This window comes from Falco rusticolus, chromosome 1, assembly GCF_015220075.1.
Source record: "Falco rusticolus isolate bFalRus1 chromosome 1, bFalRus1.pri, whole genome shotgun sequence".
Lineage (NCBI taxonomy): Eukaryota > Metazoa > Chordata > Aves > Falconiformes > Falconidae > Falco > Falco rusticolus.
This window is the reverse complement of record NC_051187.1, coordinates 117,833,664-117,905,752: the sequence shown is the minus strand read 5'-3', so window position 1 is coordinate 117,905,752 and position 72,089 is coordinate 117,833,664. Positions and strand designations below refer to the sequence as shown.

The following is a 72,089-nucleotide window of genomic DNA, read 5'->3' as shown; positions in this document are numbered from 1 at the left end:
AAGTTTAAGCTGTGGAACTTACGCTTCAAAGCACTCAGGTCAGGGGAAAAAAAAAAAAGCATGCTCAGGTTTAGGGACTGTGCAGTGCAGTGTTTAAATTGCAATTATTTCCAAGTCAAAATCATCTACATCTATTTCAGAAAGAGGGAAAAGCATTTTGATTAGTTGTTTTAACACCAGCTATAATCCTAAGCAGTACCTTTCCTCCGTTCTTCAGAGAAGGCGGCTATTTACAGGATGGCAAGGGATTTTGTTTCTATAATACGTGTTTTCAGTTTGTGTATATTCCTGTGCTGCTTTTTATGCCCATTTGAAATAGTATTAAGTGCTTCAAAAATATTGCATTTATGTACAAAAACAAGCCTTAATGCAAGATAATTTCTCCAAAGAGAATGCTGTAATAGAAGGTCATTCACTTAAAACCAAAAATGGTAAATTGTATATCTGTCTACTCCTTTTTGACGGTGTTAATAATAGAGTATGGATAGACAGAAAGCACATGTACAGTTTAATATACAAAGAAATGTATTTTTTTAATGAAAACTGTTAGTAGCTCCTCATTTCAGGTACATGCACATCCCACTTACTCATCTAAACCTGTAGAGATTATTTTCTAGGATACATTTTAGTCTTTGAAGCGGCTGAATAATTTCCAAAACTGAAGCAACTATTATAGCCTGACTTGCCATGAAGTTTGAAGTTTGCCAGCAAATCAGTTCTACATCTACAGTAACATTGTATAACAGATTATAGAGGGAAGGCTCATTAGATTTTTATCATTTGAAGACCTAATATGGAATCTGTAAGTACCCAGTGGGGAAACAAAAGAAATACAGTAATTAATGTACTATAGTATGCACGTATTGATTTTTACATGGACTGTATTTTAATGGTAATAATGTCTGGCACCAGACTACAAATCAATAGGAGACACTATTGTGCTGTTGGTTTAAAAAAAAAAAATTAAGGAAAACAATCTTTTGTTTAACTGGCACCATCAGTTCCACATCCCGATTTTGCTATCCTAATACTTGCTGTTATTTTCAATAAGATTCTCATTCCAACCTTACTTTGCCAAACACATACTCAGTCTTCATACTAGTTCTGTTCTCCAAAGAAACATACTGTCAAATTTGGGCGGGGGAATAAAAATTAAAGTGCTACCATCAGAGGGAAATGGAACTAAGTCTTCTGCATATGAATATTCTTGAGGATTTGTGTTCACCATCAGAGTTCAAACACCATGATGTTATGCTTTGCCTTCCTTTTCTTTTAGAATTGTTAAGCAAGTTTCAGACCAATATGTGAACAGAGGATGAGTAAGAGACACTGGGCAAGCTCCTGAAAAGCCATTACTGAGGAGTAACGCAGAAGAGGAAGGAGTGAGCATGTCTGTACTCCACCAATATCACTAGAAGAGCGAGCAATACTTTCATTAGACCCAAAAGTGTTTCTTTTTATTATGGTTGGGAAAATTCAGAGTTTCCAACACAGTTGTAATGCAAACCTTACTAATCTTCAAAAAAAATTAATTCTGAAGGCTCAGTATCTTTAACACTTGGAAGGCCCTCGGGCTGAAGGGAACACAGCAGGTAGCGCGAGGGAATTTCTGCCTTCACTAGCTGTTCTGCGGTGACTGTGCAGGTGTAGACCCATACCCTTGCATAAGGGAGTTTCCAATCACCCCACAATATAGGGAGATAAGTTAAAGGCCAACTCCAGAAAAGCTCTACTGGAGTAAGCAGCAGGCAACTGACCCAGGATGGAAGCTGTAGGGGCCAAACCAGGAAGGCCTGTGTGCCCAGACCTGTGCTGTCATTTCATAAGCTTGCTTTCATAGACTTAAAAGAAAAACAACCACCACAGTTTGTATACTGTAACTTCACAGGCCCCATGAAAGCGACAGATGGAGAGAAAACATTACACTAGCAAGATTTGTAAGATATATAGAAATCCAAGGACAACTATGGTACATATGAAGGATTTTTTGCCTTATGCAAGAAATTCTTTTACTAAATACGTCAGGTCAGAACATCCTCCAGAACAGTACAGCCAATATTATGGCATGCTAAAAATTATCCAGGCAGAAAAAAAAAGAATACTCAATTAAGATTCCCATTACTGATAACACAGCCCATTTTAAATAGGGAAGGCCTGGGAAAAAAAAAAAAAAGGAAAATAGACTTAATTTAAGGAAAAAAAAAAAAAGGATCAGTCTAAGCAATCTCTCTTTCTCCCAAGCACCTACAGTTTTTACTTCCAAGGCAATAACAGGCCTGCTTCCACTGCCTTTTCCTATTAGTAGCATACACCCAAGAAAAGCTGGCATGGGTAGCAAAACCCATGGTCATTACCATTTGACTTAGCATGCAGTATGAGGCTGATTGAAGTAATGTATTTTCCCCACTTTTTACACTGTGGTTAGTATTTCAGTACTTTTAGAATAAAGAAGACAAACAGGATTATTATGTATGTTTATAGTATGAGGAAAATAATCTAAAAATTAAATTAGCATAATAAACTTTAAGAGAAAGTACATATGCAACCCCTGTAAAGGTTGCTGCTAATACACAGGAAAAGAGCATTTTTTGTTCTAGAATATCTCTATATTAGCCAGCTGGTTCTCTTACATACCAAAAGATTAGAGTTTAAAGGCTATTAGAGACCTACAGATCCCATTTGTCTCAGCAGGGGTTATAAACACACAGCTGGGGGGACAGAGGGGAGCTCCTGTGATCTTACCTTGCAGTTCTTAAATACATTGCCAATCTGAGAAATATTCAGCCAATATTTCCATAAAGGGTTGGTATTTAACTGTTTTACCATATAACAGACTTGAGACCAGAAAGATGCACTTAAGTTTCTTAAAATCAGGGACCTAATATTAGGAAATACTCCTAATTTGAAATTCTGCTGCAGAGCGAGGATTGAAAGCATTCGACAACTCCCAGCACTTCACACTCTTTCCTGGTTAAAAACAGCAAGTCATCTAGTGCAGCACCATTTGCTTTAAATTAATTGCGTTGTCTTTCCACTGGTAATAAATATATTATCCTAACACCATTTACATAAAAGTCTGGAACCAACACAGCAGCAAGCTCAAACGCAGAACAGCAAATCGTGTTTGAGTGGCCTTTATGCATAATGTTCCCACAGAAACCTACTAACAAATAAAGCTTTTCCAGGACTGTCAGGTTTCACCAACACAAGTTTAGAGAGGCTAAATCAAGATACAGCAGAAAAAGAAGTGGTATGTGGTGGAAAAATAAAACAACACAGCACTCTTCAGAAGACAGGTTAAAGAGAATCCAGCATTACACTTGCTCTGATCTGCTGGGTTTAGTATTCAAGTGGTTGAGACACTGATCATTTACATTTCAAAGAAAAAAAAATTGAAGCTTGCTGATGATCTTCCACAGAGTGTGGGTGAGACTGCCTAATTCTGCATGACCAGTATCCATGGAAGCAGAGGAAGCACGTCCAGAGCTCATCCTTGCCAGCATCGTTGATGCAACTCAGGCCTCATCTCTCTCACCCGAAGCATTCACACTTACCAATATGAAACCCAGCTCAAGCATAGAGGTAAACTGTTTCAAGATGACAAGACTCTTTGTATACCACTTTCAAAGAGTATCACTACATCTAGTGAAAATAACTCTAGGAAACATATAAACAATGCCAGGTTGTTCACCTGCACATGAAGAAGTCATTCAGCTAGCATGCATCTTGACTGATTGCCGCCCCCCCCCCCCCCGCAGGTGGTACTAATACAATGAAACCAACAGACAGATCAACCCTTAGACTGTTGTTTTGAATATATCTACAAGTATATGCATACATGTCAACATACCCCCTAACACTGTGTAGCACTGAATTTCTCAGAGGAAGAGCTGACTGTCTAATGGCACTGTTTCTCCATCTCACACCTGGGGGGGGACACAGAGGGACAGACCGTGCTTAAGAACAGAAAACTTGTCTAATAGGCCCAAGTTGTTGTCTGAAGAAAGAGAAGCAATACATACAAGAACACCATTTGGTTATTCTCTGCTTATTGAGCTTCCAATTGGGATCCAGTTTAGCATACATCTTGGGCGGGGGGGGGGGGGGGGGATGGTGGTGTTGGAATTGCCTTGGTTTAGTTTCCTGGAAGTTTTCTTCCTTCCTCATTGCTTAAAAGCAGATCGTATGAAATTAGGTCTCAAAGGTTTTCTAGGAGAATAAACATGTGAGGTGTTCTTTAGAACCATGGTTGCTTCTGTCAGATAATACACCATCACATCTCTATACGGGGATAAAGGTGGGCACTCGTTTGTTTTCCCTCCTTTTACGCTAAGGGTATCAATTTATAATCCACAATTCTTAGCTGGAAAACTTCTTTTCCTGCTCTCTTAGAAACAATCCATAAATAGATACAAACAGATAAGGAAATAAGAGAACACAACCTTTACTTCCTCCTTGGCAACTTGGTACTTTCAAAAGAAAGTCTTTGAGACTTTTCCTGCCACTGACAGCATAAGACTAGACTTCAGCAACTTCAGAGTCCTATTAAAGTAAATTGGGCACAACAGTTATACCCATTTTCTCCACTGCAATTTTAAGTTCCCTTCCTAAAAAAGAACGCAACTGGAGTGTCTTATCTTCCCCAATTCAAAAAGTCCCTCAAGTCAAAAATAGCCTTATTGAACTCCATATCAACTAGATAGATAAAACAAGAGCATTTAAATATATCCTGCCTCTTTCTCCAACCTCACTGCATCTAAAGAAAAAAAAAACAACTGGTACCTGTCTAAAGGATCATTTGAACATAGCTTTTGGTCATTATAGGTTTATAAAATAAAACAAACATTTTAAAAAGTGAACATCTAAACATTTTGTTTTGATTCTCTGTGGGAGTGACAGAAACAATGTTCATTTCCCCCCCCTTCACATCTCCACTTTCATTTCACAAGAATATCTTATTTAGTTCCACAGTCTGAAAATGACCTTTTATTTCAACAGCTCTGTGGGTTCCACTACTTGCAGAAACAAACATTTTCTTCCTGGCACAATAGCAACTATTTTAATATTCTCTTCAGACTCTCTCTTCATTGCAATCCTAATAAACGCATTCAGGTTTACGATGGAGAGAGATCCTACCCGACAAATGGCAGCAAGGTTACAGGCTCAAGCTAGTGACCTTCTGAAAGCTTGTTTTCCAGAGCTGCCTGATGGGGTGAACATTCCAGTTATGTTATTCATTGAAACAGGAACTCCAAATATTCCCCTTTTCTAAACAATGTCATTTTACCTTGACAACATATCATCACTGGCTTTCTTCCATTCATCTCCTAGGTCAGGAAAGAAAGGTGAACAATTTATCACTCACGAATCCCTGATTTTAATGCAGATATTAACTGAAATTCAATTTCCATTGAATACATATTTTGAATACTATATAAACATACATATGCAGTAGCATTAAAGCACAAAGGCTAAATGTATGTCAGATCTGATCTGCACCGGGATGGAGATACAGCATTTTTCAACTACAGTGCAAACCACTAGTGACTTGTACTTTGCAAATTCCTGATTTTTCTAAAAAGGCTTTAAGCCATTTAACAATTAGAAAGCAAACAGCTTAGCAGGATTTCCAGTTTTACAATTCATTTGACTTCAGCTTGCAAGAGTTAAAAAAGGGTTAGGTCATACAGATTCATTTACTCTGAATACCAAACCTATAACAATTTGTCTGCTTTCCTTTCAGAAGGAGGATTTACAGGTTGGATTATACCCCATGGAGCTATACACAAAGGTGTCCTTCCATCTGCTAATCTCCCCGTTTCGCTCGGATATTTCACCTCTAAAATAATCCCTGCATGACAGAGAGAGACTCAATGTAGTCTTGTCCCACACTGAGAAAGCTGATGCCATCACTTCACATGTATGTGTGTTTCTTATTTGGGTACTATGGCAATCCAAACTTAAAAGCTACCTCATGAAGCTTCAAGGATTCTTTCCTGCCTGAAAAGCAGACAGATTCAGTCCTTACCTTACATCCTACAAGGGCACTTTCAACTGGCCGGGAAAGATTCAGAAATTCAACTTGCTTCAGCACAGAGAATTACAGGGTACAACCCCAAGCAAATTAATAACACACCAAGACTAGGAAAATAAGGTCACAGTGTCTTTGGCATGGTTTTGGATAAGACACTCACAGCTGGTCTGGATTCTTGTGTTAACACTTTCTTTGAAGGCACACTTTTAATTAACTGTGGTAGAAAAAGTGGATACACTAGGTATAGAGAGTAACCTCATGTTCCTCTACCCACTAAGTTAGCGAAGTGAACAGTGTTTGGTTTTATAGTATCCTTTTCATATAGTTCCTTCCAGACCACTGAAGGAAGCTGAACCTGGGATACAGTCAACTGCAAGAGGAGTAATCTCTACGTAGATGTCAGTGGTTTTCTACAGCTATCACCAAGGAACATTGCCAAGCTCATCCTGCAACATAGGGGACTATAAAATAACAGAAGAACAAAGGAACACTTATCTACTTTGTTTTCCTCCAGTTTATCACTGAGATTTTTACAATATCACTTCATGTAGTTTAGGTCTGTATTTGTGTATTTCCTAGCAGGCAGGCATATATTTCCCGTTATGTTCTGGAAAGCAACTACAAGTATTCTAAATGGTGCTCTATGATACCACATAATCATGTTATTACTGTATTTCTCAAAAAAAAGGAGGATTCCCCCCCCCCCCCCGATGTTAAAATAATCTTTTGTTGTCATTTTTTAATGTAACCAGCTGTTTCCTGACAGAATCTACACCTCAGCAGGTACCACTATAAAGTTATTTCTTTAAAACTGTAGTTTTATTATTATTATTTAACTGTAGTTAAATCAGTGCACTCTGTTGACACAATCGTGAAACTACCTTTGTCAGTCTACATAGCCCCTACACACATGTTGCCTTGAACTGATGCAGTGAGGACAATGCAATACCTTTGCTTGCAGTTCTGTTTTGTATGAAGGAGTCTGTAACTGGGAAATGGGAATATATTATATCCAGGACATTCCAACAATGCTGAGAGACTCTACACATCAAAAGGTAATAAGTGTCAGAAAGTTCAGGGTCTCAGAGGGTGAAAAAACGGCAAGTTGGTAAAAAAAAAATATCCTACAAAGTAAGCAACAGGGTGTACGTGCAAGGATGCTCCTTAAATAGACAGGGTTAGGTCAGCTGCCTTAAGGTCTGAGGCCTTCCCATCCAAATACTGTGTTCTGCAAGTCCATCACTTAAAAACAACTGAATTATAAATCCACCGATATTTTGTAAGGTGCTTTCCTTCCTCTATCAAAGAGGAAAGAATTTAGTTGTCCAAAACGACACAGTTTAGAGCTTTATCTGCATATGACAGAAAACAAGCTTCTATAAGACAATCCTTTAACTTTAGTAGGAAACTAGAGGGGTTTAGTATACTTCCAAGCAAGCAACTCTTGCCAAGTGGCTGTCAGATCAGAACGCTGCGCAGTATACTTGACAGAAAAGCTAGTGTAGTAACAGTAAGCCAAGCCGCGCTTCAGTACTGAAACAATTCAAACACCGCCAAAAGAATCACACAGCAAGTGCAGCCTGTAACAGAGCTTTTGGGATTCTTATTCATGCATACCTAGACCCTCACAACTGTGATCAGGCACCCTGTTGTTTCAGGTGCTCCTCAAGTTAAGCTTTAAAGTTATACTTAGGCTACCCTTTTAAAATACATGTTTACATTTTACTTAGAGCAGGGGGGAAAAAAATCCATTACCCCAAAATACTTGGCACAATAGGACTGTAGAAGTATGATAGTTGCACTACACAAGCACTCTAATCGGCAGAATTCAGACTTTGACTTTTTCCTGTTGTTTGTGTTTTGGTTTTTTTTAAAGACCCAGTTAGGGTTTCTTAATAATTTTTAATTTATAATTTTGATAATTCAAGAGCTGTCTACACTTAATGCACTTCCCTTTTCCACTTGGCCCTCTCCCCAAGTTGCAAACTAATATGCAGACGCGCCACAGTGGTGTGAAACCAGGCAAGTTACCAGAATTAGCCATTCTGATGCATATTCTGTTTTGCAGTACAGCTGCATTCGGCAAATGCATTTATATTAATGTAAATGTCTTAGCTGAGACATACTATAAACTGAAAGGAAAATATAAACATTTTGGTGATTAGAACAACAAAACATCTAAAGGTGAGGCATTAGATGGAAGAGGACTGGAGCCAGAAGTCAAGTTACCTTAAGGGCTTAACTACACCCCTGGAACAAAGTGGTATTCGTTGTTGGAAATACAAAGCAGACTCTGACAAGTCTAATTAATGAATAGAATTCTTGTGTCTTTTACAATAGACCTTTAAACCACTCCTACTCAGCGGGCTCGAAATGATTTCGCTGGGGGGTACAGGGGCTATTGAGCTCAAATAGCAGATGTTTTGCTCAGCTCGACTGATACCAGAATCCCAGTGAGTTTTGTACTGCACGCTAGCATCCCCCTCGCCCCTCCCTGCCAAAAGGAAAACTTAATCATAATATCAAAGCGAAAGACCCAGGAAACACTTCATATACCTATCTGCACTGTTTAAGAAACTTTTTAAACCAGGTTGCAGGGTCTACTTTCCCCTCCCTGATCCTGCCCGGGCATGCATCGGTGAAGTAAAACCTTCACATGTTCACAATTCCCATATTCATAACTACCAAAATGGAGGTCTAGAAGGAAGACTCTTTCATGCTTAGGTTTCCATATGCCTATCAACATTTTCTGAACCCTGTAGAAAGTGCTAAACTAAGACAGGTCATCAAAAGTTTATTAAAGCATCTGTGCCTTCCAAGATGGAGCCCACAAATCCTGAATGCAACATTATTCAGCCAATTTAACCAGATTAGCCAGCCTGCTTTTTCCACTTTGTCATTTCTTCTTCCATAACAAGCTAGCTTGTAGCTAAAGGAAGCCAAGCTCTTTTAAAGCCTTCTTCTTTCACAGCTAGTCAAGTACAGCATTTACAATTGGGAGCTATCATGTCAGAAGCACAGGAGTTTCTCACGGGTCATTCAAAGTGTGCTACACAAACCAAAAACATGAAAATAGAAAGGAGACTAATTAACAGTTCTAAATTTTAGTTAAACTCTATTCAACCTTCTGCTTCTCAGATCCAGCTAGACAGCTAATAAGCCTCGTGGAATTCCAGCTCTTAATTAACACACAATTATTTCTCCAGAAGGATTAGAAGTTTCAGCAAATGCTCAAGAAGTCAGTTTCTACAGCTCAAATTAGATCACTGCCTACATTTAGGAGCAAGGGTTACTGGTCCACACTCTACATGTAGCAACTTTTTTTTTTTTAAATGTAATCACATCTTTAAAGGATGCCTGCGTTTCCATTGCACAAAGCTTCCTTTTGTGTGAGCACGTAATGCTTCCAGCCAGTAGTACAGTCACTCGACATGAAAAGATAACAGCCACCAATGTAAGCATCTCGGCCATGTATTAACTGTTCGAAAGCAGAACAATCTGTGAGCAACCACCTTTCTGAAGGCTAATCCAACACTTTATAGGTCAAGGTCTGAGACTCTCTGCACCTCAGCAAGGAACTGATCATCAGAAGCAAAAGGCTAAGCAATGCAAGCCCAGTTACACCAGCAGCTTACACCACTAACTGCCACCAACAGGAACAATGCCCCGTAAACGGGGCCCTTCCCAAAGCAGTCCACTGCCTCCGTTAGCAATTAGTCCTTCCTCAGCTTCTGGTTAAACGCATACAGTCTGTTTTAAAGCGCTGCCTCAGTTTTGTGAGAGCAAAAGGTGTGTATTTTAAATCATAGTGCTGAAGCATTCGTTCTTAATGGGACAGCCCATCTCCAGACTTTTGTCTCCCTTTTCCCCACCTACAGCTGTCTTCAAGCCAAAGCCAACTATCATAGTCTTATGGGCATACAGATTTCTTCCTCAGAGTAGATGAGTGCAACCATCTCCCTCTAAACACACTAGCTTTCTTCTGCTCCTTCTGGCTGCAACTTTTCTTTGACAAGAGAAGCTGCTCTACGCTGTACATTAATTCCCTACACAATATATTGAGATAACATGTATCAGAGTGCACTATGCTGGAAAGGCTTAGGAGACTGACAAATCAGGACAGCTTTAAACTTAAAAAAAAAAAACATACGAAGCTCATTCATTGGCAGCAACATGCAAATGGTTAGCCCTTACACCTTGTTAATCATTGTCACTACATGCAGAACTGTCAGCCTTTCACAACTCCATCCTAAATCAGCTGTGAGTGGCACACAGCATCACAGAGCTGATGGCAGTTCTTCATTGCCAAGATGATCGTGATCAGGCCTGACTGAAAGCTCCCCAGCTAGGAAAGCTGGGGCCAACGGGTTTGTCTTCCCTGCCTTTCTTCCTCCTCGAGGTCTCTGTGCACCTTGTTCTCCCCAACCCCTCCAAGGTGGGGGTTCATCCGCTTCCAGTAACACTTATCTTGGTTTTGCCACTCACCTCTGCGCATTTGGTAGGACACTGCATATTTATCTTGCAGCTTCTTTTTATTTGGGCGTTTCCTATGTTCAAAGTCATTTTTGTCACCTCTTTGGTGAGCGCACTGGTTATATGTGATATCTAGCTATGCCATCAATGCTACAAAACACTCACATACTGGTTTGTTAGCCATCTTGGCATGCTCTTGCTTGGGTCCAAGGCAAACTAACATTAAATACACCCTGATCAGTGCACTTCAAATTTGTAGGTGTCACGAGCCTTTGCTTTACCTGTGCCTTATCTAGGCAACTCCCAGGCTAAACAGGTGCTTTTCTACCTGTAGTAGCAAACAATTTCTTCCTACAACCTTTGCCATACATAGCTTACAGTGGCAGAGAAATTTTAATACAATATAGGTAAAAGTGCTACTAGGACCAGAGTACAAAGGCAGCAAAAAGCAGTATTTATTTTTTCCTGAGAAGAAAGTTCAAAAAAACCCCTGAAGATAACTTTAAAAGCAAAGTGTTATTTCTGATAATGCAATCTAGATAGAAGCAAGGATTGCTACTGTATATACACTATTAATAGTCAAGAGTTCTTCCTGCCCAGCACTGACGCAGTCTGCTATTTTGAAGTGCTACCCCCCTTATTCCACCCACAGATTCATTCTTCAAATCCATGAAATACAGTAGTAATGATTTGTCTAGTATATTTTGTTATGGCTTACCTACTGCGGTACATGACCCCAACACTACAAAAAAAGCATCAAAAAGATTTCTACTGTTTCTACTTCAGCAGCAATTATTTTATTTCTCTCTCATTTCCTACATCCGTAAGTATTTTAAACACACAGCTCCTATTGAATAAAGAGAATGAGTCTTTGGCCCACATTTTGAAGGCTGTTTGTTTATTCCATCACCCACATACACACTAGAGACATGGAATTTAGATAATTTTGGATGTTTTAACTAGAATAAGGAAAGTGTATTCCTTGCAATGAAATCAAACAATATACTCATTATCTGGATTGTATAGAAAGCATGCATTTAATTTAATGCTACATCCATTTTTATTTTCATTATACCAGTTTCACTGCAGCCTGCCAACAAAGTTTTCAAGCATCAGTCCTGAACCTTGTTGAGTTTGTCTGGAAAAAGTCTGATGAAGATACAGAAACAAGACAACAAATTTTGAACAGAGGATCTCTAGCTGGGCTCAGTATTCTAGTTGTTGAGGCTCCAGCAAAAACTCAGCTAAAGAGATAGACAACTAAAACAATTGCTTGGATGTCAGCTTTCAAAATAAGCTGATCTATATACTTAGTAGTGTCCTTGCAAAAGGAGGGCTTCGCTCCAAGCAAAACTCAATACCTGCTCCACTCAAGCCTCTAGACAGAAATAGTCCCCCATGTAATTAAAAAAAAGCCAACACACACAACTAATCAATCATCTAAGTTTGCCATAAGAATGCAGCGTAACTTACATCCCCTAAGCCTGTCTCCAGATCCCTGCTTCACCACTGTCCCTGGCCCTGCCAAGCACCCCGCTAATGCCACCAGAGACTGCTGGCTGTAGACCAGCCAGCGTGGGTATACTTCCACCCAGATAAAGAGTCATGAAATTACTCCAGTCTGGGAGTCCTGAGCACCTGGAGAGGTCACTAAAAAGGTTTTCTGGCTGCTCAGTGCCTGGAGAAGTCCTGTAACAGAGTCCATAGAGGGAAGATCTACCTCCAAATCTGTCAGCCTGGCTCCTAATCCCAAAACTGACCTCTCTAGGCAGCACGCTCACCCTGACGCCCCTGGTCATGGGGCCCTAAGTCCTCATTGCCCACCACAGGCGGCTGTATGCCGGTTCTGCCACAGTTCAGATGCTTGGTCATCTGCCAAAGTCAGGACATACATGGATCAAGCCAAACCATCAACTAGAGGCAATATATAGATCCAGTCACTCATTTCCAAGCTCTCCAAACCCTGTTGAAAACAGGAGCTCCCCGGGCACCGGGGTGGAGGGCCTGCCTTCCTGCACACCGTGGCCTCAGGCTCATGGAGAGCAGGGCCCGTTGCTGTGGCTGTGCACCCACCGAGGTCTTGCCCGTGACCACCAGACCCCTGCAGTGCAGCACCCGGCTAGAGCAGCAGCACAGGGGACCTGCACCAAGGAGGGACATCACCTCATCTCAACCCAGCTTGCATGAGATATTGCCAGGGCAGGGAGAAGGAAACATGTTAGAAGACTCAATGCAACAAAACTCCCTTTTTTTGCACAATAGCTCTGCAGGTTTAGTCAGCATCTGAAGTCAGCCCTGGGGCTTACCTGTGGAAAGGCCCACCTCCTCTTTCTCCCCCCCCTCCACCTTCTGCTCAACTCGCATGGCCAGCGGTAAGGACCATTTTGGGCAAGAGCAAGTAATTTCCAAGAAAGTAACTGGCCTCAGGCTCAAAAAGCCTGTGCATCTAACAGGGGCTGGTAGCCCTCTAACAAGCATAGAGCCTGAGCCACCCATGGGCAGAGTAGGACATTTGCAAGAGCAGCATGGTGAGGACAGGTACTGGTACTACACTGGGTCTCGCTACAGCTCTGTCTGGAGTGCTGTTAGCCCCTGCCTCCCAACCACACACCCAGAAACAAAGACACCAACATAGACAGAAATGCAATAAAAAAAAAAAAAAAAAAAACCACACAAACCAAAACACACAACAACAAAAGCAGTCACACACAAGTCAAACATACCAAGAAATCAAACCAGGCCAGCAAGACTCACCAGATGAGTTGACCAGTACTGAAGGACGTGCTTCAGGGAGTCACAAAGACCAAACCCTCCAAACTGATGCCTACAAAGGCAGTAAAACCTCCCCAGCTGCTTTATCAGGGGTGACCCCTAGCAGCTCATTAAATCCTAGCTACCCTTCATGTGTGTTCATCAATAGGTAATTGATTAACACTTTCAAGCTGTGTATATCCCACCTGCAGATCATCTTCGCATCAGGCTACAGGTACCCAAAGAAACTAGCCTCGAAGGGGAGTGATAACCACTTACCTGCAGTCAGGTGGTAAAAAAAGCCACCTTCCCTCAGACAGGTATTGTGTTTGGCCATGAGCTTGTCATCATCTTCATTAGGTATCACCACACTGTTCATGTACACAAGGCCCTGGTGGGCCATCACAGCACTTTCACTTAGCCAGAAGACAGGTCCTGTCAGTGTGTGTCCCAGCATCAGTTCCCCTGTGAAAGCAGGGTGCCAGGTTCCTCTGTGTCCCAGGTGCCTGCCCAGCCACTGATGCTACGACAATGCTGGCTGGCCACAAAAATAAATGAAAAACTTATGTAGGGGCATCTGTAACTCAGTCACTGAGTTTGGTGTATCAGGTCTGAAGGAACATGGACGTGGTGGCTGTGGCTGACACAGAATAGAAATTGTGTCAACAGAAAGCTGGCTGCTCCAGATTTTTATTTTATATATATATATATATATGGGCAAGCTAAGCTCAGCTGCTGGCTCTTCTTTACTTTTAAACATTGACCAGTACCTTTATTTAATTATATATGCCTTTAAAATACTGTTCATCAAAAACTTACAAAGTTTCCATAGCATCTTGTGGGTGCTTTCCCATTAACGTTTCTCAGACTTTCCATAAAGGGGTGATTTATGGCCTTATTCTACAACCAGCCATCAGAGGGACTTTGAATTCACTGAGACAATCTGCGTGAGTAAATGTTACTCATGTACATTAGTGGTTTCCAAGTCAGGCAATTAACTCACAAATGTTTGCAGGCTCTTTCTTCATTTTTTTCATACCGTAGTCAGGCACAGTATTAATATCCAGCACTGAGTCTAATAAGATTTCCATTACCTTCTGGGGTTAATAATGAACACAGCAGGGACAAAATCAGTATCACTGTATTAACTATCATTAAATAGGGTATCTAAGCATCAGCATCATAGCGACTGGAAAGCTTAGTGTATATAAAAAATTTGTATTTGTCTACTTATCTCATTCAAATTCTAACTTCAACATTAAGCCTTGGATTTTAAAATTAGTAATGTGCAAACACATTGTGCATGGCCAATTAAATTGAACTCTACTATTTCATGTAATTGCAGAAACTGTGAAAACCAGAAGTAAACTTTGTTTCAGCCAGTTTCAAACAAGTATTTTAGATTATTTTTTTTCAGTAATGAAAAAAACACCCTGTCTGAATCAATTTATTTTAAATACGGAGTTCTCTGAAGAATTTGACCCCATGTACGACAATTTCAATTTATATACTGAATCCATACTACATACTGTAATGGTGAAATTAGATTTTACTACATTCCTGTACTACCAACATGCATCCGTGTAATTAAAATGCTTACAGTTATCAAATCTGAGGCATGTATTATGTCTGGTCTAGCACACGGAAGTCTGCGGCAGAGGGTTCAAGGCATATTCCCCGCTGGCTAACCTCGGGAACTTAATTTAAGTGTTTGTGTGGACAAGTAGGCTCCATACAACCTGTCAAGCCAGCAAAGAAAGACAAGCCCGAACCGCATAAGTCTGAAGTCACCCCCACACATGATAAAATGATGGCAGAACCACATTTTGGGGGAAGGAAGGAAGGAAAAAGAGAAAATGCCTCTCTGTTTAGGAGCAGGTCAATAAAACAGAAGGGGGAGAGGACACACAAGGGATCGTAGCTCCCCACGTGCTCAGGGTAACGAACTCACCCAAGCATTCCGATAATCCCATCCGAATTACACTGGGTGAAAGGGAGAAGGGCAGAGCCCGCGTCTCCTGCAGTCTTCTCCCACTACGGACTCACGATGCACAGAAAAGCATGAGCCCACAGGTCGCACTGGGTGGACACAACCCAGACTTAGATGATCCCTGCACATGGCAAGCGCATTCTTCTCTGTCAAAATGATGATGGAAGGAGAGGGACCATGCAAGCGCTGGTTAACCTAAAAATGCACAAGTCTGCACAGTTCTGGTCTGAGAAGGTTTATTGATGGCTGACCTCTACTTGGGAAGACCCGCTACATGGTCATACTGTTGCAACAGACCGCAGCCCCTCCACTTTTAAAAGTAACCCTGCTGTTCTTAATGTGAACCACACACCAACACCATAATTAATCCGAGTTGGCATTTATTAGCAGTTTGAGATACAAGACAGTCTACAGGCTTAGAAAGTGTGGCCTCTTAAGGCAGGCCTCTTCAGAAGAAAATGAGGTAACACAGCGGAGAAATGCGATGAGACTTTGCAGCTTCGTAATCTGCTTTTTTCAAGATTGGATCCACAGGTGAAATAGAGCAACATGATAAACTTTCTAGGACTAAAGCTAGACCATCCTTGAATACTAAACATCTTTTAAAATCCACAATTAAAATGAAATAATTTCATAAGTATCACAATTTATCTTCCCACATAAATGAGAACAAAATTACTTTTAAATATCTCAGAAGCATTTTTTTTTCCTCCTTCAGAAACAACCGGGGCTGGGGACGTTTTGAACAAAGGGACTGACAGCGAATACCTGCAAGCATCTGTAACCACGTGCATTTCTCATTTACATCTTTATTTTTCTCATTCTTCCTCAAAGTAATTAAAATCTTCCTTTTGCTGGAAACCCCGTGGGGAATCATCACAGAGGAGTTGCTCTGAGGGACAAATGAGGTCCTGAGGTGAGCCAGCTTCCTCCAGGTCCTCAGTCAGCATCATCCCCGCTGTACCGCTGGCAGTGCAGCGCTCTTGGGAAGCCCTTCTTGGTGTTGCCCCAGCAAGCACCGGTGGCACATGAAAATGCCGTTCCCATTGCTCAACAGACTGAATCTAGGCTGGCGCTTCTGCCCAAGGGCTGACTCACTCGACTGATTTCCACCCTGACTGACCCAGCTCCATTTCATCTGTAAGAGTCAAGCTGTACTTTAGGTAAGTGCAGCTAAATCTGGGAGATGATAACTTTATTTCTGCACATCCACTCAATTAATCTGTTCCTGGACTGTCAGTGATAATAATTCTCCAAGAATTACCGATTAAGTCATACACTTAAAATTGTTTTCTAAAACCTATTGTCATTCGAGCACTTTGACAGCGCCTCTTGTCATTACAGCCCGTTACCCTTCAGCACCATCACATCCAACGTAAGGATTTTGGGTTTGCTTGTTCGTTCACAGGACTATAAATGTAGTGGACGGATTACCACTTCATATTCTACCTCCTACTTGCTAGAACTTTCCTTACCTAATTTTCCCTCTGGGGCCTTTGCAAACATATATTTTATTTCCTTATTCTTTTATGATGTTTTCTGCAATTCCTGCTCTTCTCCATTACTACTACTGGAACTATTCATTGTCTTTTTGTTTCCATTATGTAAAAATCTTAAATTCCCTCCACACCCCAAATTGTTTAAGAGCCTTCACTTCTGGTTTATATCAGATAGGCTGAAGCTCTAGTTTTCTGTCTTGCTTAATCCTAATTAAATTTTTTGGCCCACATACAAATGATGCCTATTACCTCTGTGGCAGCTCTTGCTTTTGACTAATCTAGAAATGCTCATTTTCCTATATATTTTGTACTAAAGGAAGTTGTCTTTAAAGATGAGCAACTTTGCTCTTCAAACACTTAATCAGTGAATACCACGCAGAGATGTAATTTGCTCTGATACAGCCCTCCCTGTGCCAATCCAGGATGAGGAGTTTTGCACTACCTGCAAACCAGAAGACTATTTAAGACCGTTTAACCATGATAGGACATAAATATTCAGATTACAAAATAAACAAGTCAATTGAGAAGATTAAAAAAAAAAAAAAAAAAGAAACCCACCAAAACCAAATACAAAAACAAGGGAGGAAATTAATCCTCATGTAAAGCCAGCTAGTTAAACTGTATTCTTGCTATATAGGCACCATTAGCCAACCCCTGCAGTTTCCAGATGTTTATTACAGGATATGCCTGGACAAATCTTCTTTCATAAAAGCTCTCTGACACACAGACATTAAACTTTAAGTACCTTAACACAAAGGCAGACCTTTTAAAGAGGATTTACTTGAACTTTTTTATATACAAAAACAGCTGGAAAGGGAATAGAATGACAATGAAGTAAAACAATACTTACAGACAACCAGTTAGTAAATCTCCATCTTCTTCTCATTTAGGCACAAAAGTGAGCTCCATACACCATCAGCACCACGTACACAATAGTCCCATTAAGCTCACCATTTTCTAGAAGATTAAGGGCCCGATCAAAAGGACACTGAATTTGCTGGAAATCTCCCTATTTGCTTGAACAACTTTGGATCTGATCCATACCGACTCCATAAGAATAACTGCTCATAACAACTCAGCTTAAAGCTGTAAGAAAACAACCCTAGTTATAACCTCCATAACAATACAACAAAAAGGAACATGCGCTTTCTTTCTATTTACTTTACTTTCCATAATTTTTAAAATGGAAACTTGCAGCATTTTGCTCCCCAGTATAATACAATTCATTTGGTCTGAGGAAGTGAAAGGAAAAGCAACAAGGCACAGAAGTTTGGTTCCCTATTCTGAGATGCATCATTACTTACAGCAAGAATAATTACTATTTTATCTCTCAGTTTGATGCTGAATGAAAAATTATTTGCCAGAAACTGGAGGGACAGTGGGACATACTTTTTCTTTCTAGAAAATGCTCTCTGCATTGCCGGTTCCAGGGTCCTGGTTCTCCATTTCTTTCACATCCCAGCTACCTACGGGCTTTTCTTCACAATTTCACATGTTTATTAAATGCAAGGTCAGACTTCTGTAACCTACAGTTTTACTTCCACTTGTATGTAGATGTGTGTGTACATGTATATATATATTGTAGAGCAAGGCCAAAAAATGAATATAGCATCAAATGATAAAAATAAGGAATGTGACTCCAAAACATTTGAACTAAAACTTACACTGGTTGGATACTGACCATTCCTCATTTCAGGCAAGACTTCTACTGTTCACAGTGAGTGCCAGGGAAAATACGTTTCTATCGCTCCTGTAAGAGAAAAAAAGAAAACAACAAAAAAAAACCAAACAATCAAAAACAAACGAACAAAAAAAAACCCCACATGATCAAAGAATGGCTGTCCAGTGGCTGGCAAACACACACAGATTTGTAGGACAAATGAAGCCGTGTCTATAACCGGGATGTCATCTTATCCCAGGTAAACAAAACTGTATCAAAAATTCCAGTGATTTAAGTGGGACTAGAACAGATGCCAAAGTTATGATGCCTTTATATCCAGAAAGGTTAAACCACTTTGTAAATTTTTTTCTACCACTCTCACAGACTGAAAGCTATTATTGCCTAATGCCTCATTTGGCAACCAGATGGTACTGAGGAAACCTCTATTCTAATTTTACAGGTATTTTCATAAATTTATGCTAGGCTTTTTAGGTCAGTAATATACGATTAGCATCTTCCATACATGAGCAGGTAGATCTCTCTCTTCTAGCAGATAGAACATGCTATCTGTTCAGCCGGCAATAACAAGCTGGAGCAGGTTCAAGCTCATCAGACAATCACAGTCCTAGCAGATTAGACAAATCGAGCAACATGGAACATCTACCAACTTCTTCCAAGTCAAGACAGATGTTACCTATGATCCAGCATACAGGGAAAAAGCAGTAAACCTTGCCACTACAAAATTAACTGTATATTCTGAAGACGTTTGAATAAGCCAAATGTGTTTACATCAGACTGTATTTTGGCCATGGCCATAGCATTTTTTGATGCAGCACTGAAAGCTCTAACACTGCATTTTTCATATTGCCATACCACACCAAGTTCCCGCAAAAAGTTCCTGGAATTCTGCTGTTAAGATGTCCAAAGCAGACATTTCTACTCCTGCCTCACTTCAGTAGGCAGGCTTACAGAAAATCCTTCTCAGATCAGACTCACACACAGTAATGAGATCCAGTTCCTGTACAGGACCTTCTTAATCATGGACCTAATTCGTTTTTTTCATAAGGGAGAAATAATATTATGCCCATTATACATATGTGAAGACTGAGGCACGGAAAAGTAAAGCAGTTCTTCCAAATCACCACCACTAGCAAAGCAAGAGCACAATCCTGTCTTCTAACTTTGGTACTACATCAAATGGCAATTTTTGCCATTCCCTAAAAGCACATAAGCTCTGGAAACTGTTTTATTACAGCAATCACCTCTAGAAATTTTCAGAACCAAATTATTACCCAGAAAGCTCATTGTGGCAGGAAAAAAATACAGCTAGATACATGTAATTTTTCTAGTCCCATTTTTTGTGATTTCTCAGATTACAATACCAATCAGGTATTACCCTCCCTCTTCCCACAGAGACCACAACACAAGGTGGTTATTTATTACCTAGTGAAAATTCTAAAAAGGAGCACTACAATTTACAGGTTTATATATAGTGTTCCGTAGATAAAGGATTTATGATGATGCTGTAATTTTCTGAATTCTGGTCAAGGATTTTCAGTTAATATTCTTCAATGCTGCCCTGTAAGCCTATAGTTACATTGCAAAATCAATGTATACAAATATCCTTTGGCTTTTCTATCTTTGCTTGCAATAAGAACACGGCACTTCTGAAGCTATTCATTGGCACTTTGGTAATGCCTTAAAGGCTGTTTCTTCATAATTGTGCTTTTGTTTCTTTCCATGCTGAGCAAAATATGGCAAAGGGTCAAAAGCATATATCCTTCCTTTCCAGCAAACTGAACATTATAAACTAGCTTCCTGGTCACCTCTGGATTCTTAGAAACTACAGAGTGGTGGAAACTGGGGGCGCAAGCGTTCCATGGATCCCTACTCTCAACAGTACATGCAGGATGGGAGAGCTGCAGACAACTTTCTAACACATTCTTGCAGAAAAGGCTTTCCCAACTAAAGCCAACAGAAGACCACAACCAGGAACAGCGATAAGTTGTTCCAAAATATTCCCACTCTGCTCTTGACACTGCCTTTTACAGGAAGAAACAAACCCCTTTCACCAAGGTTTCTCCAATTACAGAGAAATCAATGAGAATCACTGAAAGCTAGCAAACTCTCTAATGCTTTTCAAAGCTAAGAAAATCCAAGCCTTCCTGCAAGATTTCTATCATCTTCCCACTCTACCCTAAATCCCATTACATGGCTCGCTTTTCCATTTTACACTTCCCACAACTTGAGTCCTTCCTGTCTTGTCTTCCTTTTCCCTCCTTTTCCTGCAAATCTCTTTACTTCCATGCTTAGTTCACAGAGAGTTATCACAGCAGCCGTGTTGTATTTTTCTCCACTAAACTCATTACTTCTTCAAGTCAGCTCTTTGCTTTCTGAAGACAGACACTCCTCTCGTGACCACACAGCAATGCAAGTGACTACACAACAGTAAGCTGCATCACTACTTTTATTTGTAATAGGCACAGCTCCTCTTTTTGCGTGGGCATTACGCTGCTTTTTTTAATCCAGCTGCTGCCTCCCACAGCTGCAGGATTTGCCGGACCATCCCTTCAAAGCAGCAGCTGCTGCAGCTCGCAGCACAGCAGGGGTGCAGAAAGGCTGCTGCCGGGGGAAGGATGCCCTGCACTGGTACTTGGCAGCTGGGAGGAGCAGCCACCGAGGCCGTCCAGCTGCTGCGCTGAGCTCCACCACGGTGGGGTGACCCTGTCAGTCATGGGGGCAACGTTTTGCTGTCTTGAGTGGCGCAATTGATCGGCCTCTCCTGAGAGCTTGGAAGCGCATTGAATTAAAAGACGTCGCCTCTCGTTACAGACGGGATCGGTTTTGTATTGGCCATTGCTCCCACTGAAGTCGATTGCAGCTGCATTCCCCTCTCCCCCTACACGCACATCTTGCAGCACTGTCATTTCTTTCCAAGCTTAACATCAAGGTTCGTGTAATTACATATAAGCATATGTATGTGATTGTATATGCATGTGTTACTTCAAAAAGATTTGCATAGTAAAGCCTGCAAAATGAGAAAATGCCAGTATTAAAGGAAGCAGGTGTGATTCAGCAGCTTGCTGTGGGCATGTTAGGAGACAGTCACATGTGGCTGCAGACTTCTTTAGGGCACATCGTGCCAGCCCTCCACTTCCTATAAAACTGTAATCACCTCCAGAGCTCTTCTTACCATGCCCAAGTGCTTCGCAAATATTCATCCATTCACGTCAAAAGACATTCAGCAATACTGTTACAGCCCCTCTTAAAATGAAGATGTTACACGTTACACACGCAAACACAGAACAGCATACAACATTAAACTTATTTGACTACAAGATCTTTTCCTTCCTCATCATGGGATACTGTAACAGAAGCCAAAGTCCTGCAGGTACTAACCAGCTCTGATTCAACATCAGCAGCACTGCTCATTCTGTGCACTGCTCACTCAACAAAAGCTTTCTGGGAAAAGATCATGTCCCAGAACAAAAATCTGGTACTGTTTCAGTCCCTCGTCCCAATGAACAAATTGCAGGGCGGATGGGCGGCAGAGAGGGATCTTCCAGTAACAGATCACCACAGCACACAGGCTCATTAGAAGCAATGTCGTAACTTTGAAATCAAACATTTCTTAAGTCTGGTTTTGCAGCTTGCATACTTCATTAAGAATTTTTCCAACATTTTGCTGAGTGAGGAGTATCATCCCTGTCCCCCGTAGCTGCAAGATCCTGCTGATCAGAGCAACCTTGCAGCTGCGTGAGGCAGTGGCTGCGCAGCCAGCGCCGCCCCCAGAGATCCCCGGTTTAGCACGGACTTCTGGTGAGAGAGACAACCTTTTGGTTTGATTTCTTAATTGAAAAAATGTAATTGTAGCAACACCAGGCCCCGACTTGCATAATGAATACAGTGTGGACCACTGAGATCCATAGCAGAGACTACTCCTACTTCAGCTAATTAAGTAATAGCTAGCAGTTGTGAGCTTTTCCACATACATATGTAAAGCCTCCTGATAAAAGGGGAAGGGGAACTTAAACAGCTCTTTTGTTCTTGTTAGGTTGCAGGAAGTTAAGAAGATGCTGAAAAGCCTGGTAGGATATTTAGCTTTGTGGTTATGGTCTGCTTGCTTTTGCTTTTAAGTCTAAAGGCTTTTTTCATTTTTCTCTCTTACCATTTGTTTTGATACACTTACACTTTTATAGTGATTTCTCTATACTTCAGTACTTGGGACCTCCTTTTTCTGCTATTCTATGTGGCGTTCTATGTGTGTGCTTTTTTTTTTTCTACTTTTTCCTGCTTCCCTACCACCAGTGGGAGTAGTAAGTGTATGGATAAGTGTACACAGGTTTCAAATCTATAACCAGCTCTATGGAGGAGCCTGCAAAACCCCTGGTAATAATTATTTTGAGACAGCAATGGCATGGAATATATGAACTTGCACAGTTTCTGTCATGCAGTCCAGCCACTAAGCAGGAGCCGTGAGAGGAGATGTCTGGTACAGATTTTGCAAAGACCAACTTGCAAACTTCTGAGAGTATGTAAGCTGAGGCTTTCCAAGGACTTACCACTTTGGTGTGTTATTCCTGAGAATGGCAAAAAGCACTCCTGAGACCTCCATCTGCTAAAGTCACTCTTCCAAAATGTGGAGGTGGTAAAATTTGTGAATTGAATGTAGCAATATTTTTAGTGTAGGCAAAAAAATAAATAAATAAAAAAAATATCCTTGATTATTGCCTCATAAATGACTAAGCTGCTTTCCAGCTGGAACTTCCTTAATACTCCAGTTGAGGTAGGTAACACTATGGAGAAGCTGACACAAGCCAGATGCAATTTGAGGAGAAAGAGTGAGCACCTGAGAACAGGGTCTTGTGTGAAGACTCAAAGAGAAAAATACATTCTTAACTATTGATAGCGAAAGTAACTCCACCTGGAATACGTATAAAAATACAGATGTGCACTCTTTTGCTAAGTGACTATGTAACTGTAACACCATTCTTCCCATCTTTCTCCTTTCACTTCCTAGTAGGTACTATTGTTATCTGCTGAGTAGATGGTATGATGACTGAGATGATACAATTATGCTGGAGATCATATATACATGGAACAATGAGGCCCAAGAATGCAAATTATTCTGGGCAAACAATCGGGGGTGTGTGGGGGGTGTTTACTATTTGTTTTGCCAAGCACTACACATATGCTATTATATGGATAAGAATAAAAGTTTTATATTTCAACTACTGCTTTCAAGCTGAACCTCAAAACAAGCTATGCTTTACTTTAAGGCTTGAACTTGCTGTTGAAAAGAAAATCAACAGAGCAATTTTCTTTATCATGAGTAAGTACATCTACCTATTGCTTTGAGTGTATAATAAGAAGCTTACAGAGTCTCAAGCAACTGGAGTTTTCCACTGCAGTTTTGTCCTCATTTGCTCTAGTAATCATTCAAGCTTAGCAGTATTTGTTAAATTCAGATACAGGTCAACTGTATTTCAATGAAGCTCAAAGAAATAGGTGCAGCTGATTGAGCTATATCATGAGAAAAGAAATTTACACAGAAAATAGTGGCTTGATGCCTGTCTTCATAAATGTGATAACATTTTGCTTCTCAGCTGATGCAATATCAGCTTTCTATCAATGAAGTAAACGTCTGAAAGATCTAGTTAGGTGATAAGTAATTTGCCTTCTTGAAAAGTATATTGTCAAGCAACATCTTCTGTGAAGTGAAGTTGGATACCGATGTCATCTCTCATCTGCAAGTAAGCAAATTAAAAGGAATGTGTATTTTTGACTGGTCACATCATATAAAGTCTTTTTGATGGTTTATAATGTATCTGCAGCACTACAGTAAGCCCGAAGTTCAAGATTGTTATATTTACCACTAATTAATAGATTAAAAATAATGGGACATGAGGCAAGCTTATAGGAATCGGGTTCAATGCACGTTGGTTAGTAAAGCCATGCACGCAGATAAGAGTTTTGAAGTGACCAGGACCTTGGCTGGTCTGATCTGGATGCTGTAGAAAGGGTTGAGAGCTTAACTGTGAAAAATAAGAGTTATATTTATTTCAGTGCGGACTTGAATCACCTAAAAACACAGGTCATCAAAACAGGCTGGGTTGTTTTGGGGGTGGTTGGTTGTGGGGTTTTTTGCACTAAACATTGTGATAGACTCTGAAAGCCGGACAAGGTGGGCCAATACCAGCGTCTGCACCAATCTGCTGTTCCACACTGAACAGCCTCTTGCTGTGTTGAGTGGTCTCCCTGAAACTTGTATGAATGTCTGGAGGCAAGGAAAAGGAGGCAGAAGCTGGCTTCAAGAAACCCCTGTAGGATGCAGATGTAATTCTGTTCTGGGCTGTAGCGCATCCACTGCAATTCTTATTCAGAAGGACTCCCAGCACCTTCTGGAGAGGCTCCATCATACCCGATCACTAGTGCAGTACAGAGCATGTAATGAAGTAATACTTTATCTTCATTTATTAAAACAGCTGTCTAAGGTCATAAATACAACAAGTTGTTTTTATCACCAGGAGTACTCCCATAAGCATGAGAATGATGATTAACATCGTATCTCCAGTTCTGCTTACATTAGCAACCTCGCAGCAGATGCTTGGCTCCAGCGTTGTTTAAAAGCCATCAGAAAATGTCTTAATCACTGGTGACCTCTGCAAGAACTTTGGTGGCTGCTACATCGATCTGACCCTAGGAGTGCTCCTCAGGCAAACATGCTTTTTTTTTTTTTTTTTTTTTTTCCAGGCAGGCTTTTTTTTTTATTATTGATTAGCCAAATTGTCTAGCCTTCCTGTTTTGTCTCCTCATTGGCAATTAAGAGAGAAATCCATTGAGGGAGTGGTGGCAGTGAACCTTTCCCTCTGACAAAAATAACCTTAATCAGGCCCCTTAGTTAATTTCTGAAATTGTTCTGTATCGACCTCTGTTTGAAGCAGGATTTTCATCCTATGGCCCTTTCAGTAAAACATACACATCTTCCTGTTAGCAAAGCAGGCTTTTTCTAATGGTGACATCTTTTACTTCTTATTTACAATCCTAATCACATCATTGATTCCAGTAATCTTTCCTGCACTAAGAGCTGTTATTAATTCGCTCGGAGAAGAACCTGGGTGGGTTTTGTTGGTTTGTGTTTGGGTGTTTTTTTTTTTTAAACCTAGACAATGAAAATTAAACCAAGTAATGACAACCTAGGAGATTCAGGGGAGGGGGTGGGAAAGGAAGTCCAATTCTCAATGTGTTCTTAACATCCAGACAGTAAAGAGGGCACAATGTTCCTCAGCCTTAAAACTAAGACCAATACCTAAAATAGGAACAGATCATTCTGGTGACTCAACTAAACAATGGAGATCAGCTGCCTACGCCCAAAGCTATGATTGTCCAGGTTAGGGAAGCGACTGTTTAATTCAAAACACGGCATTTGGGCATTTCCTTACTTGTGTGACTCCTTTTGTGTCTGAACAATGGAAACACTGCACTTGGGTAATGAGAAATGAAGCATTCCCTCACCTTCCCCAAAAAATTATCGATTTGACACTCCCCACCTCCAAAATGAATGTGTCAATCCTTTACCTCTGTCTCCCCAGTCTCTTAGACTTTCTTATGGAGGGCCAGGACTTGTTTGTCCTTCTTAATGTCAAGTGGTGTTTCAGACCAGGAACCACTGAAAATAACTGAGGATGTTCATTATGTCACCATGACTTCATCGCTACTCTGTGATGAAGGGCAAAAGGCCCTGGCTGGGGGAGAGGGGAAGTCCTGGCCTTGGGGCACATTCCAGGCTGGATCTGGGGCAAAGCCCCCAACCCATCTGACAGCTCTTCCTCCCCTTGTGCAGGCCTGCTCAGCTTTTTGTGTGTGGATTCGCACACACACACACGGCACGTGCGAGTTAAACGCAAAGGGGTTTTTTTATCTTTAAGATAATCCGTGAGATTCGGTAAACGGAGATGCTAGGAAAGTTCTGGCTGAGCAGGAGTATTATTTACCGTGTGTTCTCCTTTGCCAGAAAATGCCCCTCTGTGCTCGGGGTGCCGAAGAGGCGCATGCAGGTTTTTGGCAGGGAGGAAAGGTTTGACTTACCCAGGTGCCATCCCCGTCAGCACAGCGGATTTACAGACCCGATGTCATCTATTTACATTTCTAAATGGCAGCACGGAGCGAGAGGCAGCGATACGAAAGATTAGTCTTCATTTGGCAAAGTAACCGCCAAATTAAATGATGACAGATGGGGAAAACTAAACGCCATGGTGTCAGGGGTCCGATGATGGCCCTTCGCTTTAGCGGAAGGTAAATATATAAACCTCAGCTGGTGCCTGCAGAAGATATGCGACCGGTTTAAAGACAGCCCTCGGACTTTTTATTTAATCAATACCCCCTATCGAAGAGAGCAGCGTATGGCATTAGAACTAAAACAGTGTTATTAGAAAATGATATACTGCACATTAGGATGTATAATTCATGTCGCCTTCATTTGCTCAGCCCGTCGTGAAAATCCATAAATCATTTTCTCGTTCATGTATTGCCTAAGTGCAATTTGTCATTTTGCATTAGAGGGCTGCCTCAGATCATCGGCGCTTTTAATTCACTGCTCGGGTTTTAGCGCAGCGCGGAGCCTGCGGGGGAACCGGCCGCCGCCTTTGCGCGCCCCGCGCAAAATGGAGCCGGGGGGGGGGGCTGCACCGCGGCGCTGGCCGCCCCGGGGCTGCTCCCCCCGCGCCGGTACGTGTGTGTGCATATGGATGCACGGATATCCCGCCTGGTGGCAGCCCCCCGCTTCAGGCCGCCCTTTCAAAGCGCGCTGCGTGGGAGCGCCCCGAGGCCGCCCCGGCAGTGCGGAGCCGCGCCGGCCCCCGCTCCTCCCCGCCCCCCCTTACCTCCGGGCCCCGGGGGCGCGTTCGGTCACGGCCCCGGGCCGCCCCCTCCGCGTCCGAGGCGCCTGGGGGTCCGCCTGCCCGGGCTGCCCGCTTCCCTCGAAGGCAGAGAGATCGCCGTTCCCGGCGCTCCGGCGGCGCGGGGTTTAGAGACGGGCTGCTTCGGGTCACGGTGAATCCCTGGCCGCGGCCGCGTCCCTAGGGGCGGGCTGGCACGGCGCGGCCCCTCGCCCGGCGCGGCGGCGGGGGCCCAACCGTGCCGTCCGGGTTGGTGGCAGCGCGGGGAGATGCCGCGGTCGCTGCTGCGTGTGGCAGGCAAGGCGGCGGGCTCCCCACCCGCGTCCCACCGGCAGCGGCAGCCGGCGGTTTTCTGACGAAATCCATTTTATTGGAAAACACCCACCGATATCGACCCGCCGGCTGCGCTTAGATCCGCTCTAAGCGCCGAGGGGTGGGCGGGGGGGGGGCTGCTGGGGAGGACGAAATGTGAGCTGGGGTGCCATTTCCCTGCCTGCCGCGCCGGCCGGCAGCACCGGCGACTCCCCCGCACACAGGCACGGTCGCTGCTTTGCCGCCTGCCCCCCCCCCGCCCGCGCCCGCACGCCCCGCGGCGAGGCCGCACCGGGCGCCGCTAGCCCACTCCTCAAAGCCGCCGCAGCCGCGCAGCCGCTGGCGGACGTGGGCGCGGTGGCAGGGGTGCGGCGAGCGGTGCGCTCGGCCCGCGGGGGGCCGGAGGGGCTGCGTGGGCGAGGGGAGGCGGCGGGCGGGGGTGTGAGAGCCGGGAGGCGGGGGGGGCACCGCGGGGACGACGGGCCCGGTCTCCCCCGCGGGGCGGAGGCGGTGCTGCCGCCCGGGCGCAGTGCGCCCTTGCCGCCGCTGGGGGGCGCCCGCCGCCCGCGATTGCGGCGGCCCGCGATTGCGGCCGCCGGCGGGGGGCGGGGCGGAGCGGGGCGGGGGCCGCCGCTGCCCACCGGTCCGGTCCCGGGGGGCGCCGCCGCCTGCGCGGGGGCCGGCAGCGGCCCCGGGCGCGGAGCGGCCGCCGCGTTGGACGCCGAGTCCGCCGCCCGCAAGGCGTCGCCGCCGGCGGGGCAGCGCGGCTGTGCCCCGGGGGAGGCGGGGGGCCGCGCCCCGCATCGATCCGCCGGCGGTGCCCGCGGCTGGGTGCGCCGTTAACCCGCTTCGCGCCGGGGATGGTGGTGGGAGGTGTGTGCTTTGACGAGCTGTCGGGCCAGAACCGGCCCCCGGCGTGACGCTGAGGTCGGTTTGGCCGCGGCGGCGTGAGTTTGGCCGTGCCCCGGGCTCAGCTGCCCGCGGCCGGGCGCCCGGTGCCCCCGGGACCCCTTCCCCGGGGCGGGCGGGCAGGGGCGCGCCCGGAGGCGAAGGCGGTTTTGCTGCCCGCGCAAGTTTGGGACGCAGAGCCCTGCGTTTCCGCAACGCAGAACGCATCTGAGGGTATAGTTTATTGAAATGTATGGCAGGCAGCCACTGCTTACTGACGGATTGAAGATGAGGTCAAAGCAGCAGCTGCTTTTGTGTTGCTCTTCGAAAACGACAACATTGTGAAATAAAGAACGACAAATATTTAATAATCTTTACTTTCTTCATTTGGTAAAGTTACGGACGTGGGTCTTCGGTGGCCATGAGCCCGCGGGCAGTACGGGACACCGACACAGCTGGGGCTCACATCTGCCAGCACCCGGCTCGAATCGCACCCCCGGCGCTGCGCCCTCTCCTCGGCGCCAGCGTCGCTTCGCAGCCAAACGCATCGATCAACAAACGTGTTAGTCGAGCGCTTGACGTGCTATAGACACTATTGGTAGAATCGACTTTATTTAGCACAGAGCTGTCTTCTCGCTGTCGGAGGGAAAAGGAGAGGATGCCCTGTTGCTGCGTGAGGCGGGAGGCCACCCGCCGCGGGTCACTAACATTTGCGGACAGTCGCCAGCCCGATGGCGGCGGCCGGGAACGGCGGCTCGCAGCCCGGGGTGCGGGCGGGCAGCCCCGGAGCTGCTGCTGCTGCGGCCGGCGTTGGCAGCGCCGGGAGCACGGGGACGGCCGGCTCTCACGCCCGGTACCGGAGCGTTTCACTTAAACCGTATCAGGGGCGGTGAGCCTGTGCTGCTTCTTTGCACCTGTCCCCCGGCCCAGGGGTGCGCTGCCGCCGCCGCCCCAAGTAGCCGGTGACACAAGACACGCGCCCGGTTTCCCTGTTCCCTCGCACCGGACGCTCTCGTTATGTTAGTGGAAATTCCGAAGTGTGAATCGGCAAAAATTAGCGTAGGCTCATCACACTTTAAATTGGCTGGAAACACTGTCCAGACGTACGACGGAAAGTTGCACTTTCTCCACCATCAAACCAACTAATTATCTAAGGCAGCCCGTGGGGGAATGGGGAGGATCTCAAGTTTCCCGTTGTTTATGCTTTTTCCTAAACGCGCTACTGCGCCCGGCCTAGTGTAGGAAAGTTAGTAGCTGGTGGAAACTCCCTCTCCAAGGAGAAGGTTGTTTACAACTACCCGTGTGTGCGCGCTGATGACGAGCAGCGATCTCCCTACCCAGCGGCTGCGGCGGGGGAGCAGCCGCCCTCTGAGGCGGGCAGGGAGGCAGGCAGGGAGCGAGGCAGGCAGGCAGGCAGGCAGGCAGGCAGGCAGGCAGGCATTCCCCTGCAGCTCCTCCGGAGCTCGTGGCCCACGCTCGCTCTGCCTTGCTTACTTGCCTGCTTGCTTGCCTGCCTTGCCTTCCCCTGCCTTGCCTTGCCTTCCCCTGCCTTGCCTTGCCTTCCCCTGCCTTGCCTGCGCGCTCGCCCGCTCTCCCATCTGTGACGCAACCTACTTGACGCGCGCCGCGGCCAATGGGGTACCGCCCCTGGGGGCGTTGCTGACGGCTGATTGGTTGGCAGGAGCCGAGCGCTGCGCAAAAACAGAAAAGCCGAGCGCTGCCGGCTCAGAAACTGCCGGCAGAGATCAGAGGAGCCGGGGCTGGGGCCGGGACCGGAGCCGGGACGGGAGGCGAGCGGCGGCGGCAGCAGCAGCAAGCAGAGACAGACACAGACAGAAAGAAAGAAAGAGAGAGAGAGAGGGGCTAGACGCAAAAGAAGCAAGAGAGAAAAAAAAACTGATCAGGACATCCATAAAAAGCAGAGTGATGATGATGATGATGAACATAATAATAGCAATAAAAGAAGAAAATGAAAGACTATTAATAGAAGAGAGAAAAATCTAAATTCTTTAAATAAAAAAGAGGAATTCCCAGAGAAATCAGGGAATGAAAGTTTTGGGTAGCAAAGCTGTTCTCTGCCTTTTTTTTGCTATGAAATCTTTTTGCGGGTTATAATTATTTTTTTTTAATTTCGCGGTTTTCTGCCTTTTTCTTGCATCTAAAGAGGGCATGTCCACCGGCTTTTCCAGCAGCATCTACCCCTCCAGCTCCCACCAGGAAGACAAACCGAGGACAATCTTGAAATATAGAAATCCTCTCCTTGGGATTTGCTGCTGCTGCTGCCTCCGCCGCCACTGCTGCTGCCGCGGTGCAGTGCCAAGACTCTCGGAATAAATAAAAGCGGGCTACTGTGTATCTCTAGATACATCCAGCTAATAGCTATTATTAGTTGGCCATTTATTTCGAAGATCACAGATGAAGCGGGGACGCCTGTCTTCTTCATTTGGTCAGCGTGTGAAACAATAATACTTGTAACAAAAAGGAGGGAGATGGGGGAGAAAAAATCCTAACATGAATCAGAAGAAATAATATCTAGCACCCCCCCTAAATCAACCTTTCCCCCCCCCCCCTCCCCTTCCTTCCCCCTCCCCCGATCCCTCTTTCTCTACACGCTCGCAGGCGCGGACACACACACACAGGCGCGCACACACAGACAGAGACACACACACACACATAGATAGACACGCACAGGCACACACACTGTACTGTGTATTTTCGGAGGAGGAGTAGGAGGTGGTGGTAGTGGTGGCTTTTGGAAGAGGAGGTGTTGGGGAGGGGGGATCTCTTTCCCCGTTTGGAGATGATTGTGCTATTCCTCTTTGCCTTGCTCTGGATGGTGGAGGGGGCCCTTTGCCAGCTCCATTACACGGTGCAGGAAGAGCAGGAGCATGGCACGTTCGTGGGGAATATCGCCGAGGACCTGGGCTTGGACATTACAAAACTTTCGGCTCGCCGCTTCCAGACGGCGCCCAACTCCCGTAGCCCTTACCTGGAGCTCAACCTGGAAACCGGGGTGCTCTACGTGAACGAGAAGATCGACCGGGAGCAGATCTGCAAGCAGAGCCCCTCCTGCCTGCTGCACCTGGAGGTCTTCTTGGAGAACCCCCTCGAGCTGTTCCGGGTGGAGATCGAGGTGCTGGACATCAACGACAACCCGCCCTCCTTCCCGGAGCCCGACCTCACCGTGGAGATCTCGGAGAGCGCCACGCCGGGTACCCGCTTCCCCCTGGAGAGCGCCTTCGACCCCGACGTGGGCACCAACTCGCTGCGCACCTACGAGATCACCCCCAACAGCTACTTCTCCCTGGACGTGCAGACGCAGGGGGACGGCAACCGCTTTGCCGAGCTGGTGCTGGACAAGCCCCTGGACCGGGAGCAGCAAGCGGTGCACCGCTACGTGCTGACCGCGGTGGACGGCGGGCAGCCCCAGCAGCGCACCGGCACCGCCCTGCTCACCATCAGGGTACTGGACTCCAACGACAACGTCCCCGCCTTCGAGCAGCCCGTCTACACCGTGTCGCTGCCGGAGAACTCGCCGCCGGGCACCCTGGTGCTGCAGCTCAACGCCACCGACCCCGACGAGGGGCAGAACGGCGAGGTGATCTACTCCTTCAGCAGCCACATCTCCGCCCGCGCCCGGGAGCTCTTCGGCATCGCGCCGCGCACCGGGCGGCTGGAGGTGAGCGGCGAGCTGGACTACGAGGAGAGCAGCGTGTACCAGGTGTACGTGCAAGCCAAGGACCTGGGGCCCAACGCCGTGCCGGCGCACTGCAAGGTGCTGGTGCGGGTGCTGGACGCCAACGACAACGCGCCCGAGATCAGCTTCTCCACCGTCAAGGAGGCGGTGAGCGAGGCGGCGGCGCCGGGCACCGTGGTGGCCCTCTTCAGCGTCTCGGACCGCGACTCGGAGGAGAACGGGCAGGTGCAGTGCGAGCTGCTGCAGGGCGACGCGCCCTTCCGCCTCAAGAGCTCCTTCAAGAACTACTACACCATCGTCACCGAGGGGCCGCTGGACCGCGAGCAGCCGGGCGGCGACGCCTACACCCTCACCGTGGTGGCCCGGGACCGCGGCGAGCCGCCGCTGAGCACCAGCAAGTCCATCCAGGTGCGGGTGAGCGACGTGAACGACAACGCGCCGCGCTTCAGCCAGCCCGTCTACCAGGTCTACGTGAGCGAGAACAACGTGCCCGGCGCCTACATCTACGCCGTCAGCGCCACCGACCGGGACCAGGGCGCCAACGCCCAGCTCGCCTACTCCATCCTGGAGAGCCAGATCCAGGGCATGTCCGTCTTCACCTACGTCTCCATCAACTCCGAGAACGGCTTCCTCTACGCCCTCCGCTCCTTCGACTACGAGCAGCTCAAGGAGTTCAGCTTCCAGGTGGAGGCCCGCGACGCCGGCGAGGAGCCGCAGCCGCTGGCCGGCAACGCCACCGTCAACATCGTCGTGGTGGACCAGAACGACAACGCCCCCGCCATCGTCAGCCCCCTGCCCGGCCGCAACGGCACCCCGGCGCGGGAGGCGCTGCCCCGCGGCGCCGAGCCGGGCTACCTGGTGAGCCGGGTGGCGGCGGTGGACGCCGACGACGGGGAGAACGCCCGCCTCACCTACAGCATCGTGCGGGGCAACGAGGCCAGCCTCTTCCGCATGGACTGGCGCACCGGGGAGCTGCGGACGGCCCGCAGGGTGCCGGCCAAGCGCGACCCGCAGCGCCCCTACGAGCTGGTCATCGAGGTGCGCGACCACGGGCAGCCGCCGCTCTCCTCCACCGCCGCCATCCAGGTGGTGCTGGTGGACGGCGCGGCCGAGCGGCCCGGCGGCGGCGGCGGCGGCGGCCTGGGCGCGGGGGCGGGCGCGGGGGGCGGCGGCGGCGGCGGCTCCGGCGAGCATCGCCCCAGCCGCTCCGGGGGGGACACCTCCCTCGACCTCACCCTCATCCTCATCATCGCCCTGGGCTCCGTCTCCTTCATCTTCCTGCTGGCCATGATCGTCCTGGCCGTGCGCTGCCAGAAGGAGAAGAAGCTCAACATCTACACCTGCCTGGCCAGCGACTGCTGCCTGGGCTGCTGCTGCTGCTGCCCCTGCTGCAGCCGCCAGGCGCGGGCCCGCAAGAAGAAGCTCAGCAAGTCGGACATCATGCTGGTGCAGAGCTCCAACGTGCCCAGCAACCCGGCGCAGGTGCCGGTGGAGGAGTCGGGCAGCTTCGGCTCCCATCACCACAACCAGAACTACTGCTACCAGGTCTGCCTCACCCCCGAGTCCGCCAAGACCGACCTGATGTTCCTCAAGCCCTGCAGCCCCTCCCGCAGCACCGACGCCGAGCACAACCCTTGCGGGGCCATCGTCACCGGCTACGCCGACCAGCAGCCCGACATCATCTCCAACGGCAGCATTCTGTCCAGCGAGGTAAGGCCCGGGGGCCCCCAGCCGCCCCCCGCCTCCAGCCGGGCCGTGGGGGGGGGTGGGGGCGTTGGGCGGCCGTGCCCCGCTGCGGGCTGCCCCCCAGCACCTGGCTTCCCCCTCGCCCTCCTCTCCCCTGTTCGTCACCCGTCCGCCGCCTCCCTCCCGTTGGCCGCTCCTGTATTGGGAGGGGGCTTCAGCGCAGGCAGGCGAGGGAGAGGGGAGTGCGGGGCGCCCCCCTCCCCCCACGCGGCACCCCGCCTGCTCCCCCACGGCCGGGCTCAGAAACTTGCAGCCAGAAGTGTCCCATCCCATCCCATCCCATCCCGTCGGGTCCCGCCCCTCCCCCCCCCCACCCCCCCCGGCGTGCCTGTGCACGGGGCTGGCCCGGCCGGGCAGCATCGGGGCGCAGCGATCCCCCTGCGCCGCTGCCAGTGGGCCGGCTGTGGGGCAGGGGGGTTACAGCCTTTCTCAGGGTTGCTGCATCTGGCACTAATGGAATGACGTGAGGTGTAATCACAGGAGTTTCTGAAGCAACATTTTAAACCTGTGTCTTTTTTCTTCCTGAAGTCTTTGCATGTGCAAGGAAGGCTTTGGGGGAACCCCCCTCTGGGGCTCTGTCAATCTCTACAGTTAGCAGGAACTTTAATTAATTTGTGACTTAGGGTTTATTAATTGACTTTACTCTGTAACCCAAAGCTGAGTTTGCAAAGGAAAGCATCCAGAAAGAGTTTCTGTGAAATTATGTGCAGAGACTTCACGTCTCCTCCTGTTATATATCTCTCTCTGTGTTGCCTATACTGTGGTATCTAGTGTGTTGAGCATTTCTATCAAATCATATGTCATGCCATAATACCCCCCCGCTAACCGTTTTCTGCTGGGTTAGCTCCTGCATGCTCTCAGTACCGCTCTGCCTGTGCACTAATGCGAACAACACATCCTCTCTTTCACCTGAACACTGAAACCTCAGTGCTGTCCCGTCTGGCAAAGGTGGCTTGAGTGGTATTTTCTCAAGTGTTAGGTTTTGCAGCACAATTTTAATACTGGTTTGTGAGATTGACCTTTCCTCAAAACATCTATACAACTCTGTCTTCTGTTGCCTTTTTAAGGACTCTGGGGTATCTCAATGTGTTTTATTCCTTAGGGTGCAGTAACTGTACTGTCTCCCCCTATTTTCATACACTGGCATTAAAAACAGGCTGAAAACTAGATTACAATAAGTTTTTTTTTTTTTTTTTCCAGACTAAGTAGTACACAACTCTAGAAATAGTTCTGTTGATTTTTGTGGGAGTCCTTGTGATGCTCAACAGCATGCACTGTGAGAAAACGTGTCAGAATCTCATCCCAAAAAACTCAGGAAAAAAATCCCTCATGCTTTCCCATCTGTGCAAATGAGAGTAAGAGCTGGGGTTTTTTTTCCCCTTACATCCTAGAAACAGATTGTGTAGGCCTACTTGCAGCTAAACATTACCATTTATAGTGAATGTGCTGAGCTGCTCTGGTATATTTTCTGATGTTGGTTACAGAAATATCAAGATTTAAAATATTTCCCCATATTTTCTTTTTCCTAGACAAAACATCAGCGTGCTGAGCTCAGTTATCTAGTTGACAGACCCCGACGAGTAAACAGGTATGAGCTCCTTAACCTTATTTTCCTAACGCATGCTTTAGCAGGTCTGAATGGGGTGCAGAAATGTGTTTACTGCGGATGTAAAGCAATGGGAAGCTGAACGTATGTATGCTGTCGACTAAATGAGTTTGAATTACGGCTTTTCTGAACTGGTTTCAAAACCAACTGAAAAGAGAACAAAATCTCATTTTGTATTAGTCTAAAACGTGCTTTAAATACTTATGAATGCTTCTGTAGGGTCTTCCAGAAAACAATGGTCCTCCTGAGTTAAAATTTATCTATCCAGCTGAAGTAAATGCTACCAAATTGTTTGTACCGATGACGTGAAACCCAGGTGGAGTGATGATGCCTGCTGTCCGTTTCAGCCAGACTGCCACGGTCTGAAAATGCCAGTTTGGTTTTTGGTGGACAGAGCACCTCTGCAGAAGCAGAGCAGCAGGCAGGAGCGGGTGAATGCAGCACCGTGTTTGGCCATGTGATGGCAGAAGAATGTTTTACGAGTTCCTCTTTCATGTTTATTCTAATGTAAAGCTGTTTCTGTGTCTAGTTCTGCATTCCAGGAAGCAGACATAGTAAGCTCTAAGGACAGTGGTCATGGAGACAGTGAGCAAGGAGACAGTGATCATGATGCCACTAATCGAGGTCAATCCTCTGGTAAGTCTGATAAGAGAATGGAAATAGTAGATCTTTAAGCAGGGACACTAGAAAGAACAGTTACTTATAGGAATATAATACAGGAGTGGCGTAAATAATGCGATCTTATTGTATGGGAGGCTGGGTTTAAGTCAGCTTGCTACTACCATTACCTGAGCAAGGAGGCGATTCTGAACCCCTTTCACTCCCAGTGTTTATCTTACTGGTTTGGTTGGGGGCGGGGGTATGGTATTCCGCATCATCTGCTGTAGCAAAACTTCCTGCATGCTAAAACAAAGTTGTTGGTACATTTTATAGTGCATTTGTTTTCAACGGCAGACTTGCAGAATTTTAAAGCATTAGGAAATTTTGTTTAGTAGGCACTTCAACTGGCATGGCAGTGTGAAGTGCAGGGGGAGTTCCCAAGGGAAAGAATGAACCCAGTGATTGAATGACAGCCAGACTGTGAGGATTTTTGCTGGGGAGCAGAGACACGTCGGGTGCTCTGAATGTGTAATACTTCAGCATTTTTTGAGGATTGTTTTTTAATTCAAATTGAGGCACCATATCGTATAAGTGATCTCCATGTTAATAAGGCTAAGGTGTTCTCTGTCCTGACAAAGTAAAGAAATGCTTTGAAAGACTATGATTTGAATCGCCTAGAAAATATATACTATACATTGTAATGTTATTCCCATATGTACAGCTTGCTGTCTTTGCTCTCATACTGTCAGTCGTCTTCTGAAAGGGACATTTGTTTGGAGCCTATGCACTGGAATTCATTCTCACCCTCATGCTGCATTTCAGCCACAAATGTTTGTGCTTTCTTCTCTACCACAGTCTGCAAAGGTTTGGTGTGTCTTGATTCAGCACAGTGGTTGCTTTCCCCTTGTTTCCTCTGTGCTCTTCTCGTGTGTAAGGATTTGCTACAAGTGTGTCCTACACTATACTGCCAGAGTCTCTCCAGTCATCCTTTTTTTTTTTTTTTTTTCCCTGACCCCCATCTTAGAAGATACCAGGGCAAGGGACCCAGTACTGTCACAGCAGTGCTGCCTCACCCGCGTGCTCTGTTAATGTCCTCTATTTTCTTGCTGCTGTAGTCACTATGCCCTTAACGATGGGAAACCCAGAAACCAGGGGAAGAGGAGGCTGCTACAGGGCCCCTTTATATTGCTGCAAGTCATTAATATGCAGACCTAATGAGACTTGAGAAGAGCCAAGAGTCTCCGGAGCTCCCTGCTTCTTGCAGGGCTTCATGCTAAGTGAACAGAGTGTCTATTTTGTGTCTGGGAACCTGACAACAAACCAGGTCTTGCCAGAAGTTTACATCTGAACACAGAGCTCTTTCATTTTTGGCCTATATATGGCGTATGATTTATTGTTGTTTTAAAAAGCCATGTATTTAGCCTCCCCCCACCTTTTCTTTTGCACTGTTTCTGATGCAGCAATCAGTGCTACTGAGTTATAAAAAGCTCCCTCTCCTCCTGCCCTCCCTGCATTCCATTTTTTTTTCTTTTACGCATTTTACTGCAGCAGTCATCTCAATGAACATTTCAATCAGCTTAGTCCCTCAACATAATGAACCATAATAACCAAACAGGAGAGAAAAGAATAAACATCTGCAGAAGGGGCTGGATTTGACTGATGGTGGGAATATAATCATATAGTTGCACATCAACTGAAAGCTATTTTCTTTTAGATGCATTCAGTGCTGTTATTGTTGTGCCTCTGCTCTTTATTCTTTCTCTCCATTTTAAAAGTAGTCCATCTCGGGTGTGAACACTGGAACTACTGTCAAACTTGGCATTAGTCCTTAGCTGGGTAAATTCTTCATTTTCATCTTCTCAATTTTATCAAGCTAGGGGAAAAAAATCTATACTTTCAAAATCACTTCAAATCATTTAAGAATCTGATGTGATGTATGAACTTTTGTGTCTTCAGTGGTATTTACATACAAAGTAATGAAAGCTGACAACTAGGTTTGGTCTACTCACAATTAACGGAACTGAAACCTCAAATACACAGAACTTCCAACTTAATATATTGGTGCTGTGATTTGAGCATAATTTGCATGCATGATTTTTTTATGGCTAGTTCTAAATAAATATTTAAAAACAAATCTCTGCAGAAACTGCTTTAATCTTTTACATACATATAATATAATTTTCCTGTAAGTTTTGGGCTGAATCCTGTTGTGATGTAAAGAAAGTGCCCCTTGACCTCAGCGATGACAAGATATTTTGATATGAAAACATCATTCTTGCTATTAGCTTTTGGCGACAAATTTTATGAGGAAAAAAAAAAAGGAGCATAAATCTTGTTTGATCTCAAGTGGCTATAGGAAATACCTGAGGGAATGCCTTCTCAGTTTTTCAGTTGTTCTGGTGCTCTATAACCAGTTCTTTCTAAATTATTGAAGGAAAGCACATTGGTTGATAGCATGGCAGAAGTTTGGAATGTCTCTTTCAAGAAGTTACCTGATACCATGCAGCATCATGTGGTTTCATTGGGGGTTTTTTTTGCTGGTTTGTTTTTTTTTTTTTTTAAGCATTACATTTGCATCCAAAAATACTTAGTAGATAGTTCACATTGACAAATAAAGCTCACTCCGTACCAGTTTTAGTCAGCAGGGTGTTCTGCTCGCAAAACATCTTTTTACTGTTCTGTACATGACTTCTATTACTGTCACCAGTGAACAGCCCTGTGGCACACAAGTAGCTATTCTATAGTAGTCCATTGCTACCCAAGCTGAGTGTCACAGGGAATTATTAATTGGGAAGAAAAATACGCAGGATGAAAATCTATCGCTATGTCATAGACTTATCCTGCACAATTATTTAGTGAAAAATCCAAACTAAGCTGTTCTGTGCATCATAAAATGTTTTATTATGTTTTGAAATAAGATTCTAGTTCATTTTCAGGAAACATATTTTCTTAATGGTGATTTAATCATGGTTTCAAATGTGCTGGAATGTATGTAAAGGATTCATCTTGTTCCCATTAAAGTACCACCTGGACGCCCCGTAATTACCCACATTCTTCTCTACCTTAACATCCATGAAGTACAAAAGTACTGTCATCTCTATTTAGCAGGGAATGGCAAGCAGTGAGATACTCAAGAGCCTAATTTTCATGGACTGAGTAGTCGTTTCATTGACTGGGATAGGAATCCAAGGTTTTTGGAAAATGGCTTTCCAAAGGTGAAGGAGCACAAGAAGTTTTTGGCAAACAGAGGGGTTTCTCCAGCCCCAAGTGTGTGTTCTAATTACTTGTGCTCTTCCTTGTCTGAAAATGGTTGAGACAAAAGCTGCTGTTTGTTGTAGAACAAATGCAACTAATACAGCACTACTACCTATTATTAACACACTGCATTTCAATCATGTTCTGTAGGAGTAATTTCTAAGCATGAGGTTAGTTTATTTCCCATGGTTGATTAAATTCTTGGCCTCCCTTGTGAAATTGCCAGCTTGGGTGCCAATTAATACTCTGCATGTGTGTATGTTTAAATTGTATAATTAGACACCTGTCCTGTAAGATTTGGACTCATGCCATCAACTTATTTCATATGGTTGCTCAGTAGCTGCTCAGCTTTCTCAAGCTGAACATGCAGAGTTCTTCACAATATTACCTGTGTTTCACTTTTTTTCTTTGAATCTTGTCATCTCTCTCAGATGCACTTCAGGAAGGAATATCTGAGATGTGAAGCTAAGTAAATGGACTGTCACGTATATACTAGAAAATGCATCAGCTTTTTGGATAATCTCCTCTGTGCAGTGCTGGACAGTATGCGGTGGTGACCAGCTGAGATCTAAAATTAGGTTTCCCCTAGTGGACTTTATGGAGGGAATCGATAGGGGTCTGATACAAAGGCACAGGGTGAAATGCTGCCTCACACCTTTGCAGTACAGATTAGGTAAACCCCAAGGGGGTTAGTATGCATGATTACAGAAGGGCTATGATAGTTTGGTGTTCATAAGGAGAAGAATTTGAGAAGTCAGAAGAAGAATTTTAGTGATAAAGGGACAGAGAAAACCAGAATTCCTTCTGAGCCTGTGCAGAGTGACAACTAAATCCTGTTTTGAAGATCACTTGGGCTAAGAGTCTATCTCGGATAAAGTAAGAGTGAACATGAAAATGGCTTAGAAAAGTGCTTTGACTCAAGCTGAGGGTGGTTTCTTTTTCTTTTATTCTCTTCTTTCCTGTGGCTGCGTGCTGAATAATGTTCACATCTCAGTGGTTCAGATAGGGCTTTGAAGTTGAGATTTGGAAGAGCTGAGTATTGAAGATGTTTGAGTCTTTATTCATGTTCTCATGCAGATGAAGTCAGTTTTATCCGAGGCGCGCACCAATTACTTAGCAAGAAAGAATGATAATAACTCTGTTTCGTAAAGTCCAATTCTTCAGTAGAGAAAGTCTTCTACAAAGGAGGTTAACATCATTATCCATATTTGCTGACACAAGACATGAATCATGGGGAAATGAGTAACTTGCTCAAGGATAATCTAACCAAATGGATGGTTTTTCTGGTGATGGAGCTCTGAAAAGAAGGTCTGGTTCCCTACATCATGCCTATCTCACATCTAACTAGATTTTATAAGAAAAACTACCGCAGAAGAAACAGAAAGTGTAGTGTCGTTTAATTCCAAGTAAAAGCCAAAGTTCTGAAAAAATTACAAATTAGGGAAAAAAACCCTGTCAATAACAGTACTACAAAAATACTTGGTCAACATTTAATTTGTATTTTTTGCTTTTTATTACATCATTTACTCAGTAATACATATGAACACGTTCAGTCGGTGTATGGCTCTTTTTCCCTTAATTAAATTAAGAAAGAATACATTATTTTAAAATGATTTTAGGCCTAATTTTTGCTTAGCACTAAACTGTCTTTCATACCAATTAGAACTCATGCACATGGAAATTCGGATTTTCTCCTTTTGAAATATGAGATGGAAGCAAATGGGGAATATGCTTCAGAAATGCAACACTACCAAGTACCTGATTCCAAGCACCTGAGTTCAGGACATTCAGGTGCAGATGTCAACCGTAACTTTTAACTCCGTTCCTAGGTTTTGTTTTCTTTGAAGGGGGGGGGGGGGCAGGGCTTGTTGTCCTTCAAAATCTGCGAAGTTAAGGTTGTGTGAGAGCTCCTATTGCCCACTGGCCTACCTAGTAATAAGACTTGAACAAATATGAATTAACTAGTGGCCTTTGCCGTGAGCTTTTTTTATATGTATGCTCTGTTTGGAACAGTGCAATGTTTATCACTGTTAAGCACTTCAGTGCACTATACTACCTATTCGTATCCACAAATGGCATTTGAAATGTGTAGTTCAGAGTCACCTTTAAAATCCCAGTTTATCTGCATGCAAGTTCTAATATGGTAACTAGGTGAAAAATAGAAAGCATTTTTCTTTAATGTGGATTTGCAATTATGATGGATAGTTTAGTTCTGAAGGATCATATGTATTACCAGATTTATGAGGGAGGTGAGGTGGAAGTGTTATACTGCTGAACATTTCTTTTTGTTATAAATCAAGAACATGATTCTTGGTGTATGAAGGAGTTCTGTGCTGAATTGTCTTACTTTGTTTACCATGATATATCCTTCCTCCTTGGAAAAACAGCAAGTAGCCTTTCCCCCCGTTTTTAATGTTTTTCAATTAGAAACAGAGAATTGTGTACCACAACCCACAAGAAAAAGGTGGAGGAGGAATAGCCAGCATTCATATCATTGCCAGTTTAAATATACATAGATGCCCAGGGATTTCAAAATAAGACTCCTAATTCGAATTTCTTTTCTGTCAAAATACTAAAACCAAGGGCTTGGTTCTGCACCCATTAAACTCTTAGGGAATGTTGTGACTGATTCAAGTGGGAACAATACCCAACCCAGGCCTCTGAACATTTTGTTCCCATCCTAAGAAAGCATTTACGTTCTAGCTGTGTGTTCCAAGAGTGTACATTAAAATCCATATGTATATGTGTATTTTTTTGTTTTCTTTTACAAGTTCTCACCTTCAAGGGGGGGGGGGAAGTTTACCATACAAGCTTACATTTTATATTCCCTGCATTCATTACTTTGTTTATTCAAAATCCTGATTTATAGTGGCTATAACATCTCTTTTATAATAAGCTGTTATATAATACTATTCAGTGCACTGCACTAGACAAGCAGTATTCAAAAGGGAACTAAAAAAAAATAATATTTGGGTAGAGACATTTTGCAGTTTAGCAGCTGATGTGAAAATGAAATAGTAAAATGGAGGGTAGTTTTCCAGGGGAAATAAAATCTGTGAAGGTCAAAAAAGGGTCTGTCTTGGAATATGTATCTTAAAAACAGTGTTACATATCTCCCTCCCCATTGACTAAAGAATAAAATTAATATTTATCTGTAATTCTTTCTTTCCCCTGCTGTCTTTCAGAAAGTGTTGAATGAATGGTCGCTGATACACTGTTAGCAAAATGTAACTGTAATAATTTTCCTCTTAAAAGTAGGGCTGTTTGTTGTTTACATGTAGCTTTGCTAGGAAATCTGAAAATTGAAATAACCATGTTGTGTTACTTGTCACTTAAATCTTCTGAATGGCAAAAAATTAGATTCATAAAATATGTCTTTTCTTGCATAAGAGGTATTATTGTGCAGACATTTCAATACATAAGATAACACACATGCTCGATTTTATAGACATTCTTATATATAAATTTCTTTCTGGGAAGACTGCATCTAAATCTTTCTTTTCAGTCTTTGACAGCTACTACCGCTATGGAATTTAGAACTATACAATTTGTACGCCTTGTCTGATGATCTGAATCTGATTCCTTAATCATATCTGCAGTTCACGTTTGCATTCTTCAGCAGTTCACTGATCAGCAATTTATTTTCAGACTTCTTCATGCCAATTATCAATGCAAGGTTCTAATCAAAACTGGACCTAACACTGTATATTACTTAATTTAAAAATAAAGTAATTACCAAGTGAGATTAATCTGAGATAAAAAGCTTTTTTTCTTTCTTCATATTTTTTCTAAGTGACTGCCTTTAGTACGCAAGCACTTGTTGATAGCTCAGAAAGATTCTTGGTGAAGAGATTGTTTTTTGTAGTGTGAGATACTGCATAAATATTACTAATATAAGTCAAATTATGGTTCAAAACAGTGGTAGAATTCTTAATACTAATCCTCACGCTGGAGATCAAGCTAATCCAGTTCTTTACAATGTTGGCTGGTGAATGAGCTACATTACATGAATCTTATTACAGCTGTTCAAGATTTTTTCCTGTTTCTCTTGCAAGTAGTGTCATTTTTTGTAATTCTAATGCAGTGCTTGTAAATGCAATGTTTATAACAGATTTAGTTCAGTTTTGACATACACCTATTCTAAGACACTCAGTTCTCTTTATAAATACAAGAAAATGATATTTCTTTACTGCTCTCCTTTTCTGTGCAATGTTGAACATCAGCTTGGAGATGCTGGTATTTATTTTACTGTGTGCCTATGATTTGATACACCATTCCTCTCAAAACAAGTATAATCCAACAATTTAGTGACTCACAGACAGGAAATATTCTTTCGGGAGGCCAATCTGAAGGTAGTCAATAGAAACATAGCTTGTCATTTGAAATCTTAATAGCATTAAAGGATTTGTAAGCAAACAGTTCCGTGTTGGCAGGGACAAGTGTTTGCTTATATAGGGGAGGCATTAACAATTTTGTCAATAGTATCCACAGCCATGTCACATCGGACGACGGCTACCTTCGTACCGCTAATTACAGTGATTTATTATAGGATTCTGTCCCATTACTTGGATGACTTGATGATAGTAAGGACTGCTGCAGTAGCGATGAAAACTGTCTCTGAAAGAACGATGCAAAAATTGATTAAATAGGCCATCCTGATCACTTGGAAGCTGGATTCCTCGTTTGTAAGATTTGCTTTTAATATCAATAGGCTCTATCCGTGTACTAATGTAGGCACAGATAGTTCCTTTATAGGATTCATTAATGTTTCATTTTCATAAATAAAATCCGTAATTCTTCAGTCAGGGCACTTAATTTCTTTTGTCAAGGTACATTTATGTAGAAACAATTCCTTCATGTTCTTAAAACAATTGTTTTCAACTGGTGAACCATGGACGTGAACCCACAAGCGGAACGGAACCTTATGGGAATGGGTTCTATACATTGAGATCTGCAAGTGATTTTGTGAGGGCCACCAATACCCTTCCTCTTGTGATATTTTTTGTGTGTGTGTGACGTTCTGGCATTTAGTTTTGCTTACTAATTGGTGCCTTTGACTTCTGAAGACTGGACTTCGTTTTTGTTGAGGAAATGAAAGTAGTGGAAGAAGTTCTTACGACATTTCTCTTTCCATTTCTCTCTTTTCTTCGCATAATGTTTCTTATCTGCCAGCAGCTGTTCATAATGCTGAAGCTTATATCGATAGTTTCTTTTTCTCTCATGCTTGCAGGCATGGATCTCTTCTCCAATTGCACGGAGGAATGTAAAGCACTGGGCCACTCGGATCGGTGCTGGATGCCTTCCTTTGTTCCATCTGATGGACGCCAAGCTGCAGATTACCGCAGCAATCTCCATGTACCTGGCATGGACTCCGTTCCAGACACTGAAGTGTTTGAAACACCAGAAGCCCAGCCGGGGGCAGAAAGGTCCTTCTCCACCTTCGGCAAAGAGAAGGCCCTTCACAACACTCTGGAGAGGAAGGAGTTGGATGGACTGCTGTCTAATACACGAGCGCCTTACAAACCACCATATTTGAGTAAGTACTATTCAAAAAGCTGTATGAAAGTGTTCCCTTTGCGGGAATAAAAGTTAGCTCTTTCTGCTATTCATAGTAGGAATAATACAGACACAATTTTAGAAGCAGTGGGGGAAAATGGCTTCTCTTGGATTCAGGCACCACTGAAGAAGGCATTGTTCAATGCTTTTAAAAAAAGACAAACCTTGCTTGTCTTTAGTGTGGCATGATTGTCAACAACAAAAGTATCAGCTGATATTAGCGGGGGAGTTGCTCAGTTTCGTTCTCTGATGCTGGTTTATTTTCAAACTTTTCTTGGATAGATGGTTTAAACATTGACATTGCCAGGGTAACGTTTTTTTAAGACTAAAATTAAGTTGAGAGAACTGTCCTAGGAGCTTCTTTTTATGACTGAGCAGTATTCTGTGAGTAAACAGTATGTGTGTTATTTTGAAGTAACTATTTACGTAGTTAACATTAAGGGTTTGGAAGGAAGAAGACAGAACTTTGTGCCTTCAGTCTGATCATCTTTCAGCCTACATAGTATTTACTTTTGTCAGTGCTCCTCTGTGCAGCCTGTCTTATTCCAAAATCTTGCCTCTCTCTTTAGTCACCCTTTGGCTATGGTTGGGTGGCGTGAAAGAGTGTGATAGATCTCAAAAAAGACCTTCATAATTCCTTTTTGAGTCTGAGCCAGTTGTAGAACCCTTGAGTAATACTTTGATCTAATATGTCTTTTCATTCTGTTTAGCAGCCTTCTGTATTTTATTAGAGACTGTAATCTCTTTGACTTCAAGAGTTTACATGTTTATCTCATCCAAATAAGCCAAAGACATTAACGTTGCAATACCGAACCTTTTTCAAGCAGCACACACAAGTCTTCTAGGATAGCAGGTCAGGGGTAAAACAAACAAACAAAAAAAACCAAACAAAAAAACCCCCTCACTGAATGGTATTAGTTTATGTATTTTTATAAAGTAATTAGTTGTTCTGAAAGGTGCTACCCTGGCAGTCCTGGCATGTGAATATCTTTGCTACAGATCGTTCTCAGCACAGACAGCTTAGTTCTCCCTTCTTCGGTAGTTGTCCAGGTATTTCAGTCCTTCAGAGAGGTCTCTTTGCCACTTCAATCTTTAGATTTCCTTTACTGAAAGTTTCTAAATTTGGATACCAATTCTGATATGTGAAAGCCATTCCTAAAAAAACCTATCCTGAGACAATCAGCTTATTTTGTGTAAGCTAAAATACCAGGTGTCAGTCATCTGGTCATACTCTAAAGACCAATGTGAAATTTCACTTAGTCATGACCTAATGACTCATGACTCTGTCTTTCCCTAACTGCTCTTCCATCATCTACTTCTAAGCAACATTCTTTAGTACTAAACTGTGACCTAGCAGGACTGATTTCATCTCTATCACTTCAGTTAAGCATTTGAGTTTTGTAGCACTGATGGTCTAATCACGACAGAGTTCCGATGGAGGATGACGGGTATATCTGGTGACACCGCAGTGGTAGTACTGTTTTGTTTTCTTCTAGGCCTGGGAGTTTAATTTGAAATAACAATAACATTTTGATTTTGTTGATAGTTTAAGGGTTTAAAATTCTGTTCAGCTAGCATAAATATAGTGAAAAATATGTTTACATATAGACATTGGTCTATATTTTACGCTTTTCTGGTACAAGGGCATAAAAAGTTGGAGGTAAAATTTTGGGAATAAAGAATGTAAAGGAGTGGTATTACATAATCTGCACTTGAGAATCCAGATTTAGGTTTGCTTTTTTATCTTTGAACCTCAAAGCTAAAACTGCTACAAGAGTGATATTTCTGTGTTTTATTTTTGCTTATTTAATATTTTCTTTAGTAAAATTTTAGATTAAAATTGTATAGCAAATAGCAGGAGCAAGGAAAAGCAAGCAAGCACAGTAGTTGTAGCAGTGAGTAAATAATTCATTATTAATAATGTATTCAATAAGTAAGGCAAGAGGAATGCATAAGAGGAAGTTGATTCAGGAAGGAACTTTAGTTGAGCCAGTGAGTAATTGCAATTGTGATAAAATTGAATTCAGCTCCTTAACAAAGAAGATCATATCAAAATCAGTTTGTCAGTAGAATGATTTTTTTTTTAAAGAAGTGATTAAAATGTATGAAACAGAACCCTCATACTCAGCAAAAATACTGTATAAAAAGTTGCAGCATGTATGAAAATGGCCATGTGAAAAATCAGTATCAAAGAAGAAAAAGTGTATTGCAGAATAAAAACTCTATTTGAACTAAAAAGGTCTCTTAAAAAAAAGGAAAGATTCTTAAGCAAAATGGTCCCAAAAAAGCTTAATTTCTAGACAGTAAAGTTTAGGATAGTAATCAGTGGAGACAAGAGGGACTTCTTAGAGCAAATAGCCAAAGGCATGCAAATAAATATAGACAATTTTTAAAGTGTCAAGTGTGGTAACCTAGGAGAGGGTTGGATGGTCTCTTGAGCAGTTAGTGAGGACAAGGATGTTGCAGAGATTCTCAACTGTTTCTTTGCATTTGTATTGACCAGAGGAAGGACGGAGAAAGCCAGGCATATTTAGGAAGCCACCCATCCCAGGTAACCGTTCCAAATTAATGTGCAAGACTGAATCATGGAAGAGGATGTTGTTAAAAAATTGACTAAAGCAAATAGGAAGAAGTCAGTGGATTATGTGTTTCTTTAATTTGCAGTTCTAACAAAAGCTAGTAACCAAAGAATGCCAGAAGATATGTTTATTGTCAAAGAAGTTAGTAGTAGCAGATCTTGTAAATTAGAAATCAGTGAGAAACCTTAGCATAGGACATAAAACTGTAACTTGGGGGGTTTAGGAACAAGGTAGCTGGCACCCGTTCAGGAAAATTGCACAGAAAGGTTGTCAGTCTATTAGAATTTTTATAGAGTGGGTGAGAAATAATCAATATAGTGTATTTGAACTGTCAAAAAAAAACCCCTTTAGCATAGCTTCTGTGTAGTAGAAGAAGCTACCAAAGTGAGCAAGCGTTGTCAGAGGGCAAAGCATTACCAGAATCTCTGTGCCCAAGAGAAAAAAAATCGTAAAGATAAATGGAACATTTTAGCAGAAGTGGAATTCCCCAAGTGTCTATATGGAAATCCACGGAATTTAAAAAATTAATTGTCTAGAAACGGAAATGAGAAGAAGGTGGTTGTATTTGCAGATGCCGTAGCATGGTTTAGGTCAGCCAAGTCTCTAATAGACTATGTATGTCCACATTGTGCAGTGAAGCATGGTCCAGAAAACCTGGTCTGCTTCTGGCCTCACTCGCTCTGGAATCAAAGGCAGCAGAGCAGCATCAGTGTGGTGGAGCAGCGAACTTACTTGCTTAAGCTGTGTCATTAGCGCAATAGCTACAAATATGAACGGGTAGCTCTACATGGAACTTTCACCTTGCCATATGAGTGTATCTGCTCAAGTTTGTGCCTGCTTGGTGATTCCTGCACTGTTCCAGTGGGTACGTTCAGTACAGAACCTTTGAAAAGATAAGTCAGGCAGGCAATGTATATTACCATGAGAAATTTGAACTCTTTGTGAGATAAAAAGACCATGTAATAATTCTACAAAAAGCGTTCCCTAGTGTACAAAGCCAGCAAGAAGGAAATAAAATGCCAGGCTGTAAAAAGGAATTGAATTGAAAATACACTAAAAAAGTATTACAAAACCCTAACACAAAAAATATAAAACTATGTTGCTCTAGCCAGTCTATTCATTCCATAGAAATACATAGCATAACGGCAAAAATACCAAAAATATTTATATGCAAAGTCAAAGCAAAAGCTTAGTACTGATTAATTTAGCCAAGCTGTGGGAGGGACATGAGGTGAACAGGAGACTGCATGAAAACAGAGAAGGTAAGCTGGGTGCTTTCGTTTGCCATTCTCAATAACAAGAGAGTAGCAAGGCAGAAAAACAGTTGAAGGGCAACCAGGTCATGAACTGATAAGATCATACACATTTGATAAAATGATACACATTTGAGACAAATAATACGGTAATCTGCTAAATTTACGATTATGGTGTATGATTGAAACCAAAGGCTTAATAGTGGGGATTTGGGTGTTTGCTTCTTTGTTGTTTGAGGTTTAGGTCATTGCATGGATAAATGAAAACAGCAGCAGCTATATTGCAAATTATAATGTAGAAAAAGATATAAATCCTCATACTTGAAAGGGTTTCTGTATGTCCCATTATCGAGTTTTCACCTTACTGGTCTGAGCCATTGGACTTCTTCATACACCAGTTTCCACATAAACATATGTATTCTGTATGTTATGCAAAGTAGATCTCTTTGTACTCAAATAATGTATTTTGAAGAATATATTTTTACATACTTACAAAATTTTAATGGTATCAATAAATTGTAGGGGGGTTGAAAGTATTTTTTTCATAGAGTGACTCCAGGACTTTTCTAATTTGCATATTCTTCTTACTGCATAATTTACACTTATTTCTTCTTATTCATCCATGTTATTTGAGCACTGCCTTTCTGCAAACAGTTAAGAAATTTTCGTAATTACTTGAATGTTCATAAAACATGGAAGAGATTCTGAACTTGACTGGAGAAAATGAAATAAGTGAAATAACACTGGTGAGGAAAATAAAATGTAGCTTTTGAGTAATTGTTATATTTTTGAAATAGATTCTAGCAATTTCTAATTTGTCATTCGGTGGTGGTTATATTAGCATTATTTTTATAAATATTTTTTACTGTAGTGACCAAAAACCCTAATCCAAGATTTAGGCTCCATTGTATCAGATTCTGTAGGATATCCAACAGAGACTATCTTCACAACGAATACCTGATCAGTCTGATTCTGATCTATTTCTAAATACTTTGGACCAGGTCCTAAGATGGTTATAGTGGGAACAGCACCATTACATCCATCTCAGTAGTGTTTTGGTCTATAATTGATAAGAAGTCGCTTTAATATTTCTTTTTCTGTAATTGTGGATCATTCTAGATCTAGGTGCGTTTTTTGTATAATACTTTATAGCTTTCCTAAAGCTGACACGGTGACGTTACTGAATATTTTTTTCTTCCTATTAACAGGTTAGGAATTTTTTTTAGATACGAAAACAGTCAAATATTGCCATAATACTTTATTTAGAAATGCTTATTTTGCTCTAAAAAAAGACTTTTGCATAACTTAATCTACTGTGGAAACAGGTTTAAAAAACCCCTACACATAGGCCCAATTTACTACACAGAATAACAGTGTTTATACAAGGAGACATTCTGGAATAGTAATTGTGTACTAAAGTAGCCCCCTAATTAACTCTGCAATATTTTCTACATACATGCAAGCATCTTTGCTGATGAAACTATATCATTATCATGGTAATTATTGGCAACACCATCAACATATTTTATGTTAGGTATGACATGTACAGAAAGAGAATAAAAAAGCTGGTCTCTTCCCCAAGGAGCTAAGCAAGCCTAAGCAAGGTGCATTGGAGGGGAAAAGGGAGTTCTTTAGCTAACTGTTTATTAGGAGTTATTTCTTTGGCTGCTTTGATTTGTGTGGCACGGTTCTGAACATCCACGCTACCTTTGATGCACATGGCTCTAGGCTTGCAGAGTCAAATGGTTTGCCTGAGACTTACTTGTATCATCCAAAAAAATTAAAGGTAAGTTTGTCCTTGTCCTGTGCCTCTGTTTCTTAGCCTGGATAGCCACTGACTCACTCTGCAGCAGAGGTACAACGAAGGTGTGTGCGCAATCGGGGAGGGTGGGCTTGGGTTTGAGCACCAGCCCCTGGGTTTATGTGAAAGTATCGACGTAGTCCGTCATTCTCTTTCTACATAGTATTTATTACCTGCTCAACTTGACCTATCCAAGTCAAGTTGGTTTACAAATAAAATTAAAAAGCTTTCAAAAGTCTTTGCACAGTTGAATGTTTAAGAGCCGAACCATCGATTTATTTCAAATAATCTACCACAGAGCTAGCCCAAACAATGGCTTAACTTAAAACCATTATCCATCTCCCTGAATTAGATTAGAACAAATGACCTAGAGAAGAAAAGTTCGTGTCTCTATACCAGGGCAAGAAGTGCCTCACAATCCTTTGAGGAATTAAAAAAATACATGGAAGTATTTGGGTTATTTGATCTACTTAGGATCATAAAAGCCTATTTCTGTACGGCAGAATATGTAACACAACATTTTCTGCTGATGTTTTACATAAACATATGAAAAGATGTTTTAAGCAAGAAGTCTTTACTGTTTTGGCAAGTGTGTCAGCCTGTCCGTCCGTTCCCCCCCACAAAAGAAGGAAAATTACAATTTTATATATTTAATATGACAGAAGAAGAATTTTCTTTGTTTTTTTGTTTAGTTACATCTCATTTCTCAAAATTATTTCTCTAGTTTTATCACAGCTGTGATAGACTTACTAGCATTACATTTGCATAAACACAGATAACAGCTCTTTTGAGTGGGGCACTTGATTAATTTTTAAAAATTAGGCCTGTCTACACTTTTGCTTTTAAAATTAGCCTGCTTAATTTCTAATATAAATCAGGTAAACTTGTAAGCTGTCTGATCCCTTCATTATTAATTTTTAACTCAGTTTGTGATTTTCACACATACTTGAAGTAAAAATGCATGGAAGTAAACAAACAAATTAGACCAATAAGTTGCATGTTCATATTTCATTTCTTGGGGTAAGAGGAAAGACAACGCTGTAATGCTGGATTTAAAAAAAAAAAAAAAGTTGCATTGAAATGCAATTTTTACTGTTGTGAGTAAACAAATTATATTAGAAGAGTTGCTCCATTGTGAATATTACATTTTTGTGCTGAAAAAGAATGTTAAAATTCTGTCTTTGAGCTTTAAATCTCATCTGCATAGCTGAATATCCTGCATAACCTGCCACAGACAGTGGAACTCTTCACTTATATCCAGGAATTTATCTCTGGGACAGGATACAGCTCTCATTTCTGCACAAATGAGAATGACTTTGTACCTGCAAAACTGGTCAGCAAAAACGGAGGCTGAGTTGAAAAGCCAACATCTAATAACGCTAAAAAACCTGACTGACCACTTTTCTAAAAACTCTAATAAAGCGTTCCCGTTTTTTCTGTAGCTGAAATGCTAAGGGATTTATCCACTTATACCTCATGTATATGAAGTTTGCCACTTCATATGCATCATCTCTATTAGTTAAATAAAACTTTAAAAAAACCCCAAACCTGAAATAAAACTTAAACAGGTAATACTAATTAAAATATAATAAAGGAAGAGCATGACTATAATGTATTTTTACTCATTATTATAGGTACTCTATGATCTTGAATAAACCACTTACGATGATTCACTGTTCAATGAGTATTGCATAACTTCTGAAAGGTATTTTTATCTCACATTCATGACTGGTTTGCATTCTTTATCTGAACATATTCCTGTTGCAGCTATTGCTCAAAGGGAAGAACACTTACAGAGTATTACTGCAATAATAGAAAGGAAATGGATAATTCAGAAAGCAGAATTAGAAAGGAATACATAAATATGCAAAGATAACTTGGCTGTAGCCCAGTAAAACCTATAAATCACATTATTTTTATAAATTTTTATGAAAATAATGTATATCAGAAAACAGCATAAGCATTCTTAATTTTACAGCACAGGTGTTAGCTGTTATATTTAAATACTCTTTGCTTGAATCTCTTTATTTAACTGTGACCTTGGACAGAACTAACAGTACCCAGTATGTACAAAATAGTGATAAAAAAAGTACCTGTTATTAGGTTTTTACATGCGTCTTTTATCCTAGATGACTCTAGAGCTCTTTGCAACTACAGTGCAGGAAAATAATTGAAAAAGTTAAAAAAACCTCGAGTAACTGTTATTTGAAAGAAAACAATATTTTTAGTTTTTCTTAAAAATTTATCATTTCAATGATTTCTTTCCCTCTAATAGCTGTAAAAGTCTGTATTTTCCAGTCCTGACTGGAACACAGAAGTCTTGTGCATCTAACTATCTCAGACTGGTGCTGTATTTATTCATTTATGTCAATTTTGAGAGTGCTTATGTCTGCCATCAATATACCATTTGTGGAGATATTTTTTTTTTCTTCTAAATAATGAAATACCATTTTCTGGAGTCCTACCAGTGGAATATATTTAAAAAAAAATAAAAAATAAAAATAATTAAAAAAAGGCTGACAGCAGAAAGATTGCTTGAAACTTTAGGAGTAATTTTTGAGATTACCGTGTTGTGCTGGTTTAAATTTCAGAAATGCCTCTTGTCCTATAAATTTAAATCCTATGACAAAAGTAATTTAGCCACTTATGGACGTGAGTCTCTTTGGAAAGCAATGAGATGTTTGCAGTTAAAATTTTCAAAGGCACTAAAGTTATTTATTTTTGATGAGCAAGTGCTATTTATTATGGATACATGCTATTCTTAAACATACAAACCTCCTTATTGTGACAGTCAGGAGCTGGAGAATTGAATTGTGAAGAAATTGTGCCTTGTCTTGGGTCTATGCGCAGCAAAGTCTTTTCCCCTCTGCTCGCCTCTGTCTGAGGAACTCCTCGGTCTACACAGCAGAGGAAATTACTCTTGTTTCTGGCTCTCTTGCTGCGTTCAGTAACTCTGATTTTCCACTGTCATTTCCACTGCTTTAATTTTTGAGGACCTCCCTCCCTTTTCTTTTTCCTCGACCGAAGGAGAAAAACAGGGAAAGCCAATTAAAGAATGCAACGAATAGCCAGGAGGAGAAGGAACCACATCTATTTATTGTGTCTGGAGAAGCGCGCTGTAGGGATCGGCATTGCTATGTATCTGGCCAGCCTGTAAACACTCTGTTCGTACACTAACCACTGAGAATTCACAGTTCCATGCTAGCATTAGGATGACAGCTGCTGGGAAGGAGCTGTCAATATATTTAATTTGGTTTAGAAACAGAGTATGGTGAAGTCAGAAGAGTGAAAAATGATGTATTTGGTACCTTCTTGTCAGTCAGGAGACAGGAGATACAGACAATTAGAACGCCATGTTTAACTTCAATACGTAATACATTGTTGGAAGAACAAAGTATGAGGAAAGTAATCAATGTGGATTCACTGAAAATCCAAACACTTCTAAGGTAATTTAATTTCTTTCTTTGGTAGGGTAGGTCTTTGTTGGTTGAAGAAAATATCGCGGACGTGAGGAAGCAAACCTTCAGAACTTGCTTCCTAAATTCTACCTGAAAACTATGTGCATGTATGAGTTGCAAGAGTGAATCTGCATTTCTTGCATACACACGAATCTATTTCATTATGTGTAAATGATGTTATTTTACATGACATTTTCACAGGTTATCAGGAGTAATGTGGATTAGAAAGAAACAAAAAATGGATGCAGAGTAGATTCACCAAAGAAGTTTCGGGAATGACAGACTCCTGTTTTAGCAAGTGACCTGAGTCTTCTGACTTTATCTTTTCACCTCCAGCATCATGGCTGCATTCAGCACTGGAAAAGGATTCATTAAGAAACTGCTTGAATGCAACCTTTCTTTATTCATAAGGGATTTTATAGATGCTGATATTGTGGATTCATCTTATGTCAGAGTAAAATCCTGTCACTTTGTGACTTTTTTAGTTTCCTATTTGTGCTTTAATTTGATGTCCATCTATTCTCAGTTGGAATTGAGATGACAGTTGAATGTAGCTGCACACAGCTCTGGGTGCATTGATAGGAATTGAGATCTCAAAAAGTTCTTGCTTACAAATGGGATGTAGTAGTAACTTTTTTTCTGCTCTACTTGAGATAAAGTGCTGTGTGCTTTGTACTTGCAATATTCATTATGTCCAATATGGCTATACTGCTTCTAATTAATTAAACAGGATCCTTCCCAGCACTGGATTGTTATGGTCTGTACTCCTACACTCTGGCATGCCGTTAGCCTGTGTCAGCTAGCTTTCTTCCCTAACAAACATGGTGCCAGTGTCAGAACACAGGCCAGGGATCATTTCTGAAAGCAGATTGAATATGATCACACTATGTGGCCCCCATATATTGCTCAATACGGCTGAGAAATTTTAATAATGTGGATATAAATCATTCCATTCTGGTAGACTTAAGTGATGAAGAATGGTCCCGGGCAAACCGTTCATGGGTAGAAACTGAGCCTGTATGCCTTTCTGAATAAGAGAAGTTTTGAAAGGATTGTGAGAAGTTTGTGTGACATACTTAAGTGTGTTATCTTGGTAAACTGGGAAGGACTCTGAAATCTCAGTATGTACTGCTCATGAAAAACAAAGTTGAGTCCTGTGCTTTAGATGTGAAAAATAAAACTTTTACAAAAAGAAAGGGGACATACCTGCCAGACCCTGATGCCACCTAACCCCTGCTAGGAGAGAGGGGTGGTGGAAAAAACATCATGGCAAAGATAAATTGGATAGGAATACACTGTGTGATGCTGAGGTAATACTGTAATGCATGTTACCTCGTGTAAGAACAAGTAAATTTAATTATTTCAGGCCAAATCCAGCACGATTAATTTAGGCACGTCTGAAGGCCACCAAATGATGACTTAGACGTGTCTGCTTCTCCCATGAATCTATAGGGAACTTAGGCATTTAAGAGCAATTTAAGAGGAATGTTTCATATTCCTCCTCGTCTCCCCAGGGCACTGAAAATTTTAAAGTCACATTGTAGCCAGCCTTTAGTGTATACTGCATTGGTTAACTCTCAAACTGACATGTTCATTTTCAGGCTTGTCAGCTTAAAGAGATGAATATTGTAGATTTCAGAGAAGTGCAATAAAATGGTGAATTTTGGGGAAAAAAAAAACCAAACCCAAAACTGCATGAAGGAAGAAGGAATGAAGATTGAGGAGGAGAAAACATTGTTGCATACAAATATACAAGCAATCTTTAAAAAAAATAAATTGTAATACTGGTATTACAAAGGAGACTACCAGAATTATTAGTTTACAGAGAGCTGGGAAAAATGGGAATTTGCTACTAGAACATGTATGCAATTAGAAGAAGTTGTTGATGGAGAAATTGAAAATATTCTTAGTGAATATGCTCTGTGCTAAGTTTGACATACATCAGGAATAATTTAGGAGTTATTTAATAGGTCTTAATACAGTACATAATTATAAGAACTCTTGCAAAATTAAATATTCCATGATTCTCTTAATATAATGGTGATGTCATGTATTATCTTTAGTGTTTTCAGGTAGATAATAACAGTTATAATAGTACAGGAAGATGAAAATGCTTTCTTCTGCTCGCCATATCTTGTGGGAAAACTGTCTGTGGTATTTTTATGGTACGTTATAGAATATAGTTTGGCACTTTCTGTGCTGAATTGTAGTAACTAAAAAGCATTGTTTCTGTAGTAAATAATGGCAACCAGAGATAAATCAAATCTGACATGTACTATGCCACTGGGCAGTTGCTGGCAGGGGAAAAAAAAAGAAAAAAAAAAGTCAGCATTTAGAACAGTAAATCAAATACACATAAAAGTATCTTGTGTGCCACAGAACATTGACAACAAAATCCAGGACTTGATTCAAAAGAAAATCCTTTTTAATCGTATGTTTAATGTAAAGCACATGTTGATTAAGGTCAGTGCTTAAACTTAAGCCTATGCTTGAGGATAGTCCTAGACAGAAAGAAATTTTTTCTGGTGCTTACATGAACTGGGACTTGGATACTTATTCATAAGGACCGAAAGGCGCTTTTTTTTTTTTTTTTTTTTTCCTTCTCTCTCTCTTTCAGAGGATCAGCTAAGTCCAGGTAGAATATAAATCTCAGAGCACTCAGTGGCACCAGAGAAACATTATTTCAGTGACTGTCATGATGTGTCAACATTTGTATCAAGTATCCCATTTGCCATGTGAAAATATTTACTAAGACATGTTCCAAACCTAAAAAACATCTTTAAGTATGTATTTTCCAATCTTGAAGTGAAGGTAATAGAAGTGGCAATATATGTCAGTCGGAGATTTGATCAATAAACTTTTTTCAAAAAAGACTGATAATCTGTTGAAGTTGTTGATACAGAATTCAACACTAAGTTTGAATTTGAAAACTGGAGTTTCACACCTAAGTGCAAAAAAACACTTTCCCCCTTTTCACGGAGTAAGTAAAACTATTTGTCACGTTCACTAGATTATGGTCAGTGCAGCACCCACCACAAAACTGTCAAATTTTGGCTTGGCTGGGAATCACTGCTTCTTGAACTAACTTAAATTAATATAGACATGAAAATGTATGCACTTAATATAAGACAAAAGGAAAGGACAATACATGTGGTTACATTATTTTACACAAAAGACAGCTTTTTAGCATAATCGTCTTTGTTCCAGAAGTAAAGTTGTATTCTTAGAGGAAGGAAAGATTTTAATGGTCTGTGGTGTTTATTTATTTAGCTAAAAGCAAGTCTGTTTCCAGAAAAGATTCAGTTCGACAATTACAAACTTCTGCATTTTGGCCTACTTTATTTATTCACAGCCTGAAGACCTAATGCTCCCAGGTTGGTTTTTTTTTTTTGTTTGTTTCACATGAAATCTGGGTAATTGTACCCATCAGTCCAAATGCTGTTAGTTTATCTTAGAAACAATGTTTATATTTCAGGTTTTGCAGATCCCGGAAAGAACTTTTCAGTCATACTGAATTCCATGGCTTTATTAGGGACAATTTCTGCCTTGGTGCAACTTACATGTTCATGTGCAGAAGTTTCTTCTGCCTTCCGTATCTTGTCACATGCCAGAAATGGCTAGGCAGAATGTGGTCTCGTTCTTACCCAACTCTCTTGGTGGTCTTCAGGAGTCTTCAGACATATACATAAGCACATAAACAGCGGCTGCCGGAGCCAACTGACTCAGTGATGTTAGGAGACAGTTGGCCTTTTTTATTTTATTTTTAAGTACAAGAGTAAGTATGTTCCATCTTCCTTTTTTCAACTATTTGGTATAATGCAGAGTTAACAAAACCACATTAATTGTGTAAAATGTAACATGGGCATCTGGAGTGCAAGCTATTTTGTCCGTGTGTGCTCTACAGAGTACATAGATATGACACACAAAATCTCTTAACTAAAGCCTTGAGAGAAGAGGAAAAATGTTCCCCTGAAATTACTTTATGAGGAAAAGATATATGAGAAAATATTATTTTTATATTTGTGTACCCAAGTTTATCGGACTGGATAAGACAATCTCTTTTTATAATGTCGTTAATGGAGTTTTCATAAAGTATTATTAGCAATGCTTTGAAAAGCTTAAGTAATAGCTCATTAAAAAAAAAAAAAAAGACTTTATGGATTGAAAAAGATACTGAATTGACACATGCAATGACCGGAATACTTTTTTATTCACAGAACATGGGTGGCAGCAGAGTAATCCCCATCCTACATCCCCCAGCCCCAGCCCCAGCCGTGTGTCTCACCCTTTACCTGGATGCACCACTACAAAGGGTGAGGCAGCTATGGTAGTTTACTCTGCATTCCCGTTCACTTGTTGACCTCTTTCCAAAAATATAGTTGCTGATAACTGAACTAGAGCTTGAGGTTAGCTGAAACAGCCTTTCTTTCATACAGTTCTTTCATACAGAATGCCTTCCACCACCGCTTGAGTCCTGGTCTCTATTCATTGCGCCAAGTTAAAACAAGAATGCTGAATTTGCAGTCTGTTGATTGCCACTAGAATTATCCATTCCCGGCTCTGTCAAAACTAATGGGACTTAGTGAAGGGCGGTATTTCATCTGCTACAGTTAACATATAGACTGTAAAGCAAACCATAAAAATATAAAGAGAATTAAAGTTAATAATGCAAATTTAAAACCAACATTGCCATCATGTACGTGAGGTAATTAACTCCTTTTTAAATTATTGTTCACTACAAGTGAAAGGCTTTCACCAAAAAGCCTGAATAGCTGGGCTATTTCTGGGTGTAACGCAGGAGATCACAGCCTCCTGTAATCTCTGCATTAGTTGCACTGTTGCGTGGGGACCACGTGACCACGCATAAATGTAGCGTGGTGGGGCACATGCTTTTTACAGGGGACCCGCAAGAAAAAAAGTAATGCATTGAGCGCTTGCATAGAAGCCTGTGTCTGAAAGCCCATACGAAGACAAATATTACTTGGATATAGTGGTAATTTACAGAATTTGGATCTGAAATAGGAAGATGACAGTTTACAACCTGGCTTTTTCCCCTGTTCTCCTGTTGCATAGCTTGCTTTGATTTAAAAGAGAAGGTTTTAGGTTCAAGCATCTTCTTTCTCCTAAGTGAAGGGAGATCGGCAATATTTCTGTAAGAGCAGCAGCATGCCTGGCATGTGATGTTCTTTGGAGGTTTTATTATCCAGGGGTTCATTTGGATCTTTAGACCATTGGCACTTGGGGGAACTGTGCAGTCATTCTGTTTTAACAGATACAGTGCTGTGGGAATTTATGGTGCTCTTAAATATAGTGTGAATAATATATAGTTAAATATAGAGTGAAAAGTGACAATAGTTATAAAAGATATAGGATGTGTTTTCTTTTCCTGCTTTGGTTGCCAGCTGTGGAGGGAAGCAACAGGCCTTCTCTCCGTCCTAGTCAGATTAGCTAGCAATACTAAGCAGGAGGAAAATGTTGTTTCAGAGCGTCTGAAGGTCTTCCAAGTGCAGGCAATCCCTCCTAGGGTTTGCCAAAAGAGGAAATGTATATGACTATGTTCATGGCTGTAAAATAGTAGTCTGACATCAAGTTTGGATGCAATAGGATGATTCACAACAGGGTGAAAGGAAGATTTATTAGACAGACTAGGGCTTTGCAGTATGTACTGTTATTTCTGATTCATAAGCTAGGAATAATCATTGCATATTTTATTTTCTATTTTCTCCTTCTCATATTAGTGTTTTTCATTTCTTTTTCTATTCATCTACCACCGATGTCTTTGCATTTCTTCTCTCAGTTTACACAGAATTAGCTAACTGTGAATGGGAGGCTTAGTTATGTGTACTGAGGAACAAATGAATTTTAATGTATTTTTTTCTGGGTTGTATTTCCAGTTTTTATTGCAATTCCATATTACTTTTATTCATTAAGCGCTCTTACTGTAACACTCAAAATCTTTGTTAAGGTCTTTGAGGAAGGACCAATAGTCAGTACAGCATGAATCATGTACCCTAAGAATTTCAAGTGGAATACTTGTGATTCTTTAATCATCTTGTTCACCTCAAATACTATTAGAATATATGTACAAATAGTATAATTACATTAACAGAATTTTGAAATGGCTTATTAAAACCCTCTATCTAGTACCCATACTCACACAGACTTGAGGCTTCCCTATGCACTAGTTTGAGAGTTCGGAACGGGAGATAAAATAGGGATGAAAGAGAGAGCTGTGATCTCAGAGGAGATATTAGGCACCAGAAATTATGGTGTTCTTGTTCCAGCTCTTACACTGACTCTGATACTTCCATTTCTATAGCACTTGCCATCTCTGGATCTCAAAGTGGATTATAAAGAATAGTGATTTAAACCTTCCTGCACCTCTAGGAGATAGGTAAGCAATATTATTCCCATTTTACAGATGGAGAAATTGTGATACAGAGAGGCTCAGTGTTTCTTACTAAAGTTTATTTAATAATGAACACACATGCATGCACACACACAGAGCCAGAAGCAGATGTCAGAACTTTCATTGCTCTCTGTTTTAAGCTAAGTCCATCCTCCTTTCCATTTAACCTCTCTGATTTATATTCCCCATCTGTAAAAAGACGGAAGCTGGTATAGACATGGAGAGATTTGCTAGCACATAAATTTCTGTGCAAATACATGGAAAAAAAAAAAACAAACCACGGAGGACAAAAGTTGCCTTTGAAATCCAATGCATTTTATGTGTTGGCAGAGGATATTTTAGGATTTGGGACAAGGATTTTTGTAGGTGGAGAGACTTGCAGGTGTTCTACACCCTAATGTGTAATATTTAGTTACTGCTGTAAAATAGCACAATTGTTTTGTAACATAAGCATATTAACTGAAATTAAAAAATTAAAAAGCACACTAATTTGCATGGCAAAAGACTGGACACAGCCCTTAAGTGAATGTCTGTAGTATCTGAAAGAATATTGTAAACAGGTTTTGCTGTGCACCTCCAGCGCCACACGACCACCCCAATGCACTCTGTCAGACAGGAGCAGGACAGCAGTGCTGCATGAAAGCAGCAATTGCCCCGGCTCTGTATCTGTATATTTTTCTCCCATGAAAATCCTACCATGTCTGTACTACAGCATGAGTTCCTCAGTGGCAGACAGCAATCCAGACTACTGTACCTACATATTTACAAGAGAACTGAAATTATTAGTGAACTTTTGGAAAAAAATTTCGAAGGTCAAATACAAGTCTTGTTACTGTTATTAGTGTTATTACTATTATTAAAATGATTGTTTCTCGTAGTATTTCATGAGATATTTTAAAAGATGTCTAGAAACTTAATTGGTGTGATCCTGTACTGCATCAAAACATCATGAACATTCTTATCTCATTAATCTTAACTACAGTGTTAAAAAAAATCTTGCAGAAGCTTTTAAAAATCCTTTCTAATTCTGCTGCTAATTTGCTACAGAATTGAAACATCCAAACCCTAATATATTTGATGTTTTAATTTTTATGTTAGTAACACATCTGGCAATTGTCTATATGTTGAACAGATAGGTTCAATAGACAAAGATAAATGTTTTTCACATTTTTCCACGTACATCCTATGGCATAGGCAGGCTAGATTAGACGTACATACAACACCCATGTTAACATTTTCCTGTAAGTAATCTAACTTCCCTGTGATACAGTAGATACATTTCGTATGTTTACTAGTGAATATATATAGTGAATAAGTATGGCTATTGTATATATTTATGTTAAATGGAACGGAGACTGGATGTGTTTGTGTGTCAGCATGCAAGCATTAACATGTATATGTGCATGGCTTGACTCAAAGATTTATTTTAAAGTTAGGATTCCTCTTTTTTTCTAGTTGTAACACTTTATGCACAGAAATATACTGAATTTCAGGTAGGGATTTAGTTGATTTGGAGCTAAGGTAAAACCTGATTTTATCATTACAAGCTTTTCTAAACAGTGAAGATTTTCCAAACAATAATGCTGTTGATGATAATAATAGTAATAGTACTAATGATAATAATAATAATGATAATAATACTTCAGCAAGTGAGTTAGTTCTTTGTCTCAACTTCATGTGTGACTGAGGTCAGAATTTAACCTAGGGTCTTCCTGAATGCTAGTACAAATAATTTGTTACCTTTGCTCCCAATTACAGTTAAAATAGCCAGTGTCTTGAGGTAATAGAGCTACCACAGCTGGTGGATTAGAATGTGGGTTTGCTAATGCACTGACCTTCTTCATCTGTGTAACACAAGTTAATTTCCAGCCTGACAGTAAATGCTGAAATTTGAATTGTAGCACTAATGCACCATTTTTTCGTCTCTGTCGGACCACACTAAAGGGTCATTTGGTGATGAGGATAATGGTTTACTTTGAAAGAGAGGGAAAACCAGGTTCTGAATCTTTGGGGGATTCTAGATCTTGCCTCAAATAACAAACTGAACTAGGGAAAAATAGGCTTGGAAGCTCCGGTAATATTGAACCTTCAAGTCTGACTGTTTGCCTTGTTCTTATACTGATGCAGTGTAGGCACACTGGAATACTTGCCATGACAGTGTTAGACAGAATAATAAAACAGCATGTGAAGTTTGGTTTTCGGGCTATCAAGCCTCAAAAAGACTTTTCTCTGAAAGGTGAATCAGTGTTAAACTATTTGCTACAGTGGGAATTTTAAGCGACAGTTTGTGACAAGTTTTGATTGTTTCTCTACATTCTATGAAATACTAAACCCGAGAACTGTTGGAGACTTGATTTTTATTTTTTTTAATTGCCTCTCAGAAGTGTCTGTCTTTCTTTCTTTCCTGCAGCACGGAAAAGGATATGCTAGTCACTTCTACAGGACTTACCCGAAGCAGCATGATTTGCACAAAAGTCGACCAACAAAAAGCATCAACTTTCAACTTCATTATCTTGGCCATCCAGTTCTGTGTAACTGAAGGATTTGTGTGCTGTTGGAGACATCATGGCCAACAATAGGACCTAATTGCTCTCAGCAGGCCTGAGAAATGAGTTGAAATGTGTAGAACTGTAGAAACTTCAGAGGCAACTGATCTTGCCTCTCTGATCAGTGTGTGCCTGTTTACAGCACTATATATCTTTCTCTCTCCAAAATGTCACTGAGCCCTTTAGATGTTTATATTCACCACAAGAAGCCAATCGTACAGATAAAAGAAATGTGCATTATAAATGCAATATCACTGTTTTAAACTTGACTGTTTTATATTATTTTTGTGTGATCAAGTGTTCCCCAAACTATTCCAACTTTACAAGAGAGATTGTGATCATGTTCTTTTCACCTGTGGGTCATAAAAATGTTGTTAATCTGGTGACCCACAAAATTATCAAAGACATTCTGTAGTTTATACACCGTGTTGCAAAGTGTTTACTGTACTATTTCAAAGCTTCTAAATAAATATAAAATATATATATATTATATTATATATAATTTTCCGGAAAATGTGGTACAACTTAGTTGATTTTTAAATGGATTCATACAGTCTACACCATACACTAAAGTGAGAAGGTAATTCAGGGTTCCTAAGCTATCCTTGCTGAAAACAAAAATATAATAAACCTTTAATAGTACTTCCCCAATATTCATATTTTGGTCAATCCTGTTTTTCTTGTTTAAAAAAAAAAAAAAAAGCTGTAAGCAACAACATTTTGTCTAAAAGTTGTAATGAATTTTCAATGCCAAAGATGCAGCTGTCAATATTACCAGAATGAGCGCTATGTACTGTCAGAGGTATACATCACTCTCCATTATTTTGGTTATATTTCTATGGTTTTTAATTTGGAATCACAAAATCTTTTATAAGGCTCTATAAACTCACCTGTATATGTTGTTAAAAAGAACACTGGGTGTCTGTACATTTTGCAATGTAAGATATAATGTAAGTGAAGTTAAGTATTTTAAGAAAATCATCCCAAACTCATAAGTATGCATACATACATACATATGTACACACACACAAACACCCACACATCTCTTTTTGACATAGTTTTGTGAAACTATACAAATATGTTGCCTAAAAATATTTCTCTTGTGGCTAGGAATAGTTGTTGATAGAATTCAAATTACAAAGGCAAAGTATATGCTATAAACTATTGACTCTTTAATCACAAAGGAGATTTGAAATTAGGAACATGGCACATTCTCAGCTGACCCCTCTCCCACTGGAGTTAAAATAGGGTTGGCCACCATCTTTGCTGGGAAAAGGATCAAGCATCAAGCCCTTGCATATAATCTTTATGTTCTGTAATAATTCTGTGGTCCAAAACGGTATCTTAGAGCGTTTCTTTTCTATGAAATATTGAAAAAGGTAAAATTTCAAAGGTAAAGTTTAAAATTACTTTCATGTCCATGGAGTTTAAGTACCATTTACTAAATGTAAAAATCTAGTAAATTTTTTTCTTTTTTTTTTCCTTTTTGTATTGTGTTTTTTTTCCCCCACTGTATCTTAATATGTCAAATATTGAAAACAAATGAGAGAACACTGTGTTACCAACCAATGTCTAGCCAAATTTGAACAAATTCCTAGCAATTATTCAATATTAAGTAAGACAAGAGAAAACTTCTTACTGATTGCAGTGGAATTTGGATCATGCTGTTATGTAGAAATTCTGACATCCGCACAAATGCTGCCACAGGATGAATGTGTGAGAAGCTGAATTTAGCCACTGCTATGTCATAATAGAGTTTGGGTTTCTTCCTTTTGCTTTGTTTGTTTGTTTACGATGACAGTTTCTATTAGATAGAAATATATAAATCATCTGTACGGAAACCATCCTGCTATGGATTGAAAAAAGACTCCTGATCAGTTTGTGAGAGATCTTTGTACAAACAGCTACTGGACTAAGCCCCAATGTTGTTAATTTAATACTCCGAAGAAAAAAATATGCTTGTTAAACACTTTTAATGTGTATGTCTAACACATATGTGTAACTACAAAATATTTTGTGGGATCTTTTTTAAAAATTATATATTATACAAAACACACACAAAAAAAGCACCAACAATAGCTATTGATTTGAGCAAACACAACAGTGAAATGTTTCTCTAGCTGTAGGTAGCAGGACCTTTAGTAACCTACAGGCTCTGTTAATTTTATGAAGAAAAGCAATGAAATTTGTGACAAATATTTCATTTAAAGGAGTTTGCTAACGTCTTGTTTCTGCTTTTAAAGCAAGAAAGTCCTTGCTCTTCTTAGAACTGGGTTTTCTTTATTTTTAAGTATCTCTTTAATATTAGACATATACTGTAAACCTTTAAGGTTGTTTTCAGTCTTTGGGAGGAAAAGGAAATGTTTTGCCATGGACAATTGAAGTGTTTTTATTTAATGAAACTGCCTTCACATTTTGCATGCCATTTTGTCTGAAAAACTTAACCATATCATACCCTGTCACTCATTGCTGTAACAGAACTCTTTCCATGAACAGTGTATGTAATGCATATACCGATTTATTTTCTTCTTTTTTTTTTTTAATGTTAGATAACGTAGACATTGGACCATATACGCACAGAAATCCTTCGGAATTTATTGGGAGACTCCCAGAGGAAATCATGATAGGATGCAGAACTGTTGAGGAAAAGGAAGTTTTTAAGTATTGCAGTCTGGGCTCCCAAGATATTTAGACGCGTAACTTTTGCCCATTTCCCTAGCTCACTGTGAATTTTAGTATGATAACATTTGATGATACAAGCTTTAGGACACATCGAAACCCAGTACATAGCTGCTGTGTCCCAAGAGAAGTGCTGAGAAGCACATTGGGCAGTACAGAGTCTCATTTCTCCCATTTCTTTGTGTTAACGGGGAAGATACTTGCTGCATCCAGCCAGCTCCCATTGAAATTGACTTGTTCAGCATCTCCCCTGTACTTCGTCATGCCACTAGGTGCCTATCTGCAGTGATAGGTATGTAAATGCCTTTAAACATCAGCTTTTGTATTCGCCTCTGCCTTTAAGCATAGGCCGTGCAAACGTATAAGGACTCTGGTTTACATATTGGACACAAAAGTAAACTGAAGTAGTCAGAAAATGTTTAGATATTAAGGGGGAATATCTACATCCATAAGCTGGGATAAGAAAGGTTATGAAATCTCCTTCATTAAACGTTTTCAAAAACAGTTCAAAAAATAGCTGTCAGGGATGATACAAGTGTACTTAAACTTGCCTCAGAGAAAAAGCATGGACTAGCCTCTCAGTCCTGCTGTTCTCTGATGTTCCTCGTAGGGCACGCTAAGCTTTGGCGGATGTGTTCTGTACACAGTTGTAGGGATAAGAGTATTGTATCCTTCAATTAGGTATCAGAAGCAATATTCAATGTTTTAATTTACATTTTATGAGCATAAGAGAACAAGCTGTCTATGTCTTTGGAGTAAATTAGAGTTCTAATACAGAAGACAGCATCTTATAAAGGATAACGAAGTGGAATCAGATCTGTAAATCCTTACCCCCTCCCCCCCCCAATTCCTGATTTAGATATGTAGCAATGGATTTCTAAGCAGCTTGCCTATTCACTTTCTTCAGAATCAGACTTTAGTTTCTTTCAGATGGATTCTTCCAAAACTTAGAAATACTAGAACATTTCACTACTTGAAATAAAATGCCAGCTATTTAATGCAAGTTCTTACTAAGCTGCCTATTGAAAGAAAGAAAAACAGAAGAGGTATTTCCATTAATATATTCTCAGCTGATTTGAACAAGGTGTAGTAATTTTTCATCAGTATTGTTGCAAAATTAAGTGGAATGACAATGCACAGATAAATACAATTTGTGAAGATTATGCTTCCTCCATTATAGTCACTATATATGTGTGTGGGGAGATATGTGTGTGTGTATATAATTATAGTTCAAAACCTGGTAAGTTGTCACTGGATTTTTTCTTACAGGAGTATGCTCCTATCAGTAAATGCAAACAGAAGGATAGAAATACATTTATGATACTACAAAGTTAGACTTGTTCCTTAGTGTAGAATGGAGGATTGCATTCAAGGTTTGAATTCAGCCCCTTCTTCATGCATTATACCCACAACCAAGCAGACATTTTGTTATTTGAATTTCAAAATTCTACCTGCCCATAGTAGACTTTTTTTCTTTTTTTTTTTTTTCTTTTTTTTTTTAGTACTATCATTCCTCAGGGTAAAGGGTGGATACATAGATAGTCTTCCTAGGCTGATAAATTGTCATTGCAATTTTGCAAGGCTGTTAAATATTTGTATGTCTTATATGGAGAAAGCTGATCATATCCTGCCATCGTTCCATGTTCAAGTCTTGAGTTTCATGGCATTGGGACTTTTGAATTAAAATCTATACAAAGGCATAGGGGCCAAAATAAGTATATCTGAGATACATTTACTTATTGCAATTTGATTGCAAAACATTGGCATCAGATGTCTCTAAAGAACTGAAAGTTGTTTATTCAATTTGCAGTAATGTAAAAGACAGCCAGCAAGATTTTATGATTATCTTATACTATGAGAAATTCTGAAACTGTGAGTTAAATCCATTGCACTGATCCCTACAGTCAGAGCTCAAATTCTTCTTGAAGAGCTCCTTCATTTTATTTTGTCTCTAATCTGCTAATCTGTCTTGGTATGAAATAGATACATATATATAAACAAATACACACATCCATTAAAATCCATTGACAAGCATCTGTGTTTTTGTAGATATCCTCATATGTAAGAAACGAGCAAGAACTAATGTGGACAGCTTTCTTGAATTGAAATTGTTTTTGAATTTGAATTTGTTAATAAAGTTCATGATATTGACAGACATCAGGAAAAATGAAATCTATGTGGGTGTAGTTCTCCAGAAGGCAAATGTTTCATTTAGGAAGCATCCTGTCAAAAAATGTATAAATGTGAGTGCTGGAAATCTTGCTGAGTCAAGATGAAACATACTGTGCTAAAGCTTTCTTGTTCGCTGTGTCAGCACTTGATTAAAGTGTCCTCTGGATGTTAACCACTTTAGTCAATCAGAAGATATCAAAAATGGCAGACAGGATTCAGGTAACGTTTACCATTCTTACTGAAGAGAGCCGAAGGCAACAGGTGAATATATACTGAAGTATTTATGTATATTATACCATATGGAAAATTCAGTTAAGCCAAATGATTAATGAAACAGTTTGCTTCCAAATACATGCACTTCAAAGATTAAAGTTCATCTGATGCTCAGCTTCAAAGCATATTTCGAAAAACTCATCCTTGAGTTACACCAACAGGAAAAAGTAACGTATAACAAAGCCTTACGACAACATGGTAAAGGGAATGTAACCAAACCAATCTTAACTTTTAGAAATCTTGGATCCAAACATTCAGGTTGCAAAACTGAACTGTATTTTATATGCATCAGAGCCTAATTCCATTAAAGGCAATGGCCCAAGCTACAGTGATTTGAAGGAGAGCAAAAGGAAGTTTTCATTTCTTTCTTTATGCACATGCATTTTTAAGCAAGAGCAGCCTACAATAAAATTATTTGACACCAGAAAAAGGGAAACTTCACTAGCTCTGCTTTTAACAAGCTGTGCAATCAAGTCTGGAAATCTGGACATGGCTACCTGTCAGTTTATACCAGACATATTTCTAATAATTTTATCTCAAAGCAAAATAACACAAGAAGTTAAATGATATCACTGTTTAGATTTTCTAAGACAAAGACAGAAATGCAGTCCTGAAGAGGTAGGTTCATGTTTTTACTATGCAGAAGGGCAGAGAATTAGAAATTCGTTGGAGCAGGGTATTCTTACACTGCCATAGCTGTTGGCTGAAAATCTGAGCAAAAAAAGCAAAGAAAATACAACCTCCACAATGAGTATTTCGGTAGGTTTTGCTTTGGAAGGTAACAAACAGATCCTAAGCACGTTACCTCCTTTCAGAGCTAGACTGAAAGATGTTTCCTATCATCTTTTCTGGTCTAACTTTTACTAGGAGTATAAAAGCAGTCCTCTGAAGGGCTTGCATGTTCGCCTCAGCGTGTGGGGTATTCCCATTTGATGACAATAACAGAAAAAAAGACCTAGATGAGATCTGATGTCAAAATTACCTGGTAATTCCACCCCATCACTACAGCTTTTCTAGGCAGGTAGCAGTATAATTTAGGGCAGAAACTTTACGCGATGCTGACAGAAGAGCAGTAGTGTGGCAGTAGTGTTCCTCTGTGAAGAAGAAAAAGGTGGAGGGGGTGGGGGAGTGGCGGAAAGAATGTTCTCTGCTTTTCCTAGTCTCACAGATGACATTACTTAATATTAAATAGTACTTAAATAGTGCTTTGTTCAGGAACATAAATACCACGAAAGAGAAAGTTTTCACCACGAGAGCAATATATTTTTGTGGCTTATGCTATCTGCAAAAAAAAATGATGAATGCAAGCAAACATTCTCCTGCTCAGCCCACTGAAGATGAGGCTAAATGATGCCCTTGGAGCTCACGGCTATTCAGTTTTTGCGAGAGGCTTGGTGTGATTTATATTCTGACTGTCAACAAAAAAAGAGAAGAGAGACAGAGTGCTGGAAGTAAAAGATAGTTAGTTAATATAAGCTAGGGGGAAAATGCCTTGTAATGATATCATTAAACCTCACTGAGCTTCTGGAAATGATCTGTTAAAAAGTAAACAAACAAACAACAACCCCCCCCCCCCGAAAAAAAAAAATCTGCTCCTTGACAGTCCAAATACACATTTAAATTAGATCAATCACAGCTGAGTTGAAAAATAATGGCATGTGAAGTATCGTATTCTTTCTTACACCTATTTCCAGGGGAAAGTGGAGTGGGCAACAGCCCTAGCTAGCATCCTGCACCTCCCTGGGGACAGGGACGGGCTGAGGCTGAGCCTGGCTGTTGACCCACAGGTTGGGGGTCAGGATCAAGCCCGGTGCAGGGAACCAGGGTCAGACAGAGCCCTGGGACAGGTGGGCTGGAGGGGGACCTGGCCAGGGCCACCCCACGGCATGCCAGGCAGCCTCTCCCCACAGCCCCCAGCTGGAGGGGACCTCCCTTGGCTGTGTTGGTGCCAGGCCAGCCCCGAGCCCTCAGAACTGACCCCCCCAGGAGCGTTTCTCACCCTACTGTGAACAACTAACAACTGACAAACTTCCTTCCTAGATATATTATGATATTCTGCTTCACATAGTACTTTTAAATGGCTGTTACTTCATTGTGCTTTTCACCATTTGTGTCAGCTGTTTCTTGGCAGTTCCTGGCATTATATATAGTTAAGTAACAGACACGCCAGCCTAACTTTTAAATTATACCTTTATAATTATGGTGGAGTTCAATTAGCCTTATCATATAGACACAAATATTAAGGTTTCTGGGTTTAATTTTTCTACTTTAATTCTTGTTGTCACTTCTTCTGTGATAAGATGGGAATTAATTTAATTTTATTATTAATGGAATAAAATTTTGTTTTATTTAGTAAATCTGATCCAAGTATTACCACTTATCCAGAAAAAAAAATCCAGGCAAGAGCAGGTAGTTTACCTTTTTTCTTTTTTATATAAATAATTTCTGGACCTTCCACTGTTCAGGGATAAGGACAAGAAATGCAGCAACAGAAAAAGTTTGAAGTTTGCACAGTGTTTCACTGGACTGGGGAAATTTCTTTCCTGTTTCCATTCTCTCTGGAGTAAACTGGAAACCACCATTTGCATGCAGGCTTGTTAGGTGTTTTATTCTTCATTTGCAGAGTGAAATCTATAGCTTCACTGAACACATTGCTAATATTCACAGATCTAAAGCTTCAGGAAAGAAAAAGTCTTGCTGTTTTCATCCAAAAAATAATGTTGAGCAGTGGAAAATCTATGCATAGCTGGAAACTGAAAAAACATTTATTTTAAAGTTAGATTTTTATTGACCACTGCTCTGTGCACTTTACATCCTTTATTAGTAAGCAAAATGTACTCCAGTGTTATGACAGATGCCTGTATCACTACACCTGTTTGACTGAATCATAACTGAGAGATTTCATAACGCAGTTTATTGCGGAGGTAGGAATAGATCCTAGCTCCTTAATCAAAATAATAAGAAAAAAAATCCATAACAACAGTGATTATAATATAAAATAACATAAAACTGCAAGGGTGCTACAATACTAAGATGTCCCCACATTCAGGTTAATGAGCTAACTAGTAGTCAGGAGAGCAGTATATAATTTGGTGCCCTTGGTCTCTCTGTCAGAAGAATATGTAATTATTCTTTGCAAAATGGGACAGCTTCAAAGAGAAAAATGAAGAGCTCTTCATCTTTCCATGCAAAGCCTAAATCCATTTGGATTTGATGATTAGGGAGGGTTGGGAAAACAAAACTGGGTCTAGATCCCATCATATAAAAGAATCATTTGTCCTCAGTGGCCAACATCACGGGCAAATGCTATGATCGGTATGGTATACAAAGACCTCTGTCAGCATTTCTTTCTCCTGTAGTTTTTCTGTTCAATACATGTCTTCCCACAACACCTAAAAATAAGGTCCTGTTTTTTCAAGATGTTTATGAAGATGTTAAAGACTAAGTACCTAAGATTTCCAGAGCAGATGGCATGACTTTTGGAATATTTTTTCAGGATGTGAGAAATCTGCATTCAGTTCTCTTCATCTCAGACAATTTCTGCACCCATATCCAGCTTGGAAGGGTTTCTATACAGCAAGTTGAAGGATTATGTCCTGTTTTGCTGTTCCAGTCTCCAAAAGAATTTAAACATCTCTTGGTACAGGAACTAGGCACGTGTGCCACTTTCTACAGCTAATCGCTCCTTAAATATAGACTCATTTGTTTGCTCTCCAGCGAGTATTGTTGTATAAAATCCAATCTAAGGTATATATCCAGTGAGTATAATTGTATACAAAATCTTGCTCAGTAGGTATTTGTAGATGACACACAGAGTGACACTAGGCATATAACAGAGCCATTAGAGAGCTTGCCCTCTTGCCAAAGGGAAAGATCAAGAGAGCAAACTACACCTGACATGTTAGTCAAATAGATTAATTATCAGAAAATACTTGGACACAATTGTGGTAAGGCC

General features: G+C 41.4%; 1 protein-coding gene and 1 long non-coding RNA gene across 4 annotated transcripts; one reads left to right on the top strand and one right to left on the bottom strand.

Annotated features, from left to right (window-relative positions):
- Positions 1-17,217: 17,217 nt before the first annotated feature.
- LOC119152459 lies at positions 17,218-28,012 on the bottom strand. Its single transcript, XR_005105786.1, has 3 exons — positions 27,290-28,012; positions 26,496-26,728; positions 17,218-18,497 (listed from the first exon to the last, which is right to left on the bottom strand). It is a non-coding gene; the product is annotated as an uncharacterized LOC119152459 (long non-coding RNA).
- Positions 28,013-29,500: 1,488 nt separating this feature from the next.
- On the top strand, positions 29,501-68,060 carry PCDH10 (protocadherin 10). 3 transcript variants are annotated; one of them, XM_037397747.1, is made up of 7 exons: positions 29,501-33,911; positions 35,477-35,535; positions 36,083-36,189; positions 44,639-44,944; positions 58,273-58,368; positions 60,375-60,449; positions 62,875-68,060. In XM_037397747.1, exons 1-6 carry the CDS (start codon positions 31,305-31,307, stop codon positions 60,407-60,409), a joined length of 3,210 nt encoding a protein of 1,069 aa, XP_037253644.1. In that variant the 5' UTR covers positions 29,501-31,304; the 3' UTR covers positions 60,410-60,449; positions 62,875-68,060. The 3 variants fall into 3 exon arrangements, with proteins under 3 accessions (XP_037253644.1, XP_037253654.1, XP_037253663.1); XM_037397757.1 differs by lacking the exon at positions 58,273-58,368 and having other exon boundaries at positions 29,502-33,911; XM_037397766.1 differs by lacking the exons at positions 58,273-58,368; positions 60,375-60,449 and having other exon boundaries at positions 29,503-33,911.
- The last annotated feature ends 4,029 nt before the right edge of the window (positions 68,061-72,089 follow it).

Bases quoted from the DNA above. Each gene is read 5' to 3' on its own strand.
- PCDH10 (XM_037397747.1), top strand. From the start codon at position 31,305: ATGATTGTGCTATTCCTCTTTGCCTTGCTCTGGATGGTGGAGGGGGCC. The intron at 35,536-36,082 runs GTATGAGCTCCT...TTCTGTGTCTAG, and splicing joins AGACCCCGACGAGTAAACAG to TTCTGCATTCCAGGAAGCAG. The intron at 44,945-58,272 runs GTAAGTACTATT...TTTTATTCACAG, and splicing joins TTACAAACCACCATATTTGA to AACATGGGTGGCAGCAGAGT.